At 38.4% G+C, this 59,197-nt stretch overlaps 3 protein-coding genes across 8 annotated transcripts; 1 reads left to right on the forward strand and 2 right to left on the reverse strand.

Annotated features, from left to right (window-relative positions):
* Window positions 1-2,252: 2,252 nt before the first annotated feature.
* Window positions 2,253-4,368, reverse strand: mrps6 (mitochondrial ribosomal protein S6). Its single transcript, XM_032553370.1, has 2 exons — window positions 3,892-4,368; window positions 2,253-2,356 (listed from the first exon to the last, which is right to left on the reverse strand). The coding sequence occupies exon 1, from the start codon at window positions 4,259-4,261 to the stop codon at window positions 3,929-3,931; it is 333 nt and encodes a 110-aa protein (XP_032409261.1). The 5' UTR covers window positions 4,262-4,368; the 3' UTR covers window positions 2,253-2,356; window positions 3,892-3,928.
* A 431-nt stretch (window positions 4,369-4,799) lies between these two features.
* On the forward strand, window positions 4,800-12,464 carry nolc1 (nucleolar and coiled-body phosphoprotein 1). Of its 2 annotated transcripts, XM_032553364.1 has the most exons (14): window positions 4,800-4,950; window positions 5,209-5,264; window positions 6,332-6,470; window positions 6,561-6,681; window positions 6,764-6,864; window positions 6,951-7,080; window positions 7,340-7,477; window positions 7,551-7,640; window positions 7,733-8,212; window positions 8,697-9,479; window positions 9,621-10,472; window positions 11,201-11,331; window positions 11,408-11,491; window positions 11,592-12,464. In XM_032553364.1, the coding sequence occupies exons 1-14, from the start codon at window positions 4,840-4,842 to the stop codon at window positions 11,748-11,750; spliced, it is 3,375 nt and encodes a 1,124-aa protein (XP_032409255.1). In that variant the 5' UTR covers window positions 4,800-4,839; the 3' UTR covers window positions 11,751-12,464. The 2 variants fall into 2 exon arrangements, with proteins under 2 accessions (XP_032409255.1, XP_032409254.1); XM_032553363.1 differs by having other exon boundaries at window positions 4,801-4,950; window positions 8,697-10,472.
* Window positions 12,465-16,064: 3,600 nt separating this feature from the next.
* micu1 (mitochondrial calcium uptake 1) lies at window positions 16,065-58,402 on the reverse strand. Of its 5 annotated transcripts, XM_032553365.1 has the most exons (14): window positions 58,243-58,402; window positions 51,668-51,832; window positions 50,748-50,925; window positions 46,785-46,947; window positions 42,951-42,994; window positions 40,473-40,484; window positions 32,106-32,111; window positions 31,302-31,416; window positions 29,128-29,210; window positions 28,106-28,306; window positions 25,229-25,366; window positions 21,900-22,008; window positions 18,430-18,519; window positions 16,065-16,764 (listed from the first exon to the last, which is right to left on the reverse strand). In XM_032553365.1, the coding sequence occupies exons 2-14, from the start codon at window positions 51,829-51,831 to the stop codon at window positions 16,604-16,606; spliced, it is 1,464 nt and encodes a 487-aa protein (XP_032409256.1). In that variant the 5' UTR covers window position 51,832; window positions 58,243-58,402; the 3' UTR covers window positions 16,065-16,603. The 5 variants fall into 5 exon arrangements, with proteins under 5 accessions (XP_032409256.1, XP_032409258.1, XP_032409257.1 ...); XM_032553367.1 differs by lacking the exon at window positions 40,473-40,484; XM_032553366.1 differs by lacking the exon at window positions 32,106-32,111.
* Between the last annotated feature and the right edge of the window lie 795 nt (window positions 58,403-59,197).

The raw sequence follows: 59,197 nt of genomic DNA on the forward strand, positions 1-59,197 counted from the left end.
ACTGACTTATTTTCGTTTTTCAGTTTTAGACATGGTCAAAAGATCCTGGTTAAATAAGCCAATACTCCACACACCCTTCTCAACAACCTCTCTGGGGTCATATAATTGACAATCAATCAAGCAATCAACTCAACTTATTAGGTCCCCAAAAGGAAATTCATTGGCAAAAATTAGTTGGGACGGCCAACACATTCATACAAATTTTTACACAGCAATTGATGAAACAAAATAAGAAGATCTATCTGACGAATATCAAAAAATAAAATTAGATAAAGAGCACATAAAAACATGAGCTAAACATTATACTGGACAGCAGCAATTCGATAGCAACTTAAAGTTAGGGCTAACCTGACCATTGCCTTCCTGGGCTATTCTACTCGATTAAAATCTGGTTTATAGCTCAGTCTCAGCTTTCTCCCATTAATTTGGATTTCTCCGGAATTAATATTAACAGTCATCTTGTTTAGCTTAACACTTAAGAGTGGGGGATGGCTATTTACATCATTGGCAATAACCGGTAAGCTTCTTAACTGAATTGGCGCATTACATACAGTACAGACCAAAAGTTTGGACACAACTGTGTGTCCAAACTTTTGGTCTGTACTGTATGTCACAGCCAAACATGATACACAGCTCTACATTAAGATGTCACCAGGTGACTCAGAACCCTCAAGTCACTGAACAGATGCTTAGACCAGATAAATGTGTGGAGGTGCCAAAACTTTCTTCAGTTGAATAGAAACAAAACTGAAGTTATTATTTTTGGACCTAAAAAGGGACAATCTACAGTCGATGCAGAGCTTCAGTTATTACAATTAAAAACCCAACCCATTCTCACTCCCAACTCGTCATATATTGACGCATCGGACGGTCCGTCCTCGCCACATATTGACGCGCAGGGTACCCCTTTCGCGTCAATATGTGACGCGAGGGGTTTTGCCTTACCGTCATTTTTGCCCTAAACCTAACCAAATCGTCGGGTTTTGAAGGTTCGGCAGCGGTTTCTAGAACCCTTGGCGTCAATAATCCACGTAAAACATGTGACCTACCCAAATCGTCAACATGTCACGCTGAAGGACCCTGCCTAAGTCGTCACATATTGACGCGAAGGAGGTACCCTTGGCGTCAATATGTGACGCATGGTCAGAAATCGTCCCAACTCGGTTGAAAAACCAGCGATCAGGCTGGAGAGTAGTGATGGACTCTGACCTGAACATTCAGAGTCACATAAAGACAGTTACAAAGTCGGCCTTCTATCACCTGAAGAATATTTCCCGGATTAATGGACTAATGTCTAAGCGAGGTGTAGAGAACCTCATCCATGCGTTTATCTTTAGTAAACGCATGGATTGCATTAATTACTGCAATAGTGTATTTACAGATCTGCCTAAAAAATCAATCACAGCTGCAGCTGATCCAGAACGCTGCTGCTGGTGTTCTGACTAAAACCAGGAAGATAGAGCACATCACACCTGCTCTAAAGTCTTTACACTGGCTCCCTGTGGCTATGCACATTTTTAATGAATAATAAATACCACAGTTTCAAACTTAATAACACTACAATACCATTAATATATAATTTATTGGAATTTGTATTTTTTCATCTTGTATTGTTACTTTTCATTAATTGCTCCTCATTTCTTCATGTAGCTTTTACATCAGGAATAATAACTTGCTAAATAAAATGTTGGGAATTTCTTGTATCCTTCTCCTGTAATACATCTTTAGACATCACAATTGATCCATGTTTTACTCGCTATGGAAAGAATACTTGCTGTAAATGTAATAAGAAACACACTTGAGCAATCCCTTTGCCAATTTTTTTTAAAATAAAAAATAATTTTATTTTATTCTATTGAGGTCCAAATAAAAAACCTAATTTCAACAGTAAAAAATAAAGGCATATCTTGTAAGTACATCTACCTGGGTGTCACAGTTATGCTTTTTAAGGTGTGGCTTTCATCAAGCATCACAACAACTGCCTGGCAACTTTCTTGGAAAACCCCAAGTAAAGCGTGGTTTATAAATAGCAAGACTGGTTTTCTTGGGGAAATTCTGCGGCAGTTTTTAAAAAACAATTTCTTGAACAACTGTCATCTGGTATGGATGTCTACTAGCATTATCATACATTTACAAAAAAGAACTACCCACAGAGAGTCAAGTCAGTGAGCGTGTGAAAACATGAACAGAAACTGCCATCACATGGCTAAAGAGCACATGGCCCACACTGTCTGCAATGAACTACAATCAGAGAAAAGGAAATAGTAATTTATTTCATTACATATACAGTAACATCACATCCAACAGCTATGGGCAGGTCAGCAGCATGTTGTTCCGTCCTCATGAGCAGTGAAGCCTGTGAAACAAACATTACATATAGTTAAAGAATAATAATCAGCACAGAATAAAGTAACAGCAGGTAAAAAAACATGTAAACATTTCTGTATACAGTAAACCCGTTTCTACAAGTGATTCAAAGTGAGCCACATGTTTATTTATAGTGCAGCACAAGAACTGCTTATTCTCAACAGAACAAGATGCTAAGTGCATCTAAATTAAAACGGTGCAAAGAATATGATTAAGAGATGTGGCATGTAAAAACAAGAACAGCAACATGTGCTCCATGATGGCTTAATTAAGAGGAAAACATCTTCCAATTTCAAAAGGAGAGATTTGGTTTTCTCGCATTTTGCCATCACATTTCTAAATCCATCACAGCTGAGATCATTTCTGCTTAGTGAGACATAAAAGTCAGATGAAACAGGAAATGTTGAATAAAATAGTCCATCTTGTCCTCATGTGTTTTTCAAACAGAAAAATTTGCCTTTTATAAATCAGGTAAAACTGCATCAATACGTATTAATGACTGACAATCTCAGTTTAAACATAATTCACTTAAGCATGTTTGATCTGAAAATATATATTTAGCTTAATTGTCTTTCTTATATTTGAAGAATGTCTCCATAAAGTTAGGCTGAAGGTAGAAGACAAATAAAGCTTGAGCATAATCTTCAAGGCTGCCATGTTTATATTGAACCACCTGTGAGTAAGTTTCACTCTGACACTAAAGCTTTTCAAAACATCTGCAAGCAGAAATTACATTTAGAAAGACTGTTAGCCTTGTACAGATGTTTATATTTAGTATTTAGTATTATATTAGTGTAACTACTGTAATATTTGTTTTTTTTACTCATGTTCATCATAAGTTGAGCATCTTATACCAGTTCAAATTTGAATTTAAGAATTCAAGGAACATGAAATAAACACAAAATAAAAATATTCTAGAAATAATTGATAACAAAATGTTCCTAAAGTAAAATTTGAATTATTCAAGATAGAGTTGTGCAACTCTACCTTTTGGTGGAGTTTGGTATCGATTCGATACCAAGTAAGCACAGGGTATCACAGAAAGATACCAATATTGATTCTATGTATTATCTAGGTTATATATATTATCAAACTTCTGAACAATAGGTATTTTTGTGGTTTATCCTTTCAGTTATTTTGTTAAAACCAATGATAGAATTCGGACAATGTTTACAGATGTCTAAAAAAGACTTTCAGAACAGAAAAAAAATTGAAAAGTGAAAAGAAAATTGTGTCAATCTTTTCCTAAATATATAAAGTGCAAAAAATATATCATTTGAGAGAAAATCTAAACAATTTTTTGAGGTAGTGTTGAGAAAATACAACTCAAAAATAAAATAAAATTTTAAGACGCAATGCGATCCGTTATGGATACCGATTTGGGATCTATATTATTATTTTTTTATCAGTCCCCACATCTATAATACAAGCGTTAAATTAACTAGGACTTTCCACCTTTCTTTAATAGTTAACATCTACACAACTCAAATTAATCGTTGTTTGTTGCTATAAGCAATTCATCACCTGCGTTATTGGAGAGATTAAAAAAAAGTGAATGACGTTATTGTAAGGGGCCACAGCAGCTGCTTTGGGGCTCCTGCTCTTCCTTCTTCATCACAGTGGGTCTCACCACGTCCACGTCACGGTGCAGGTGGTTGAGCAAGTCGTCGAGGATGCTTGGAGCACAATAAAAGTCCACCAGAAAGTAAGTCCCTCTGCTGTGCCTCTGGTTGTGTTTTGTCATCTTGTAAGGCAGCAGCCTCTCTCCCAGGTTCTCCAGGTTTCTCACCACCGCGCCGCGCTCCATCAGGGTCTCCACCGTGCGCCGGACGACGGCCGCCGTCTCCGGTCGCTGCATCGCCTTCAGGATCAGAGCCAGCTCGTAGCGAGGCATGGCTGCAGTGAAGTGGTTCTCTTTTCAAGGTTTCAATCTGGTTAACAACAAGTTGGTGTCATTGCAGTGAAGGCAACCATGTTATGACACGAGGGACACGGAAGGACTTCAGAATCACGCATGCGCATAACCTCCAAAGAGCACAACTAATTATAAAAATAAAGTTTGAAATATTATATCAAACTAATACAAATATATAAATATAAGTAAAATCCTACAGTAAAAATATGTACCTATTGGAATAAAAAAAAATATTCAGTGACATTCTTTGAAGTTCGGAAAATATACTAGCAGTAGAGGTCTCACTCTGTCCGAAATAGAAAAAAAACTAAACTTTTAAGAGATACTTCACATAGAAAAATAATTAACGGCATCTTACATATTGTATTGAATGTAAGACATTGTTTGGTTTATTTTATTACCACACAGTCAGAAAGAACTGTTACCAGTTTTCTGAAAATGCGAAGTATTTTTATCGAAAGGAGGCGGCCATCGCCTCAGAGAGTCGTCTGTTTACGCAATCATGAGGCGCCTGCGCACTTTAGTCACTTCCTCTCTGTCCTAGGAGCGTGGTAAAGATGGCGGAGCCAAACTCTGTCCCAAGTGATCTCTATAAATGCGTTTATTCGTTCCTGCTGGAGAACAAGTTCACCAAGGCGGCTCAGCAGTTCATCAAGCAGACTAAAGTTGTAAGTGTCTCACTTTGAGCCGTCTGTTGTTTTGCAGGGAGAGGGTCTATAACCTAACTGAACGCACAGGTGACGTGGGGGCCCCGGTGAAATTAACAACACGTGCAGCTGTGTTGTAGTCGCCACTTGTTTTAAAGAAAATACATTAATTTTTCTTATTTGTGAAAGTATAAAGAAGAAACGGGTCGATATGTGTAGTTGTGATTGAGACAGTTCTTTGAAATGAAAGACCAAGTTGCATTTTCTTGCTTCTTCCAGATTCCACAAGATCAAAATGAAGAAAGTCTGGTCAACATCTACAACTTCTGGGTGAAGTCAGTTGCCTTTCATTTTTAGACTCTTTTTCATCAGTATTTCCTCTTTACTGAGAAAAGTAATCTTAGATGATACTGACAATATCATTACTGCACTCTATTTGTTAAATATGGTAGAAAATTGCTGGTGCGCCCTTCAGTTTCAGATTTATTCATTATCAAGAATGCTTGAATAAAATGCTATTGTTTTTCAGTCACATACTTCATTGTACCTTTGTCACAATAAATAAAAATTCAGTTAAAATATCTGGCACAAATAAAGCACTTTTGTTTGATTTTGATGACTTTTGTAATAAAATAAAAAATATATTTTCTCTATAAACTTAAATTTAAGTCCAAGTAAATACATTTTAATGCAGAAATTGTATGTTATGGCCATATTATGACTTGACAGTCTTCCAACAGGTTGTCATTGACACCATGTCTGTCTCGCTTGTCAAATTAATAAAAAGCGCAGTGGAAGGAAAATGTATGGCATGGAGAACCGCAGTCTTCAGAGCAAGATGAAGCAAAGCCCATTTAAGAGTTAGAGGACGACAAAGTCAAGAGTTTCAAGAGCCACGAACCTCAACTATCACTATTATTTTTCTGAATTTTGGGGGTTTCATTGGCGCTAAATCATTGACAAAATTAGCAGGAAAAAAAGACTTTCAATATATGACCATGTAATGTTTTGAAGTAATGAATTGACCTGAGGACATAACTCACTAAGACGTTGTGTTTGAGCGTACTCCAATGGTTATATTTGGTGCTATTGAGTCAGATGAGATGGAGTTGGAGCACCACAGGGTGCAGTGTTATTCTTGATGTATATAATGAATTGTAGAACCATTCTGATCATTTTAAAATATTTAACAATACAGAAAATACTAATGTGGAAGCTCTAATATACTACAGATAGAATGAATTATTTAAAAATTAAATTTCTTACTAATTTTATTAAGAAAATCTGGCTGTTTTGCCTCTTCTAATGTTTCAACTTCGAGAAGCAGGAGATCGTGTAAATTCAAGATTTCCTGGTGAATAATCTAATTTGTTAGGAGTAATGGCATTAATTTTCCTCTAAGGTCTCCTGAGGCCAGGAAACGGAAAGCAGCTCCAGCGTCAGTTAATGGACCATCAGCCAAGAAGGCCAGGCCCAGCGCAGAAAGCTCCAGCAGTGAGGACTCAAGTGACTCTGAGGAGGAGAAGAAGGCTCCTGTAAAGGTGGGAATCAAAACCTTCATTCTGAAACTCAACATTTTTGCAGAATTTTCAACTGCACTCAGTTTCTAAAATTACATTTTACGTATGCAGACTGCTCTTAAGGCTGCGCCTGCTGCTGCAGCGGGTAGCAGCACGAGGAAGAAGGACAGCAGCTCTAGCAGCGAAGAGTCAGACTCTGAAGATGAGCAACCCGCCAAAGCTCCTGCAGCGAGTAAGTCAGAAGACAGCAAGAATTAAACAGCGTAAAGCTCATAATGAAAATGACTTTACATACGTTTTGCTTTTGATAACAGAAGTCGTCACAGCAGCCAAAGCAGTTGCTTCTGCTCAGAAGAAGCAGGAGAGCAGCAGTGAAGACAGCTCCTCCGACTCTGAGGATGAACCACCAGCAAAGGTAAACAGGAAAAAAGTTCTCCAACCATCATTGTAGAAATGTATTGAAACATGTAATAATGGTTGAGTGTGTGTATGTTCTGTAAGGCTCCTGCTAAAGCTGCTCCAGTAAACAAAGCTGCAGCTCCAGTAAACAAAGCTGCAGCTCCTGCTGAATCCAGCAGTGAAGACTCTTCATCTGAAGATGAAACTCCACCAAGCAAAAAACCCAAACCAGGTTTGATTTTGTTTTAAAGTTTTTAAACTTTTTATTTACTTATAAACAACAGCAATCTGTCCATCCATCCATTTTTTTCATCTACTCTATCAACTTTTTTACAGTCTGTCTTTTGCAACTTCCATATTAGAAGCCTAACCGCTAGAGACATATCTGTGATAAATTGCTAGTTATAAATGTTGATATGAAAAATGTAAAGGATGTTTGTTCCTGCAGTCCTTTGTGACCTGATTGTAAATGTCCACCTCTGTCCTGTCAGGACCGTACAGCGCCGTCCCTCCTCCTGCCTCCATCCAGAAGGCTCCTGCTGCAGCTGCTGCTAGCAAAGCCAAGGCCAGTGAGTCCTCAGAGAGCAGCGATGACAGTAGTGATGAAGAGGAGAAGAAGAAGGCGGCTGGTAAGTTTCTCAGCTTTCTCATTCTGACTTGTCAAAAGATTTAACCAGTGACTAAACAGTTAAATAATTACAGTAAAACCTGCTCCTGTGAAGAAAACCACCACAAAACCTGCAGCGACCAAACCTGCAGCAAAGAAGCAAGAGTCCAGTTCAGAGAGCTCCGGTAATGATCCCAGAACCCAAACGTTTTGTACTCTGGTTCATGTGAAGCTCAAGAGATAAAATACATTTTTGCATGTGTTTATGTATTCTTAGATTCAAGCTCAGATGAAGAAGAAGCCAAGAAGCCTGCAGCTAAAGCAGCCCCGGCTAAAGCAGCCCCGGCTAAAGCAGCCCCGGCTAAAGCAGCCCCGGCTAAAGCAGCCCCGGCTAAAGCAGCCCCGGCTAAAGCAACCCCGGCTAAAGCAACCCCGGCTAAAGCAACCCCGGCTAAAGCAACCCCGGCTAAAGCAACCCCGGCTAAAGCAACCCTGGCTAAAGCAGAAGACTCTGAGGAAGACTCAAGTTCAGATGAGGAGGAAGAGGAGGTGAAGAAACCTGCAGCAAAGACTCCTCCTGCCAAACCTGCTGCTGCTACTAAAGCTGCTGCGTCCAACACTCCTGCTAAAAAGGATTCCTCCTCTTCCTCAGAGGATTCCAGCTCAGAGGAGGAACAGAAGGCGGTTAAAAAACCAGCAGCCAAAGCTCCATCTGCAAAAACCGCTGCAGCAAAGAAAGACGAGACCTCGAGTTCAGGTGAAGAACGGTGGAAAGGAGCAGTTTAGAGCTGCAACTATCGATTACTTTAGTAATCAATTATTAAAATTGGCACATCTGCTGATGATTTTTTTCCTGTTTTTATTTAACCTCTTTAGCTATTTTATACAATTTTAGAAATTCATAAAAAGAGGCAAATGAACAAATTTCCTTTTAAAATAAACATTTTATTTCCCTCAGTGTATCTGCTCTGGGTGAAGCTAAAACTATGAGGCCACTTAAAGAGTTTCTGATAGAACATATATACAGACAAAAGGTGTTTTTATCTTAAATTTATAATGTGTATATATATTTTGTACAGGTTTGGCTGAATTACTGCTCTGGGTGTATTTTTCAGCAACTTGCATTTTTAAAAATCTGTATAGTCCAGTTAACGACTAATTGATTACTTAGTTATTAATCATTTCAGCCATAGAGCATTTCATGTCATCCTGGTTTTGATGCAAATGTTTTGTCTCCTCAGAAAGCAGCTCTGAAGATGAGGCTTCAGCAAAGCCGCCCACCAAGGCCGTGACCCCGAAGGCCCAGCTTGCTGCCTCTAAATCCCCTGCCAAGGCAGCAGAGACGAGCTCAGACTCAGAGGATTCCTCTGACGAAGAGGACGAACCCCCAAAATCTAAGCCAGTTGCTAAAGCAGCAGCTGCTGCTGCTCCTAAACCAGCTGCCCCAAAACTCGCTGCCCCAGCTGCAAAGCCTGCTGCAGCAGCAGACAGCAGCTCCGACTCCTCCTCTGAAGATGATGAGCCGGCGAAGACCAAACAAACAGCCCCTAAAGTGGCAACACCAGCTTCAAAAGCTTCAACTCCTGCAGCCAAACCTGCAGCAGCAGCAGAGAGCAGCTCAGACTCTGACTCATCAGACGAAGAAGAAGAGCCGGCTAAGGCTAAGCCAGCGTCAAAACCTGGAACACCTGCAGCCAAGGCAGCTACCCCAGCCTCAAAGCCTGCAGCTAAAATTGCTTCTAAAACTGCAGCTGGCACATCAAAGCCTGCAACACCTGCAGGAAAACCTGCAGCAGAAAGCAGTTCTGACTCTGACTCTTCTTCTGAAGATGAAGAACCAGCCAAGGCTAAACCAACAGCAACTAAAGCACCTACCTCAGCCTCAAAGCCTGCAGCTAAAACTGCAGCAGAAAGCAGTTCTGACTCTGACTCTTCTTCTGAAGATGAAAAACCAACCAAGGCTAAACTTACAGCAACTAAAACATCTGCCCCAGCCTCAAAGTCTGCAGCTAAAACTGCAGCTGGCACATCAAAGCCTGCAACACCTGCAGGAAAACCTGCAGCAGAAAGCAGTTCTGACTCTGACTCTTCTTCTGAAGATGAAGAACCAGCCAAGGCTAAACTTACAGCAACTAAAGCACCTACCCCAGCCTCAAAGTCTGCAGCTAAAACTGCAGCTGGCACATCAAAGCCTGCAACACCTGCAGGAAAACCTGCAGCAGAAAGCAGTTCTGACTCTGACTCTTCTTCTGAAGATGAAGAACCAGCCAAGGCTAAACTTACAGCAACTAAAGCACCTACCCCAGCCTCAAAGTCTGCAGCTAAAACTGCAGCTGGCACATCAAAGCCTGCAACACCTGCAGGAAAACCTGCAGCAGAAAGCAGTTCTGACTCTGACTCTTCTTCTGAAGATGAAGAACCAGCCAAGGCTAAACCAACAGCAACTAAAACATCTTCCCCAGCCTCAAAGCCTACAGCTAAAACTGTCGCTGGAGCATCAAAGCCTGCGACACCTGCAGGAAAACCTGCAGCAAAACCTGCAGCATCCTCTGAAAGCAGCTCTGACTCTTCCTCTGAAGATGAAGAAGCAGCTAAACCCAAAGCTGCAGTGACCAAAGCAGCAACCCCAGCCTCAAAGGCTGCCGCCTCAAAGCCTGCTACTCCTGCAGCAAAAACTGGTAAAACAAAGAGCAGCTCAGAGTCTGACAGCTCCGACTCAGAAGAAGAGGCCTCTCCTGCTAAACCTGCAGCCACCAACGGCAAAGCAGCGACTCCTAAAGCTGCAGCTACAGTGGCGAAGGCAACTGGTAAGCCTGCTGAGTCTTCGTCCAGTGACAGCAGCTCTGAGGAGGAAGTAGCCTGTAAAACTAGTCAAGTTAAAGCTGCTGCTGCAGCAGCAAAGAGCAAGACGATGGCGGCAGCCAAAGCCGAGGAGAGCAGCAGCTCCTCAGACAGTTCCTCAGAAGACGAAGCTCCGCGGAAAGCAGCCACGGCTCCCCCCACTCCCACAGCCAACAGTGAGTTCCTTGCATGTTTGTCTCCAGCATCAGATCATTTCTTTGTATTGGTCATCACTTGATCACTCAGTTATGCAAAAACATTCAAACCTCTAAACCAGGGGTGGCCAAAGTCGGTCCTCGAGGGCCGGCATCCTGCATGTTTTAGTTCTCTCCCTGGTAGTACCAACAACCTTGTCAACATGTCAGTGTTGTTCTTAGGCCTTTTATTGAGCCATCATTTGATCCAGGTGCATTAAACTAGGGAAAGAACTAACACATGCAGGATGCCGGCCCTCAAGGACCGACTTTGGGGACCCCTGCTCCAAACTTATGACCTCATTGAGTCAGATTTCATAAAACACAAGTGGTTCATAATTGTGAAGTTCAGGGAAAATTATACATGGTTTCTAAAATTATAGACAAAGTGTGCACCACCAGTAAAGTGTGGCGTTGGTGTCACACAAAAGGCTCAGGATTGCTTCTTTCTTTTTATCACCTAAATTTGCTTTAAATCTACTGAAAACTTCCTGCTTGACCTGTCTGCTGTTCTGCTTCATAAAGCTGATTTTTATTTTTTCTGTGGGCATTTGGAGCACAGAATTTAATTTAGGGGCATCAGAGTTAAAGGGTACTGAACATAAATGCACACCACTGTTGGATTATTCTTGCCACCTCATGAATATGCTCAATGTTTGGATTGTTTTCTCAAAGTTTGAGAATAAATCTGAAGCCTCTGATTCATGCAGATACAAATGGAAAGAGGAAACGTGATGAAGAGTCATCAGAAAGTGAAGAGGAGGAAGAGGCAGCTGTAAAGACGCCAAAAAATAAGAAAGTAACGACCACACCGCAGACTTTCCCCAAAGCCAACAAGAAGGTAAAACCTGTGGAACTGATGGCGATACCTTCAGATTTAATTGATGAGAAAACTGATGGAAAAAACTTTGTTGCAGTCCACCAACATACCGTTTCGTAGAATAGTCGAAGAACGCGTAGAAGTCGATCCCCGACTGGCAGATAACTCCTTTGAAGCTAAGGTGAGTTTAGATTTCTCTCAACACTTCACTTTACCCTTGAAGTCATTTTTTATTTTTTTTCCCCTACTTTTTACATTTTCATTTCTGCTTCTCCTGCCAGCATGGAGCCAACGGAGACTGGGGACAGAGAGCTAATGAGGCTCTCAAGTTTACCAAAGGAAAGTCATTCCGCCACGAAAAGACGAAAAAGAAGAGAGGGAGCTACCGCGGCGGAGCCATTTCCACCTCAGTCAACTCCATCAAGTTTGACAGTGATTGATCTCTCTTAATCCAGCTGTAACCCAGCTGTGTGCTCAGGAATCTGTTGTTTGGTCCCTCAGCCCTTGGAGACGGTCTGAGCATCACCTGAGCAACTGAGCCCAGCTGGCACTTAATGTACTCATCTACCTTTGGTCTTTGATCTGATTCAAGGTGTGATATTACTTATGGCCACTAGGTGGCTGCAGGCCGCCAATTGATGGTACAGAGCTGAAGCTTATGTTAACCTGCCCCTCTGTCTCAAACGATTTGTGTCCTGTAACTTTCATTCTATAGGTTTAATTGTCAATTATCTCTCAGTGAATGACATCCATCCGACCTATCAGGCTCAGTATGTGTTTTTTTTTTTTTGTAATGGATCTGAGGTATTGTTAAATTTAGATTTGGAGCAGTGAGTGTTTGGGCTTTTTTTCCCCTCTTACAATCACAGTAAACATTAAAGTTTTATACTGTATTTATAGTAAAATTTTATTCCAGGTGGGATTGTTAGAGCCACCAATTTCTGCTCCATGCCTTTTCTAAAGGAACTTTTGTTTTGATCCTGTTTGTTTTGATGTGAGGATGCTCATGTTAACCCTCCACGTTGTTCAGTAGTGATAATGAATTATTAGTAGAACTGAGAGCCGTCTTTTCAGTGTAATGTTGAAGCTTCTGGTTTTTTTTTATTATTCTTCTAACTTTAAATAAAAATCTAACAATAAAATATTTGCGTTGAGGGATTCTGATGCTTAAATTTATTTTTCACACTGAAACAAATGGAACAGTTGTTCAAAACGAAAACGTCACAGAATTCAATCAAATCTTTAAAATTACATTTTATTTACATTTTTTTATTTTTCAGATATCAAAATTTTACATTTTAATTTTTTCCTTCAGATTTAACAATTGAAAAATAATAGTAATGCCTCTCTCCTAGCTCTATAGAGAGGTTGGTTGGTAGAGCAACCAAACACTGTTCTGAAGAGTAGCATTACTTCAAAATAATGCATGAGTAAAATAAGTATCCTGCATTAAAACTACTCAACTTTATTTTTCAAAAAGTTATTCATGAAATATACATAGTCACTACCAGCCTTTGCACTAAACCTGTCATCTACATGGTAAAACATGGTGGTGGCAGCATTATGTTGTGTGAATTATTGTCTTTATCAGGAACAGAGAAGATGAATTGGACTAAATAGTGTTTACTGCACAAAAAACTTAAAGGTTGCAAAAGACTTGAGATGCAGAGGAGGTTCACCTGCCAGCAGAACAATAAAACTAAAACAACTAGAACTGTTGTGGAGTACAACAATGGTTTATCAAAGCATGTGCATGTGTAACCCAGAGACCTAGTCAAAGTCCAGACCTATATTTATTTGGAAATCTGTGGGAAATATTTCAGCCTCCAGATGTCTAGTGAAGGGTTGCAGCTGTTACTGCAACAGAATATCTTTATGCAAAGTATAAGTTTCCTTCCATTTTGAAGTTACGCACCATTTTAACATCCTAAAAGATGTAAAATTTCACAAAAAATTGTGGCTGTGACCTAACAAAATGTGAAACACTTCAAAAAGTATAATAGTTCTGCAGGGAACATTAAATGTGTGTATTCTATAGTCTTACACTAAAAGAAAAACCAAAGGTTTTCATGGAGAAAGTACAAAAATAATTTTAGGTCATTAAATGGAACCGTTTGGGTTTGTTTCCATCGCAGCCTCCAGGTGGCAGCAAAGCACTTCTGTGTTTCTGTTTACATGTGGAACAGAGAATACAGCATGAACTCTGTTACAGGATGCCATGGAGAAGCTCTGAGTGGATTTCTGGGTCCAGAAACCAAAAATGTCTGGTTTCCCTTTCACTAACAAGCCTGTCAACATGTGACAGTACTCCTCTAGCATTTCACTTTAGTAAAACGAATAATTTGACTGGATCTCCATGACATTTACAGGTGCTATCAGTCAGAATATTAGCACCTTAGCTGCATTTCTTTCAACCTTAAATGAGAATTTAACACTAGATTGCACATTAAGCCACATATAGATATAAAAAGGGTTTATTCTCATCAGCTTCATCTTCTCATTATATATGTCATTTCTGATAATGGGGCTCTGCTATCAGGAAAACATGGACAACTTGATGGCTTTCCCTCCAGGATGTTTAATTTTGGGTGCAGCTGAGTGTTTTACAGCACCACAGTGGAAAATCCACAATTATGTTGGCAGATCCTGTCACTCATCGCCCACACAAAGCATATAAGTGGGAAAATTTCAGTGTTAAAAGTAAGATCTTGGCAAGTTCAGACAGGAATAGTTGTGAAATGTGGTGCTTTATCAGAAAATTGTTCTCAGTTATTTAAGAGAATAGGTTTTGTATTCATGGAATCAAACTAGATGACTGGTCAAGAACCTACAGTACAGACCAAAAGTTTGGACACACTTTCTCATTGAATTCAATGAGAAAGTGTGTCCAAACTTTTGGTCTGTACTGTATCTCTGCTTTAATGTGAAACTAAAGCTCTCCTATAACTTTTAGAAACTATTAAGATAATTATTTTCACTACTATGAAAATAATCTTATTTTCATTAAAATAAGATCATTATTAATGAAATAAAATAAGATTTCCCTACCCTTCACATGGGTGTAGGGTCACCCATGGGTTTGACCAATTCTCCCACATGAGCTTTGGCTGCCAGCAGTGCCTCCAGTTACTTTCTATTCGATTTCTATGTCCAGATGACAGTTTTTGAGATGCTCAAGGCTTGGAATGTTTACCAAACCCAGCCTTAAATATCTCAAACCCTTTAACATCTGATCTTTCCTTTGTCTTCATGATGCCTTTTGTTCTCTAACAAATCTCTGAGCCCTTCACAAAACAACTTACACTGAGCTTAAATTAAATACAGCTAGACTCTATCGATTAGGTGGAGTCTGAAGGTAGGCTAATTGGTACCACTGGATGATATTTATGGTTACAATGTTGTTGTGTACTGGGAACAAGGAAATGCCAACTTCCCAGCCGGAAAAATAAATTGAAACGCCCTATGAAGCCGGAATTCCCCGTGGAAAAAAACTCCCGACTACTACCCCCAGTTACAACCTTTAAAATCAGACTTTGCCAGAAGAATATGGCCTCTTCTGAGGTCAACAGTGGCTGTGGTGGAAATATATTACAAGACACATGTAAGAATGCATGTAAAATATTTGTTACATGTAGCGCCAGCAACTCTAAACAAATTAAATGTGGTATTTGCTTATGGAAACTTAAAATGATGTAAGAAGTACTACAAACATGGGCGTCGCCATTTTGAAATCCGACTTCTTCACTATCTGGTACCTGTTAATCTCTGACTTCCAAGGTAACTGGAGTGCAGCTCAGGAGTAAAGGGCCGGGGCCTGAATACAAATGGTCTAAAATCTCATTAATTTTCTTGTAAGAATGTGGTTGAAACAGAACAGTTGTTGTGGTATTTTAATTAATTCAAGAGAAGACCAAGTGGCCTGGTGAGTCACACATTTTCCTCATTGTAAATTAAAAAGCCCTTAGCATTTCAAAAACAGTATTATTAATGTGCACACTCAGAAAAGAGAAGGGGGTTGTGAATGAACATGATGTAATTACACAAATGAACTGGGCTGGCACCGACTCTGAATCCAGCTTCAGTGAGCAGTGAGCAGGGAAACTTGACCGACCGTCCTTGCTCAGGGTTTACATGAATGGCTTCTTGAAATTCACTCTTCAGATGTGACTGTGTTTTCCCATTTCTGGGAGTTTTTGCACATCAAACGGCTTCTCTAAAGCGATTTTTGGGAATAAATGTCATGAAGGGAACACCATTTGAAATGAAACATTTTAATTTCAATGTGATTGGGATTCCAGACGTAAACTCCTGGAAGAAAACAGCTGAGGAATAATGATGAGAGGTCCTTGAACCTAATCTCCTGCCTAGCAATCACTCCTGAGCACCACTTCCGCCTGTCAACGGTAAAACATGCAAGAGAGGGAGCAGAGCGGCGTGTTTCAGGCCGATGGTGGGGTGTGTGTGTGTGTGTGTTTGAGGAAACTGCAGGACAATCTTTTAATGGGCAGCAGAGGCCGAGGACTGCCCATCCTTTTCCATTTCAATTAGACAAAACTGCTGACTGCTTCCACACACACATCCATCGCTTTTATGTTTCTGAGTGTATGAGTTGGCAGATGTGATCAAAACACAAAATTTCACATAAACATGTTATAGTACACTCCATTACGCGTGACGAATGACTCCTGATACCGGTGCCGTTAATCCTTCACTGAGCTTTCCCTAAAATTCAGACTGAAAAGAAGAACGATGCATTTACATTATGAAAAAATCTTTAATAGGATTTTCTTTGAAGATTTATCTTTAGAGAAAAAGAAGTATGTTCTTTATTGGACAAACTGGTGAGGAATATTAAGATAGGAGAAGCTATGGGACTTGATTCGCTTAGTGCAAAACAAACTGAGCGGCTGGTGTCAGTCCTGAACAAACATATCTGGGTAAAAACAAAACTGACTTCCCTATTACTCTTAATTGCAATCAAAAAGGAAACAAAACGGTTGCTTTTAGTGTTTTTAAGTCTGATAATTAAAAAGCTTGAATATGGCAAAAAATAAGCAGAAACTTTGCAATATTCTGAAAAACACAAGTACAATGCAATGCCTCAGAAAGGCACAGGAGCAGGAGCCATTCAGGATGTTTCAGTCACGGTGGGTTAATAGCTTGAAGTACAGCAGCATGCAGTAATGACTGATGATCGCCCTCAGAGCTGCAGCTTTACTGAGTTCATGTCGATTCTCCTGAACAAGAGCGTCTTTGTCTCTCGCCACACAAAACGCCTCTGAAACGGTGTCCATTACGTCTTCGGAGCGGCGAAGTCCCAGGCGGTGTCCTGGGCGCACTTCCACATGGCGCGCACCAGCCGGGTGAAGCCCATGTCTTTGGGTTTCTCCAACCCACGCATCAGCCGCTGCTTCATGATGGCGATGAACTCCTTGTTGCTAAGCTCCCCGTTCCCTGGAGGAGGCGGACGAGGTGGGAGAGGGGGGAGATGGACAGGGGGAAGGAGGTGATGAAATAATGAAGGAAGGGGAAGTAAGAGGATGGGGAGAGGACTTCCAATTTTCTCAACTCTAGAGGCAATGCAACACGGAAAATATTCACACCCATCGAACAGAACAACGTTTTGTCACATTCAAACTGCGACGTATTCTATTCAGATTTTATCGCAAAGTTGTGAATAATTGCAAAATGATAAATGTAAAAATAACATTCAGAACACTGCAGCCCTATAGTGAAACATGGTGGTAGGAGCATCATACTGAGGGAATACTGTTTTCCAGCAGAGACCAGAAAGCGGGTAGAGACATACCCAAAACACGTGCAGCTGACATGGCAACCAAATTACTGACTCAGGTTGGCCAAACAAGATTTTTAAAGCCAATTTTCTTTTCATCAAAATGTTCACAATAAGGAGATGCTTCACTCCTAACATTTTGTTGTCACACTGATATTTATCATCAATCACCCTTGGTGACAGAAACTGCCATCACGCATTTGTGATACCTGGCAATGAGCCTTATCTCACAAAGGAGAAACTTTGTCCTTCGTTAGAGAAAATTGTTTCAAAAATACTGAAGGGTTTCAACTACGATCGGTCTGTTTGAGGTTGTGCTGCATCATCTCAGTTGGATTTAAGTCCAGACTTAGACTAAGACTGCTTAAAAACCCTCCTGTTGGTTTGTTTGCTTTTGTTGGAACATTGTCTGACTGCATCACCCAAAAGGCTGGATGTTCTCTCTCTCTCTCTCTTTTTTTAGAAACTTTATGATTTGATGAGTATTCACGGTTCTATTAGTTATTTTAAGCGGTCAAAGACGCAAAGAAGCAGAGCAGCTGCAGATCATCAAACCTCCACTGTACTTGACTCTTGTTATGATCACCTTTTTTTGTGATATTTTTATCCCAGCTGCAGTAACAGGATGTAAATCCTAAACAAGGTTTCACTTTTCTCTGGAGGATATTTTCCAGAGTTTTGGGAGTGAGAGATGGGTCATTGTGTTCCTTTGGGTCAGATCTGGTTTCTACCTTGGAAGTGTCATGGAGGCCATTTTGCTTCAGTATCTTTCTTATGGTTAAACCATGAAAAGTGAACTTGACTGAGGGAAGTGAGGCCCTGCAGAGCTGAAGATATTGTTCTAGAAATTTTGTTAGACTGCAACTCCTGGGAAGGTTCATTGCTTTTCCATGTTTTCTCTGTGGATAAAGGCTTCCACTGGAGTCCCATTTCCAGACTGTTAGATGTCAATTACTGTGTTTCTCATCTGTTAATTTCTTCAGACTGATGTATGAGGTGTTGCTTTTTGAGATCCTTTGGCCTACTCCATGATATCAAAATGGATATAATTGTTGAATCTACAGGTCTGGTCATAATAAAGGGTGTGGCTAGTGAAATTGAACCAAAATTAATCAAAGTTAATTCAGTTACTTTTCCACACAAGGTTGATTTGGATACCTGCTACCCGTTAAAATACGCTAACACTGTAATGTGACTATAATGTGACAAGTTCAATGGGTGTGAATGCTCCGATGACTTCAGCTTCTTCATATCTAGAGGGACTATATGCTGTGTTTAATTATCTCCAGTGGAGGGATACGATAATGAGACTGTCGTGTGCTTACCGTCACAGTCGAAGAGAGCAAACACGACGTCGCACACGTGATCCGACAGCTCCACCTTGGCAACGGTGCGGGCCACCTGCTTCATGGTAACTGAGAGGGGGAGAGATTTCACAGTAACAAAGGTCTGAGCGAGCTCACACGAAGAGCATTGTGTACACATGTCCAACTGCAGTGGATCAATACTAGGCCGGGTTTTTCCATTCAGCAGAGAGACAGGAGAGAGGCTGAGAACGGGGAGTATCGGGAGAAATGAAAGATGGAGGCTGTGAGGAGATAAAGGTGTTTGGGATTAGAAGGTGATGAGAAACTGGCATGTGGTCCCCTGTAAAAGTAGTTTCAATTTTGTTGGAATATTATGCGACTGATAAAAAAAAGTGGGAAAAAATATGCATAATTTTCAATATTTTGAATGAAAGTACACCTTCACTCTAATACTTCTAAATATTATCATTTTAAACCTAATGCCTTTTTGATGTTGCCTAATTATTAGATAGAGGAAACCTATGGTGGCACTAGGGCTGTTGTAGATTACTATTTCAGTAATCGAATAGTCTATCAATTATTATGACAAGTAATCGTCTAATTGTATAAAAAAAATTGTCTTGTTCTGTTGTATCTGCTTAAGCTAGTTATTACTGTCAGGTAGCAGCATTATGCTGTGGGAATGCTTTTCTTCAGAAATCACAGGGAAGTTCAGAAATGAGAGTTTATACCAATTATACTCTGTGGCCTAGTAAAAGCCTAAAATCAAATGTAGAATGGAGGAATGAATTACAAATTGCAGGTCAAAGAGGCTTTTCATCCAATCTAACTGAGTTTTAGCAAGACTGCAAAGAAGAAAGGGCAAACATTTTATTCTATAAGTTTTCAAAGCTGGTAGAAAAGTACTGAGACAGCAGTATTTAGTTTTTAAAAAACAATAAAAACATGTTTATCATTTTTGTAAATGACATTGTACTTGGAAAAGGAAAGATATAATAAATTGTAATCTTCCTTCCACATTACAATGACGCACTAGCTTGTGTTAGTCTGTCACATGAAATTAAGATTTCTGCAAGTCAAGGTAATTAGTGAAATAAAATTATGACAAAGGTTCATCATAATGGAAAAAAGTCAAAGCAAATGGTGAAAAAAAAAAAACAAAACCTGAGACAAATCCCACCAAGAAGCCCATTAGCGGCCTTCTTTTGTACCTTTCAGAGAGCCATTGTGCAGTTCCTCACTTAACGCCCACATAGGAGAGAGAGAGCAGGGAAAGAGTGTGAAATTGTTGGATTTGAGAGTGAGATTAGAGAGATGAAAGCAAAAAGGAGAAACGGGAAAAAAAAGATATAGAAAAGCAGCAAACGATCTGAGAGCTCCTGTAGGCGGGAAGAGCAGGGAGTCGGTTTTAGAGTGGACAACAGAGGGGAGAAGATAAGGTGCAGACTCATGTCTGGCAACAGGCTGATGGTTTCAGACAGACGTTGGTGAGTTAATGCGAGTCCGAACTGTGGCACCTCGAGGCAGACTCCTCACCGAGTTAACGCAGCTGCTGCTGCTGCTTCATCAGTGAATAGATGTGCAGACAGAAAACATAAGGTGGTTTATTCATTGTCTCCTGACAATAAACGTAGGAGACAATGAATCATCAAACAGTTTCCATATTAGAAAGCTGCAGATCCTCAGGTGCTGATGTCAAACTGTTCTGATTAGCATGTAATAATAAAAAAAGTTAAGAAATTTAAATAAGCTAATCAGTGATGAGTAATTTAGCCTTCACACTGATTAGAATCTCTGCTAAAGATGAAGAAAAAATCTTTCAGCATCCAACATTTGGGAAATAACGGTTTAATAAAATTACTGGTGCTATAAATATTTGCACCCTAATACCAGCAGGACAGCGCTTCTTCTTGAAGATTTCCCAAAGTGGAGCAAACAGAGAGAGGGGTGATTCCTCTCCAATCCTTTTTGCTGCTCTCCTCTCTTCAGCTTGCCATGAGTTTAACAGGATTTATATCTGGGGACTGAGAAAGGTTAGCTTTGTGTCCGGTGAACCACCTATGTAAATATGGACATATGTTTTGGATCATTATCCAGCGGAAAGAGCAACTGATGACCCATTCCTGGTTTTCTGGCAGAGGTCACAGGTTTTTAGGTTTTTTCATTGAGGTTCATGATGCAGTGCATTTTAAAAAGGTTTCCAGTTAAAGCAAAGTGAGTAGTGAACCCAAGAGGAACGTGTATGATTAATAGTGAGATATCTGAAAACCTGAAGTGGGTGTAACAAGTGCAGTCTCCTCCTCTCTGCCTTTCCTGTACTGCTAGTCATTTAAAAGCTGCTTTGTCATGGTTTCTTCTCTTAATTCTGTTGCTGCAAAATAAAGGCTTCAATTAAAAAATACTTTACTTATCCCAAAGAGAAATTAAATGTTGTAACTAGTATCATCCAAGTATCTTCAGAGTCGCCGTGGAAGGTGATGCTGTGGGCAGGAAGGACCTCCCCTAGCAGTCAGTCTTGCAACAAATCTGAAGAAGCCTCTGTCTGAGGAATGTTGCTGACAACCTAACATCTCAATTTCAATGCAGCAGAGAAGATATTCTACAGTTCCATGTCCTGGATGAAACCATCAGTTGTTAGCAAGTACTGCTAATGCACCTCACTTCCTTTTGCCACTCCTCTTTAAATCTTTGATCATGCGGTTAGAAAGCCGGATATAAAAACTGAGTCGTGGATTTGAACTTTTCCCATTTGATTGATGGAAAAAATGAGGTTTGAACTTCCTTCTTCTCTTTCTACTCTGTTGCCATGCCGTCATATGAAATTGTGTCTTTTTTCCAAGTTTTGAAAAAATGGGGGCATCTGTGTCGGGTCATGTTTAGACCGTAGATAAACAAGAAGTCATTGTTTTTTAAGTTGATGAAACTTTCTAGAAACATTGAATTTTTGATCAAAGAATACTATTTAAAAATGCTTCAGTTTCATCTATTTTATACAGATTGTGGTAAAGTGGTGTACACTCTCCACTAAATAAATGTGCTCAGATTAAAGTATATATACCTATTTTTTAAGCATGAGACTAATAAATGCAACAAGAGATGAATTTCTTTTAAATTTTTAAGCATCCTTAGAAGGAGTACTCCTGGTGTTTTCTGAGGGAGACCACATATTTATGCCTCAGGACTGCCCCCCTCCACCGTGCAACGACCCATGAGGATGCCGCCATGTGTCGGTGGGAATCAGTAACCTGTACTGCAGGAAGTCGTCTGTCATGTGTGCAGAAGCAGGTCCTGGATTTAAATGTGCTCACAGCTGCAGTCTTAAAGAGAGAAGTGGTAGATAAACAGATGGATAGAGAAACGAATGACAAAGAGCTGAGTGAGGCGTGGGAACGAAGCCAAGCTGAGAGTAGATTTGGTTTGCAGGGTTCTAACATCTCAGCGGGTAAAAAGTCATAACAAGTAGACCAGTTAAAGCGAGGGGGGCGTACCTTTATCTATTGAAGCTCCAGCCATGTGGTAGAAACTAAGTGCTGTGTCCACATCGTTCACGTTCTTTAGAAAGGTAAAGAAATTCTCCACCTCCTCAAAAGTGATTCCCTGTGTAGAAAAAGAGAGAAAAAAATAGGGAAGGAAAAAGTTTAGTCTGGCCAAAAAGGAAGAAAACCTGCCACAAACTGTCACAATAAGATCTGCAACTGTAACCGAGAACAGCTCTGCAGGGTGACACAAATGACAAGAGGAAGCGGGCAGAAGCTTTAGACACACATGGATGATCAGCACGCGGCGAACGGACAGGAGAACAGACTGTGTTAAACACACATGCACACAAACACAAACCCCCAGAATCACCACCAGACAGCTGCTGCTCCGGAGTTCATTTGCAAAGAAAAGCAGGCAGCTGCTTTTCGGCAACATATTTCTGTTTTCTTTATTTTATATTTACTTTATGGGTTATTGGAAATCTGAACGCCAAACAGCAGGATGAGAGAGGCTAAATGATGAAAGAGGAGAAACAGGGAGTGATGCTGTGTGATGTTTAATTCCTTAGAGGGAGACAAAACAAGGATTCATCTTTTTCATGAGTTGGATGACTTCTCTGTTTATGGTCCTTTTTCTCTGACAGTTGCTGCACTTCTCTATCAAATATGCCTCATCATGCCTCCCATATCTTCACTAAACTGACTGATGAGCTCATTACACTAAAGAGGAACTATTATGAAACCAGAGCCTGAAGATAAACTGGAAATACTGTGGCTGCCTTTGCAACTCTAGTCTGGTAACTCTACAGGGATGCTCACAGTGAAATCCATTTTTCAGCTATATAGCAAATAAGCCCACATCACAATGCTGCCAACCTTTATGTCTCACTGTGGAAATGGTGCTTATTTTGGTGATGCACAGTTTTCATTTCATGGTTCATAGTTCAACTTGGACTTATCATAACATAAGTAATTCTCCAGTAAGGAGACCGATCTCCTACGGCCAGTAATATTGATAATACAGGTGATTGCTCTGTTTATGAACCTTTTTCTAAGATAATGGCTGAATTTCTCCATCAGGTTATGCCTCATCATGCCCTGTATAACTTCACTGAACTCACTGAGGGGCTCATTGCACTGAATATGAACTAGTATGGAACCAGAAATAGATCTGAAAGAGAAGAGAAAGGGCATACATGGTGGTTGGCTTTACATCCTAAAAAGGCTGCAAATAACAATTATTTTAGTAATTGACGATCAATCTGATTAAAAAATTTACACATTCTACAGATTTCTCATTTAACCACTTAAGCTTTTTTATATACAATATTGCATTAAAAGATGCAAATAAACAATTCAATTTATTTTTTAAATAAGGAAATATATTCTCCTTTTTTTGCCTAAAATTGCAGTAACAGCATTCCTTTAGTGAAATACCTGCAACTAAAACAATATTTCTATCATCAACCTCTAATTTATCATCAATAACTTTTAGGGCTAATTTGTTGGTTATTTGTTTTGGATTAACTGATTAATAATTGGATAGCAAAAATTGATCAACAGGAGTTGTTTTTTTTTTTTTTTTTTTTTTTTACAGATTTTCAACCAGGTGAAGATAAGACTGTGTCACTTGAGGTAGTTCTAGGTAGAACATATTTACAGACAAAAAGGTTTTTTTATCTTAACTATAAATGTATATATTTTTTGTACAGTTTTGGCTTAATTACTGTTCTGACTATGTTGTTCTTTCCTCAAATTGACCTTTTATATCTGTATACTCCAGTTAACAATTAAATAATTACAAAATTACTTGACGATCGTTTCAATGATCAATTCATTAGGATTAATCTAATTACTTGTTTCAGCCCTACATCCCAGCTATATTTTACTTTTCATGTTGTGGTTTTAGATGTTTGGTTGGATTCAATAATGAAATATTTTCTCATGTCCAGCATTCCAGCAGACACTCGAAGCTTTTGGCTCAGAACCTTAAAAAAACTATTTGAAATGGTGACCCAAAGTTCGACAGCCACTCCCTGAAGGGTTTCAGCAAATTTTACTCTGTTTTTGATGTTTTATCTTTTATCTTGCAGTTTTTGTTCAGACAGACTAAAAATACAGAACATTGTTTTGTTTTTGTTCCCTTTTCTAAGATAATTTCTGTACTTCTCCATCAGACATGCCTCATCATGCCCCTCTCTGGCATGTGGTTTTCAATATTTCACTGTGATGTTTGCCAGGTTTAGTTTCTAAACCTGCAAAACTTTCATTTTGTGCTCACAGCGTTACACTTCCAGGATGTTAAACGCACAGACACAATTTCACTAAGATTAAATTTTAGACATGTAAAATGAAAGTGTGATGTTTGCCAGGATGTAAAACGCACAGACACAATTTCACTAAGATGACTGATGAGCTCATTAGACTACAGAGGAGCTAGTATGAAAGCAAATACAAAACAGAAGACACAAATCAGTTTTAATTTTCATCTGTTCTTTCCTGTTTTTAGTGCTTAAAGCAATGTGTCTGGGAGCGGTGAAAGAAAGTTGGCGCTGGTAAAAAAAAGTTACAGCCTCCTTTCTGGAGCATCAACTTAAATCAAACTAAAAGAAAGCGACTGAAAGAGAAATATTAAAGAAGCCGAACAAAGTCTGAAACGGTTTGAGTCTGTGGAGACTGAGATCCCAGAGAAGCTCAAAGATGGATGAAATGTTGGCTTTTTCTACGCAATGACAGCTCTTTCTTTGATCATAGATAAACAGTGTTGACCAAGTGTATGATGACTGGAATAGAAAGTGTTATCATTTCTTATCGATGCCTTACTTTTTACCTTGCCGTTCACAAACACGGCTGACCAGAAGATTCTTAACGTTTCTTTGTTAAATATTGTTATATCCAGGAGAGTTCAGGTGAGACATTTGCAGACATGCATCATCAATTTTGGCTGACGCTTCTGAACAGCCTTGTTGGGTGAAAAATTCTAGAAGAAACTTGAGTTTGAATTTATAGTTGGTTTTCTCTAATGCCTGTGCCACAATAATACACACAGACTCAGATTCAGTTTTTTGTCTTGACTGTTAATCGTTTTTTCTGTGAACTATTTTGTCTTGTCTAAATGTGGGCAGCTGATTATTTGAGTGAAGCTTGAAGGTATTCCTTTTGAAGCAGGAACTTGTTTTTCCTAACCATGGCGATGTGAAGCTTGCTTTAATGTGGATGGTGACGTTGATGTTGTGTGGTAGTTTTCAGTTCATGGATTTGGTGAAATTATGAGATTCATGTACAATACAGTAAACCTGATTATCTCTGACTGCAGATAAACAAAAAGATGGCTCCACCTGTGCATCCTTAAACATCTTCTTCAAGCCCTTCTGCATCTGCTTGAGTTTCCGTGACTGGACGCCGCTGTACGCCAGCAGCATCCCTCCAAACTGCCTCTCCGTGATCCTGCCGTCCACCGGGTCGTTCCTCTCAAACTGTGGAGACAGACAGATAGGAAGTGAGCGTTCCCCAGAGGGACTGACAGATTACTATGAGCAGGATAGCGTGGGGGAGGATGGGGAACAGTAAATACTGGAGTCAGGCTTCAAGCTGAATCTTGTTTAGAGACATTAAAGCTGAATGTGCTTTATGATAACCATGTTTCACTGGATGACTAAACAACAGTGGGTTTTGGTGGAGCCGAGCAAGATTTGATGTTGTTTGACAGCATAAATGCTCTCTGACATGTTTCCCTCTGGATGTGATGACCTCTGGAAATTTGCTGCACTTCGGGCATTATTAAGCTGCTGTGTATGTACATGCTTTGTATGTACATATGTATGTTCTGGCTACATGCTTTTCTGCATGTAGCCAGAAAAGCTTCCTTAAAGTAAAAGAGACCAGAAACCTGGTCATTATTAAAAGTATCCTGGTAGAATATCTCTATAGAGAAAATGTTGTCCTTCTGTGATTTTAGTTTATTTAGTAAAACAATCAGGTCAGAAATTCTCAGTATTTTAGGGTTTCAATTAATGATTATTTTATCAATTATTAATCAAACAAGCTGGCACATTCTACTGATTTTTCATTTACTCTCTTAACCTTTTTTTTTAATATAATATTAGAAATACATTAAAATGCAAAAAAATAATAATTCAGATAATACAGTCCTCCCAGTGAATATTTTTATGTGACCTTTATTTGTACAAGTTGTTTCATTTACAAGAGAGACCTGTTTTGATAAAAATGACAGCAACAAACCAAGAAAATAAGAAATTTGATTCAATTAAATATGCTAATGAAATATGAGCTTAAAAAAGCAAGTTTCATAAGAAGATTTTCCTTTTTGTCTGAAAAGAAATATGCAGGTGAAGCTAAAACTATCATTATTTCAATAATTGATTCATCTCGATTAATCCCACTGATTGTTTCAGCACTATGATATTGTGTACAGAAAATGTCACATAGTTTGTGTTCCTCTTCCTCGTCTCTTATTATTATGTTGACGTTTTGGGAAACTGCCAATCAACAGAAAACCCGACATGGACTGAAAGCTTTGAATACTGAAGCCAGCCAATTAATTTAATCCCCAAACAAAACCAGTCTACCAGGGTTGAGAAAACTATGTCTGAATCTATTGGAAACACGTCAGTCTCGTGTTTGTAATTTTACTCGCTATTTGTTCATCAGCCTGGGTGCTCGAAATGTTGACAGTATGCATGCATGGCCAACACTGATTGCCTGTTATTGCTCTAACTACAGTGCTGCTAGGCAAACACACTGGTTTTCTTTGGTGCTTTGCTGCTTAAACATTAAAACCTTTATTGAACCCTTTGATTCAATCTCAGCATTCATTCTTCTTTAATAAATCCTGTCAGAATGTCAGATCTTAACATGGTAATATTTGGCACCTCTTTGTTCCAACAGTTCTTCAAATTAGTCCGATTTAGATCTGGATATTCCCAAACTTTAATTTTCTTCTATTAAATTAATTCTCCTGCTTGTCTATATCAGGGGCTTGAAACATTTACAATCCAAAGAACAAGTTTTCCTAATTCCTCTGAACTAAACTTTGTTTAGAGCCACAAAACATTCACAACCCTTCAAAAAACACTTACTACATAAGGCCAACAAAATTCAAGTGAATGTGGTGATAACGATATGACTTGCGATAAGTAAACAAATTCTTAAACAGTGTTCATATCGTTCTACTTTAGGTTGATGTAAACAACCCATATAAATGATCCAGCTATTGAGATATAACTAAAGTTCATTATTTCCATCTAATCAATATGAGATGGAAAAAATTAACAGACTTTATAATTCAAAATTTTAATATGAAAACATTTTACATAATTTCTAGATATTTTTTGATTGAAGAAAACATATTATAGATTTTAAAATGACAGAATGCTCACACATTGTTTTTGAAAATGATTAAACCATTTTTAAAAAGCACCAGTTTCAGCCTCATGACCCAGATATGTAAAAACGGATCAGAAGACAAAATTCCTTGCGAGATTATTGTAATTTTACTCTAGAAATTATGCACATTTTTTGCACATTTAAAAAAAATAAAAATGAACATCTCATAAAAGAAAATGTATCCTTCCTCTTTTCACCTACAGTTTTATATTTTTCTTTTTTTAAAAACCTAAAAATAAGAATGAAGGGGTGGCTCTTTATATGATCAAAATTTTCAATAGTAGTTATCTTTATTCAAAATGTCAGGTAACATTTGTGGCTCTAAGCAGGTTTCATTTAACTGGACTGAAAGCGAAAATTTATATATATATATATATAGATATATATATATATATATACAGTATTTTTTTGCAAACCCCTGATCGAGATTCCAGCTTGGGATTGATAAAGTGCTAAAAACTGAAATCCGTCTTTATATATACAGCTGACAACTAAAGGTTTTAGTTATTGGTGTTTGAAACTTTAATTTCTAGTTCTTGTTGGGATGCAGATGAGCAGATGTTAAAAAAAGGCACTAGATCAGCTGAATGTGTAAATTTTTCAGAGAAATTGTAAGATCCCCAACAGGTACAAAAACGTTTGGTGAGTAAATCTTACTGGATGTGCTCAACAGAAATATCACAGTTATACATCACTGTCGGTGTCTACTGTACAAGGAGCCGGTGTGCAGTTACTGATAAAAAAAGAAAAACCTGGAGCAAATTTTATTGATACATCAAAGCTATGCCTTTAATTTCCTTTTTTATTACCTCTAGTTTGAGCACATCGTGTTGCAGTTTCCTCTGAAACTCCAGAAAGCTGCCAATAGTGAGTTTTCCCTTCAGGTCCTCTCCAAAGAAATAAGTGGTGAGAGCAGAGCTGCAGCCGGCCGTTTTCAGAGTGTTTCCTGTGGTGGAGCGGTCACGGTGCCGCATGCCCATGCTGGTCTGGGATCGAATGATGCTCTGGACCTGAACACGAAAGATGTCACATGATACTAGACTGCAGGCGCACTGAGGAATCAGTTGGGGGTAGGAGTTGGTGTATTTTTGTCTTAAATTCTTTAGTGATAAGAATCTATACTGTCTAAAAAAACAGAAGCAGACAACACTATTTCAGTAGTGTTAGCTTCCTTAACTGTGCTAGAATAAGATGCTAAGTACTGTTCAAAACACACAACATGACATCAACTTTTCTTCTAATGCAAAACATTAATGAACGCTTAGAGCAGGATGGATATTAAAAATTAGGGATGCATGATATATCTGAACTAACTTTGATATCCGTCCGATCTTGTCATTTTTCAACATATCAGTATTGGGCTGATAAATAAAACTAAGCCGATATTAACAACCGATATTTATTTCCATCTTGTTGCTGTTTGGTTCTGATACAAGGGGAGGAAGTTGGTCATGTGGTATTTGTTTAGTCATGACAGTAATAGCGATGCAGTGCAGGATTGTGAGGAGTTAAACTGAAACAGAGAGGCTCATTTTTTTCAAGGTGTTGAAAAGATAATGTAATAAATATATTAGTAAATATAAAATTAGTAAATATATGTCTGTGCATCCCTTGTAAAAAATATCTTGAATGCTGTTCTTGCAGAAATCTGGACACAGACTCTGACTTAAAGCACATAATTCCTCTAATTTATTCATTTATGTTTGTCAAACTTAATTTTACTGGAGATCAGTCCCAACTCTATTCCATGTCAGTATTTTACAGTTCAAATTTGACTATTTTTGCTGAGTATTCGAACGTTTCCCATTTCTTCTGCTGTTAACAGTCTGACCTGTTCAAATTCCTCCAGGTCCACTTCTCCATCGCCATTCAGGTCAAACATCTTGAAAGCAATCTCAAAGTTCCTCTGGGGAGCTGGACATGGCAGAACACGAAGACACACAAAGAGATACGCTCTTAAATCAGCGCAGCACAATATGAAGAGAGGAGCAGCAAAAAGTAATGACATATTTACTACGGAGCAGCTTGTGTGATTACACCACTGGGGATGGGCTTCAGGTCAAACATATAGACAATAAACATTCCTCTGAGCACCAAACAAAAACAGCACAATTAACCTCTCCGTCTGCTGGCAGTGGCGCTGCTGTAACATACAACGCTGAGAAAAATGTTTGTTCCTTACAGACATATAGTGTTATACGACAGAAGACATATTCAAGAAACCATACTGGCTTAATGCTCAAACCAGTAGGTGACTGCCTTCAAATCCTCTAAACATGTAATGTTTTCATTTCCTAACATTACTGCTGTTGCTGCAGCATCGCAGGCTCTCAGGTCACCAATTCCCACATGTAAAATGAACCTGCAGCTACCAGGATGCTGATTGGAACTATAATGCGTAAGCCCCAGATGAACACCCAGGTAAACGATTTCAGCATCTTAACAGAGATCCTGTGGGATTCTAGATGCATTTGAGCCCTAAGCAGACCCCGCAAAGGTGATTTATAATCTGACCTTTAGCAGACAACGGCTGCTTTGCACAGAAAACCTACAGATATGAAACAGCTGAATGTAATTTAAGTCTGCACATTTAAAGGACATATTTGATTTATTTAATATGAATGACTAAGATGGAACAAATTTTTGCAATAAGCATCCATCATAGGTTTACATTTGAATATAAAATGGATTGCAACCTGTCTGGTTCCTCGCATTTCTCCTTAAAAATGACTCAGCCTGAGACGTTCTTCATACAAACAGATTATAATAAATGAACTAGCTAAACTAAAAATGTAAATTTAACAACCTTCAAGAGGAGGGATGGAAGACAAATTTTTATTACTATTAGCTGAAATACTCAGAGAAGAAACATTATCGTGCAACTTCAGTTTTCGTTTTAATTCAGCTGCTAATTTTAAAGAAACTGCCCAGCTGAGCGCACAGGAAAACTGACGGAGGAAGAGGTCATACAACACAAACAGAGCTGACCAAACTAACATGATCTTACTGGAAAAGGTCAGCTTTCATAACGAGTCTCTTCTGCCACATTATAGAAGCAGAAAAGATGCAGCGGCTTGCAAAAGTATTGACACCCTTTTAACCTTTTCACATTTTGCGCCATTACAACCAGAAACATCAATGAATCTATTTGGGATTTTATGGCTGAGCAACATTTTATTAGGGCATGATTGTGAATAGGAGATGATTTACACTCTTTTTTGTAAATAGGAATCTGAACTGTGGCATGCTTATTGTTTTAAGACCCCTTTTTCTCTGACATCCCTAAATAAACTCCAGTGCAATCAATTCCCCCGCATGCAATAACTTTAAATCTCAAAAGTGTAGAATGAATACGAGTTCATTTCAGTTTGCTTAGATAGAGTGCATTTATCAAGTATCACCAAAGATTCTCAACTGGATTTAGGTTGGACTTTGACTAGGGCATTTTTTTATATATAATATGCTAGACGAGGTGAATCTGAAGCATCAGGTTTTCTTCCAGCACTGTCCTGTATCTGGCTCCATCCAACTTCTCATCATGTCTGAGCAACTTCCTTGTTTCTGCTGAAGAAAAGTATTCCCACAGCGCAATGCTGCCACCACTAGCCTTTCACATAGGGATTGTGACTTCAATGTGAAGTGTTCAGTTATTTTTTCTCCCACATATAAACAATGAACAGACTGAAAAACTCAATTTTCTTCTCATCTGACCACAAAATTTTCTTAGTCACATCACTTGAGGCAGGCAGACGCAATCTTTGTAAGGATATCAAAGTAAAAAGGACTAAAAAAGTGTGTCACTTTTCAGATACTTAAATTTGAACCTCGTTTTCCTCCTGCAGAATTAATTATTACCTAATTTATGCACAAATTCTAATAAAGTACATGAAAATCTGTGGTTGGAACATAGCAAAATGTGGAATGATGGCATTTGGTGAATACTTTTGCAAGCCTCTGTGAACTTGTCACCCACAGGCAAAGTGAACAGATTAGCAAAATACTTACTGGACAGCACTGTAGTGAGGAAAATGTAGTCAGAAAAGGAGATAAGACCACATTCTCCTAATGTGTAAAATATGCTGTCCTCATCTGCAAACTTCTCTCTCTCCTGGGCAATTTTCTGCTCATCCAGGTAAGGACAGAAAAAAAGGGGGAACAAAGTTACAAACAGCACAAACTTTACAGATTCTGCAGCGACGGTGTGTTTCAGAGTTGAAACAGATAGCATGTACAGTACACAATGGACACATAAGCATTGTTATTTTTTTCCCCACGTACATATCGAAAAAAAAGTCACAATGCACATAAGGGTTAATTACGTCCAGATGGATTATGACAGGAGACATGCAACTGCTGCATACACGTGAAGCCATTCAGATGGGTGAGGGCGACATCGAAAAACAATTAGTGAGTGGTCAGGTCGGGTTGGAGACACATTATCCACCAGAGGCTTTACTCACAGTGTGAAGGTGACATAAAAAACAGGGGGAAACATCATGAGAGACTGTAGCACAAACACACAGTTTTAATTAACCATCTCTGAAACCCGACTCAAACAGAAAACATGTTAATTTAAGTCCCTACACACAGAGATGCTCAGCTGACCTGATGTTTTCCAGTCAGCGTGTGTGTGTGTGTATTAACAGCATGAAAGTCCTTTATTAACATGCACACACTCAGAGAAAGACTTGAAAGACAGAAGAGGGACGCTCCACCACACAGAAGGACAGAGCATGCCTAGTGGAGGAGTGACGGCAGGGTGCGGTGGGTGGAAGGATGTGGGGCCACACTGAGCCCTCGTGGAGTTACCTCCGTCTGCAAACGGGTCCATTTCAGAAGAGGAGGAGGGAGGACAAACAACTGTTAGAGAACATTGTGGCCTCTGCTGTGTTTAGCAGGGCCTTGGATGACAAAAACACGCATGTGGCATTCACAGAGTCACACAGAAAATCATCAGACATCAATGTAACCAATACAAGAGCGCTGGTGGAGGCCACTCAAAGTTAGGCGTTCAAATATGTCTTATCCTGATGGAGCAGAAGTATGATGGGAGAGTCAGAAAAATCCTACACCCGCTTTCTTTAGAAGAAGTTCTTCACATTTAGTAATGTTACAGCTGTCAGTAGATATTAGACTTTTTTTTAAAAATATTGTATCTGTGTGATAAATAAAACTGGAAATACGCTTATACTTCCATCTTGTTTCCATTTGTTTCCAGAGGGGAAAGGATTATAGCAAAGAATTGTGGGGGAATTTAACTGAAGCAAAGAAGCAGTGGTGAAGTCAGCGGTGTCGTAGTTTTCTTTCAAGGTGTCAAAAGGATTAAAAATCAGTTGTCGGCCATTACAACAGTTTTAATCTTGAATGTGAACATGGACCCAAATTTTCACATCAGGGCATCCATAGTTACAACAACAAATTTCAATGTATCTTATTTGGATTTTATGCAAATATGTAATGCAAATTGTGAAGCAGAAGGAAAATAATATTTTTTTTATGTTTTGCAACAAGTGTTTCATTTGTTTCCATTTAGCCATCTTAACAGATACATGCCCTTAAATAAGGGGATATCTGATCAATTCCAAACAACAGCCTTCAGAAGTCTGCTACTTAGTAATTAGAATTAGCTTGTGTGTAATTTAACCTCAGTATAATTACAGCTGTAATGTGAAGTGCTCAGTGTTTTGTTAGAGAACATTAGAGAACAAACTGCATCATTATTAGGACCAAGGAACACACTACATGGATTTGGGAGGTAGGTGTGGAGAAGCTTTCAAACATTAGAAGGGCCTAGCTAAAGGTCAGACCTTAATATAATTGAGATTTTCTTAGCATGACTCAATTGATGTTAACAGGTATTTTCCATACTTTTTTATATATTTGTTTGTGAATAGTGAAAAATCATGGATTATTTTCCCTCCACTTAACAATGATGCACAACTTTGTGTTGGTCCACCATATAAAAGCCCATTAAATATAATAATATATAATCGGTAATGTGGGAAAAAATAGCTCAGCACTGCATGTTTGTTTCAGCTGAAGTAAATCAAAGTGATGAAGCACTAATCAGTATTATTTCCCAAGCTGAATGCTGATTAAATCCTGGATAACGCAAATCCCACGTCTCCACTCCCAGCCCTTTAGGAAAAACACAAATAAATGCTTAAAATTGAGTGGTGCCCCATTCACCGCATAATAATTCATTCACAGTCTGTCCCCAAGAACCAACTCCCTCCTCGTAACATACAGAATGCACAGTGGCTGCTAAAGACAATCAGATTACAGTTAACAAACATAAACCATTAATTTCAGTCCAGTCTGACTTTGGCAAGTCAGCAATGGAAGGACATAAAAGAGCAGATTTTACTGTGACATGTATTATTAATGCCATCTACATTAGCCATATTGGAGATGGAGGAGGGAGTGTGGGGGCAAACAGGAGGTAAAAGAAAGAATGTTATCATTGGAGCGGTGCTTGCATCTAATGGAGAATGAAAGAGAAATATATCAGATGTCCTAAAGGTCACAGACACAGAGAACAATTCAGAAAGGAGTAAAACCAGGAAGAGCAGAGAGAGGTTGTATTTGTAATAAAGGAACTGAAAGGAAGCTGTCTCGGTTTGTGTGTTAATGCCGGACCAAAAAACCAAAAGGGCAAACAAACAAGCATTGCTCCGGTAGAAAGGTATCCTACATACAGCCACAAATACCCAGAGACACACTGGGCCTCGTTATTATTACCATTATCAGAATTGAGGCACAGAGCACATTAAATATAATAGCTTACTTTCCCCCTGGCATGAGTCAAGGACAAAAAGAGCCCCACAGAACAGCCTGACTCACCTTGACAAAATGCAATGCTATAAAGATCAAAGAGAGGGAGCAAATGGCATATTTATCTGGCAAAATAAGAAATCCTGGACCAGTTTAGGACCAAACAAACTAGTAAACTCTCACAGATCTTCCTCTTTCTTTCCTTTTCTTTTAAGATCCCAATCTGGAGTCAGTCTACTCTCTCTCTTACACAGAGAGCTGTGAACACACATCAAGCTATGCATCATATTTATCATTGGCAAGCTATATGAAAGCACCACTATGCAGCAGCAAATGTAAAGATGCTTTCCAGCCTTTTATAGTGGAACTGGAGTAAAAATAATAGTAAAAATTCAGCTCTAACTGCTGAATTAACCTCTTTGAAGTTTATGTCATCTACAGGATTGGTATTTTTATTCAGAATCTGCTGCTATGAAACTGGACTCGTTCCTTCAGCGGTGGCAAGCCTGCCTGGCTCACATGCATCAATTATTTCTATATGGTCTGATCCACATACCACACATACTCCAAAAGCCTTTTGGTTGATCGTCATCATATTTAGCAAACTGGAGAGAGTTAGCATGGCAAATTTTGGAAAGCAACCCTTAAATTCAAAGCATAGCTGCTGTGAAAAAATGAGGCTCTAGAACACCAAAATTCAATATGATACTATAATTATTACAATTTTGCCAAAAACTAACCCTGAGTCTACATTTTCTTTTAAAGCCACTGATACTAAAATGACTGAAAGAGCTGATAAATTACTGTAGAAACTCGGTGTGTCAGTGTCATTTTTGAATGTTTGCTGTCTGAATAAATCTTCAGGGATGGTGATGCGCCTCATACATCTCTTCACATGCCAGCTAAGTTATAGCCAAGTCCACCAGCTGCACACAGATGAATAACTGAGCTGGCCCACTAGCATGTGAGATGAGGCAGAAACATAGTGCTGACAGAGCTGCTGGCTGAGCTCTGAGCTCTGCTGGAGGTTGGACAGTGAAATGTACTGCTGTCATATAGACACACAAAGAGGGTGAAAGGTTTGGCCGGGTCTAATCTTTCCACTGAATGTCAGCACATTAGGCCCCATCCGGCCAAGATTCAAGAGGAAAAGGAAAGAAACAAACGAGGCTCATGTGAGACTGGATGAATGTCTTAGGACTTAGATACGACATTCGCCACATTGATGTCATACTAGAAAATGAGGCTATAAGACTCCACCTTTACTGCACACCAGGGCATCTGGCCAGGGTGCCAATGGCTGCTTAAACTTGGCCTTCAATGTGTGTCGAGACTGCAGTGCTTTGTCACAGATAAGATCTGTGGCCAACACTGCAGCAGCTCGGTAGTAGAGCAGACAGGAAGCTGAAAGACGGAAGGAAGGACAGGCTAAGCTTTGCTTAATTTGAAACATTAATATTCAGGTTTTCTCAGTGGTTTTAGATGCAAGTTGAAATAACCTGCTAAACTGGGGTATATGCAGAAATGAGTCCAAATGGATCAACATATACAGCATGAGTTCCAGAACAAAATGACTGAAGGATGTAGTAAATAAAAAGACTATAAATCAGAATCAGCACCTGTATGTCCCCTGTGCCACTCTGTGTGATGTGTTAGCTTAAGGGTTTCTGTCACTTTATCCGCTACAACACAATACACAGGTTTCAGGGGAAGCAGAATTCAGAATGACTTGCTTGAGGCTAAAGGTAACCGTTGTCTGACTTGGATATTTCTGGACTGTGGCTCAAAGCTCTGACTGTGTAAGAGAAAAGCTAGAAAGTGTTGTGCTGAAAAACACTAAAGGAAAACCATGAAGCATCTTTCACCACCTTAGAGATCAAAAGTCAACATTTACTGATGCATGCTGGTGCATGGTAATAAATTGGGATCAAAAGAGACCACTGTTTGTAAGTGAACAGATTGGTGTGTGTGTGTAGAATAAATTAATGCATTCATTCTCCACCTCCAACCCCTGGGGTAAATGGATAGCAGGTGCTATGCTAATAACTCTTGATTACTCAGGGAGCACATTTTGAAAAATGGCTCCTTATGTGGAACATTTATCAACAAATTTTATTTGCTTGAGAAAGTGAAGCGTCTTATCACAAAGAAGAGCAAACAAAACGAGCCGAGCAGTTTTATAGAAAACCCAACCTCTAATAAGTTTAAAGAGGAGACGCAGAAAGAAAGAGTTAGCTTTGACAGAGAGAAAAACAGACAGAAAGGTTAGAGAAAGACAGAACATTAAACCAAACACTGTGTGGAAAAACAGTGCCATGAAAAGTTCTTCAGCCTGGCAGATTTAGTCTTTTTTGCATTTGTTTCATGTCATCAAACACATTTTAACATCAAATAACCTGAGCAAATACAAACCATATTGTTGAAAAGATAATTTAATTTATTAATGTAACAAAGCTATTCAAAACATGACTGTATGTGAAAAAGTAAGTTAATTACAGTTTTAGCAGGAATAACTTTTTTTTTATATCACTATGGATAAATTTTGACTCATTTTCAAACAATTGTGGAGGGTTTTCAAGTTCCCATCTGATCCATCAGACTGTCACACTACCACCATCATTCTTGACTTTCCAAAATTCAGATTTATCCCAAATGTGATGAAACACACACACTCAAATCAATCTCCACTTCTGTCTCATCAATTCATAGAATAGTCCACCTAAAGTCTTGGGGATTATCAGAATATTTTTTGGTCTTTATGGTTTTTTTTGGTCAGAAGTGGTTTTAACCTGGGAACTCAGAGACAGCTGACATGTTAGCCAAGCTTCTTTCTTATTGTTGAGTCATGAACACCAACTTCAAATTAGGTAAATGCAATCTGCTAGCATGGTAAGGTATTGTTTGGGGTTCTATTGTGCTCCTCTAGATTAGCTGAGGTGCTCAGAGTTTTATTCATTTAAGGTTTGGAGTCCTAAATCCTCAAAAATGATTAAACCATTACTTAACTGATAGATGTAAGAAATTTTGATTCTAATTTGAGTTTGGAACATGACATGTTGCTTTCTGAAATATTTTAGCCTACTGGATGTTGTCAGACAGGTCCTGTTGAGTGGGTTTCTTAATTGTGCAGGTCAGGCAGTAATCAGGTCTTGCAGAGGCGATGTGATCAGGAAATTTTCTGAAAACGTCATTTTGTATTTACTAAGGTTATCCTTGTCTAACTTTAAATATGTTTGATGATCAAAAACGTAACAAATCTGAAACGGAAAAATGTGTTTTCCGGATCCATGTACAATATTTTAAAATAAAAATAAAGCTGTGATGATCAAAATGGTTTCCTGGAAGCTTCCTGTGAAATCAGAAAAGGTCAGCATAACATGAGTTGATGTAAAAAGAGGCTCGTTTCCCGTCCAAACTCCACCGCAGTGACAGCAGTGGATTCTCCATCTTAGCAGATCACACTGAAAACAGTTTAGCTCCACAAAGAGAAATACAGAAAACCACGGCATGAACACTGGGAAATTTTTTTTAGATGAACAGACCAAGTCCTGGTTTCAAGAGCTCTGAACCATGCTCTACAAAAAAAATAAAATAATAAAAAAAACTCATGCAGGAATGACATCTCAACAATCCAGAGGATGGATTTGTGAAGGCTCGCAAGCACATCAAAACAGCCTTGACATTTGCTAACAAAGCAGTTCCCTAGATCCAAACCCACGCCGCGATGCCACCATGCGCAGGAAGGAGGCGCCACCACTGGCTACTTTCCTCTGAGGCACAGGCAAATAGAGCAGTGCATGCTGGAGAGAACAGCTGGACCAAAAGCGTGTGGAAACTAGAGCTGATACTTCTTAGAGGAAATGACAGGATGAGGAGAAAAGGTGTGTTTCCAAAGCAAGACAGAGGGAGTGCAGGGGAACAGCACAACTATGATCTGCCATCGACTTTATGAATTAGTCATTTTTAGCTGCTCTTCGCATCTCAGCTCGCAAGGATCGACTTTCTTCATAAAGTTCAACTATACACCTAAACGAAACACACTTTAGGGGAGTGACCGCTATCATGTAAATTATGTAGCAGTGCTGCAGCATTTAATAATCCCTGCAGAGGCAAAGTATAGTCCTCACTTTCAATAATTCAGCAGGGCAGGTATGGCACGCAGCTGCCTGGAACAAGCTAAACAAAAGGGCACCTGGAAGGTCGCCAGCATGTCAAGGAATAATGCAAAGCCTCATGCAGGCGCACACACGGTGGGGAGTACAGCCACTTCACTGGATGGCACCGCCTATTCTTCTCATGGTGAACAGGTTACAACCTGGCCTTTGCTGCGCTCGCCTTATCTTCTCATTACCCAGACTGACAGAGGTATTCAGACCAGGAAACAGGTCTAATCATTCTGCAGATAAAGCAGTAGGTCAAAGCTCTCCTTATTCAGTATAATTGATCATGTGGTGCTTATAGAAAGTATTCACCCCCTTGGGATCAGCAACAGTAAAAGTGTTACTTTTACTGTTGCTGCTCCCAAATTATGGAACGATTTTCTGTTACATATTTGAAGTGTTCGTTTCTTGCCCACTTTTAAAGCACTTTTTTATTGTTTGGCTTTTAACACATGTTGAGACTTTTGCTCTTACTTCCTTTATAGAGTTTTATTGTTCCTATTGTGTTTTATCCGTTCCATATTTTGAAAGTTTATTGATTTTAATCTGTAAAGCACTTTGTGGCTGCTGTTGTCTTAAAGTGCTTTATAAATAAAGTAGTAGTAGTTTAATGTTTTAACCTTTTACAAATCAATCAGAATAAATGTTTTCTGAATGTGTAGTTCTCCTGCAGATTGAAACAAATTGTCCTCCAAGACTTCATGTTTAATCTTCTACCTCTACAAGCCTTCCATAGCTGCTGCCGAGAGACATCCCCACAGCATGATGTGGCCACCACCATGTTTCACAATGGGGATGGAGTGTTTGTGGTGATGATTGTCAGACACAGCATCTTGTTTTATGGCCAAAAAGCTACATTTTGGTCTCATCAGACCAAAGAACTTTCTTCCACTTGACTGTTAAATCTCCTACATGCCTTTAGACAAACTCTAGTTGAGCCTTGATATGATATTTCTCATTGCTTCTCTCCCATAAAGCTTTGACTGGTAAAAACCCAGGCAACAGTTGTAATCTGCTGCGTAGTCATGGTAACCTGGTGTCTGCTCTCATGCTCTCACTAACCTCCTTAATACATGTTCACTCGGGATGTGAGGATAGCCTGATCTAGTCAGATTTAGACATCCTTCTATTTCTTGACGGTGGATTTAACTTAACTCCAGGGATAGTCAGTGCCTTACAGATTTTTATATCCATCCCCTGACTGATATTTTTCGATAACATTTTCTTCAATTTGGTGGATTGTTCTTGTGTATTCAGTTGCCAAAAATATTGATCAACTCATTGAGAGAGTCTAGCACTAATTGACTGGATCTCTGTTGATTTAGGTTAGCCACTTTAAAGAGGGTGAATATTTAGTGTTATATTTTTATCATCATTTTGTAGAAATCAGTTTTCACTTTGACATTAAAGGGGTTTTTTGTTTAGTTTTTTTCTGTCAATAAAGCAAAGTTTTGTTGATTATAATTGATTTGTAAAAGCAAAACAATTATGCAAGTACTTTCTTGGTACTGTATTAGAAAATTATGAAGGAATACTGAGCTGTGTATTTCTTTATGATGTAAGCAGCTACTGAGTCCTTATATGTAATGCTAACGCACAAGACCTTTGAGAGCATTTTTAGGCTTTTCCTCCAATAATTCTTTTTACCCTTTAAAATAAAATATTTTATTTCAGCATCTTACATTGAATTTATATAGAAATCCAATATTTACAGCACTAAATCAGTGGAGAATAAAAAAACCACATAAAAAATAATAGTTTCTTATAAAAATCCCCAGAGCCAAACTTATCGGTAGCAGTTTGTCTTCTATGACATTTCACAAAGTTGGAGCACACAAAGAGAAACATCTTTGACCATTTCTCTTAGAACAATCTAGATTATCCTTATATAAGTATTTTAAGTTGCAACCCAGTCTTTCCTGGTTGGGAAAAAAATAAATGCACTATCTGGCTGAACACAAAGTAACCATAAACTAAAGTGAAGCATAATCTGCCGCAGTCTTACACTTGCTGAAGCTGAGATTTGCTAAAAAGAAAAAAAGCACTTATGCAGCTGTTCCCCTGAACTAATAAAAGTGAGACGCTACACTCTTCGTCGTATCAGAGGTGTGAGTAATTAAAAGAAGAGGAAGTTCAGGCTACGAGGAGGAAAAGTACACAGGAGTAAGAGTGGAGAAGTGGTGACTACAAAGTGCAGTTAATCATTCAGGTGCAACACATGCTGCCCGGCACACACCCATACCTGCCAGAAGTCCTGCAGAGAGGGAGGGACAGAGCGACACGGAGACGAGGACGGAGGGACGGAGGGAGGGAGGGAGACAGAGGAGAATTAGAAGAAGTGGAGAACCGGACAAGGGGAGGGGAGTTTGTGGATGGAGATTGGGGTAATCGGTAGGCGGTATGATTTGGAGCAGAGAAAAATGTGTGGGGTGGTTGAGAGATTTGGGACCGAGGATGACGATTTTTATAAGGGAGGGAGGAGAGGAAAATATGGAGGGGAGGAATCATTTTGGGGGGATGAGAGAGGGTGGTTGATTAGAGCAGGGGAGAGTAATCAACAGTGAACAAAAGCAACACGTGTTCACATTAACGTTTCTGGCAGCTGAAAGCTGGGACGCACCATGATGGTGGTAGAGAAAAGTTCTCTTAACAGCTGAGAGCAGCACAACAATTTATGATCACATAAAAATCTATTTATAAAGAGAAAAAACACACAAATGGGGACAAAATATCCAGCTCATGATGCTACTAATGTTTTATTCAGACTGATCATAAAACGAAATGATCAGTAGCTAAACATCATTTACAGACTGCACTTATAGAGAGAATATATTTACCTCTTTAAATGTTCCATAAGATGGAGAATAGTTGGCTAAAACGTTTTTAAATTCAACCATAAAAAGGTTAGAGCGGGGTAAGTGCATCTAAATAACTTTCATCATGAACTATAAAGTCAACCGCTTTACAAACACAATATGTATAACATATAGTAAAACACAATATGTGATGCACCTATGAGGTTTACTTTTTTAAAGTTAATTACAGAAATTAAATAGAAATATTGAGAGTCACCTTTAAAGCTTACATAGATGAATCGTGACAAAGTATCTCAGAATGAAAACAATATTCACTAGGTTGCATTTTAAATTACTATATTTTAACATTTAAGCCTTTAAATGAACATGAGATTGATTTTTTTTGGCCAAAGCATTTTTAAATGCAACCACCAAAAGGACAGAGGCTACCCAAAAAGAAAGCTCTTGTTTTACTCACATGACCTCCATGACATCAACTTTAGCGTCTGTTTACCCCGAGCTACAGCCCTCTTTTTTCCACCTTTAACCTTATTTACTCACTATTGATGTTCCACCATCGGCTATTCAGAGTCTAATGTCTTGGCTTTTTATTTTATTGCTTTTTTTGGCAGATGATCACACTGCTTTATTCTTCCTCCAACTAGTTAGAAGAGCTCATAAAGCTGCAGAGGAATCATGTGTTACTCTGAGCAGCCGGGGTGGGCGCAACCGGTCACAGAGGGAAAGAAACACTCGGGGTCCCTCTGGTCATGGCAGTAAATTCTCCTGGGTCAACCAAAGCTAAATACGGTACCACAGTAAAAGCCACGTGTCTGGAGATTTGCATGGCAAATAAAAGAGACATGTGGCCTTGAGATAAGGGCAGCATTTACATAAGGGCTGTAAATGAAAAGTGTGTAATTTTGATTTTTGGGATTCTTCATAATTAACACCTTGCTTTTTTGACTGGTGTATGCCACAAGTTCTTTAGATATACATTTTAAATAAGGGTAATTTGAAGTTTCATCAAATACAGAAGAAAACAAACATGGGTCTTGTCAAAGACACTGACTCTTCGGGGCTTAGTGGGGTTCATCATTATGGAGATTAGGAGCAGATTTATTCCAGCCCGATGGCTGATAAATTTCATAATGAGATTGGCAACTACAATCTTCACACTTATGATTCTCTAGTATGAAATGAATAAGGATGGGCAGCTCCTGGCTTGGAGGAAAACTCATTTATATCTATGACGGCATTAAAAAAAAAAAAAGAAGAAAAAGGTCACAACTCAAAATCAAAGAAAGCTGTAATGGTTATAATTATGGAAATGGTGACTCATGGTCATGATTTATTTCTTAGTGATGGTAAATAGAAAAAAAAAAGATTGTTTGAGGCCTGAGATTCAGTCATTCTGTTGGCAAGATGAGAGAGCTAAAGACCCCATTGAGCTTCTTCACATTGTTTTGTAAATAAACAAACTTATATATTCTTACTTAAATCTTACAACAACTCTAGCATATTTATGAAGTGGAAGAAATTGTATGAGATACACTTTGTATTTGAATTTCAGCTGCACATTTTTGTGGCATGTTTCTGCATTTTTAGTCCATCTTCCATCACTGTAGTTCAGGCTTGATGTTTAGGGGTATCAGAGTAAAGGGGTTGAATACAAATGCAGAACACAATTTTCAAACTTTTTAAATAAAAAACTCATCATTTTCCATCCACCACATATGTAACATGACAAAAAACCAATGGGAAAAAGTCCAAGGGGTCTAAATACTTAGCAAGGTGCTTGGCCCCTTATGAAAAAGTGTACTTAATGACACAAATAACTTAAGTAGCTAAAATGTACATTGAAATAGAGCAGTAATGATTGAATTATATATATATATTTTATAAATAAATCTGATGCTTCTTACCTTCCCATCATAGCGTTTTACAATGAACTGATCCAGGCCGAGATCTGAAGATGACACATAAAACAAAGACGTGCAAATTATCAGAAACAGTCTAAATGGATATTAGGAAAACATAACACAACAGACTGAAGCTAGGAGACGATACAGTGTCATTACTGGGCCTCCTGTGATCAATGACCCACGATGGAGATGGATAATAGCCATTAATAAACCATTTCCACTGCTCCAATTCTTTAAAATAAACAGTCTTCTGCATTCAGCTTTTACTATCACGATGGTTAAAAATTACATGTAGTGGTTAGAATGACAAATATGAGATTTAAAATAAGCACTTAGAAGGTATCTCTGGACATAATAAGGGAGATATGCAGGTTTTATTCAAATTTTGGGCTATCATGACATATCCAACAAGAGAAATAACAAATTGTGTAAACAAAACATTTTGAAGCCTCTCCTGTTTATCTGCACATAAACACGCTAGTTATTGAGAAAGGAAGAGCTTTAGAGCTGAAATCCTCATTTTCAACTAGAAAAAATTGAACTGTGGTCAGAAACGTACAGATAATTTTTTCCATGAAAATGGAAACATCCCATGGCATGATGATAAATCCAATGGCATGATGGTGCCACCAGCATTTTTCCACCAGCAGTGGTCTTGATCTGCTCAGGGTTGTTTCCATAGTCATTTGGAAAAGTGACATTTTATAGTTTTCAGGCTAGAACACCTTTCACATGTTTACTGTGTCCACTACATGATTTCTGGCAAACTGCAATAAGGAATCTTTTCCCAACAATTAAAAATATCTTACTGCTCCTCCATAAAGGCCAGATATGTGTCATACATGATTAATTGCTTGTCCAAGTTACCAGGAACTTTTTAGCTGTTTCTCTGATTTATGTCTGGCTTTTTCAGATGGATGGCCATTTCTTGGTAAAAGATATTCAAAGCTTTGCTATTATTTTACAACCTAACCCAGCTTGAACTCCTTTACTGATGTTTGAAGTTGTTCATTAATGTTCTCCAACAAACTTCTCGGGCTTTCACAGACCAGCTGTATTTATACTGGGATTACATCACACATAGCACTTACAAATTAAGAGATTTATGAAAGTAATGGATTTATTCAGTGGTAAAGAGAGTAAAGAAGGCTGAATATGTACACCTCATGTTCCAGATTTTACAGATAAAGTCATTATAGAAACCACGGATAATTATTTCTTTCAAGTCACAATTAAGTGCTTCTTTAAGTTAGTACATCACAAAGAATCTCAATAATATATATAAAAATTAGTGGTTGTACTACTACAGTTTTTTGTTGTAGTAGTACAACTACTTCACAAGTAGTAGTTGAGAAGTAGTTGCAACTACTTCGCAAGTATTAAATAAGTAGTATAAATACGTCGCAAGGAAGTATTAATACTTTCCCAAGGAATCATATTTGGGGAAAATTCTCTAAATTTGTATTTTATGTAGAAGGAAATTCATGTTATGTTTCACTGAATAAAACCTCACATCTCATCTTCTACTAAAGAGAAAAAAATCTCTTTCTGCTGAAAAACAAAACAATAGAAGCAGAATAAAGTCGGTCATCTGCAGCTCAGACCTCATTATCATTTCTCTACAAATGTACGGTTTGGATATATATGGGTTATGGGCCAAGAGAAGCCGAGAGTGAGATGGTTGCTTATAATGAAGATGGGTAAACTATAGCCTTTTCTAATCCTGGGAGAGCTGCAGCACCACAAACCATTGAAGAAAGGTATTAGATCAAACTACTGAAGTTTAATAAGGGGCCAAGCTAGGAGCAGCCTTGAACGTGATTAGAAGATGAAGGTGGTGGAGTGAAGAAGGTCAGTGTAAACGTGTCAGGCCGTGTTAAGTCCTTATTAAGAGGTCTTGGATGTTTTTTCTGTGAATGAATCCTTCTAGGGCAACAATACTCACATGCTGTGAAATTCCACAGCAAAATGCATGATGCAATCACATCCCATAAAATGTCACTCAAATCCAACACAGTTTTTGCATTGAATAGTAAGGATGTGTGGAGCTGAAACATGTGTTAATGTTCGGCTTCCCGTGGCTGAAGATCAAATCTCTCTCACTGGGTGTCCTGAAATCTGCTCCAGGTTCAGCTGGCTAATTGAAACAGCAACTGCTGTGTCGTGATTCCCTGAACTCCACCCTGCCCACCCACCCTCCTCATAGCTACGGGTATCTTTATAAGAAGAGCTGTCATGCAGTCTGAGTTAAGAGTTCCAGCAGCTAAAATAGAGCGGGAGGAAAGGGGAAGGTATTCAGGAATGCTGATACAGCAGCTTTGACATTTATTAGGAAAGATGTACGAAAAGAGCCTTTAAATTAGTTTGTATTTGTATCGCATTAGTAATATAACAACTTAACATTTAAGTTGAGTACGAAATCACTAGTATCAATCTTTCCGACATCCCAAGTTCCAAAAAATAAATGCAACTTAAGTATTTTTAATGTCTACTTTAATGTTTAGGTTGATTAAAGTCCCTAAGTACTTAATATAATCTAATACAATATCTAATACAGGATTTTTGGTTTGGTTTGGTTTTGAAGTTTTAGTATAAATAAAGCCATTACACTTTTTACATGAAGGGATTTAAAGCATTTAAATTAAATTAAAATTCCTTCAATGGAACTTAAAAATTTTCATACAGAATGTAGATGACGGTAAGGGAGGCAAAATGTCTCCAAAGGTCACTGCTACAGATGTTTCTTGCCAGAAACATGTTTATGTCAGAAACATTGATGTCAACCCTTTTGGGTGAAGGTGTGTTCTGTCGCCTGGCTGGACAAGTAAATCCACATTACTGTAACTTTCCACGGGTTTGTCATTCATGAAGAGCAGCATTTTAGAATCTAAAAGCACTTACCGGTAAAGTTATTTCAAGTAATTCCTATAACAACAGCATAGTTAGAGTTTTATATTACTTAGGAATTCACTTCTTTTATAGATTCTACTCTAGCTACCAGTTGGTGGAGAGATTTTATCAACAGCAACTCACAGTTTAAATTAAGAACCCAATGAGTTTTATGTGCTTCAAGTAAACTTCCTCTGTAAATTTCCAAAGGATCGAGGGATCAGCAAGTCGCCATGGCAACCATTAGATACCATCTTATTGCCAATCCGTTGTCTGGGAGGCAAGCCCAAAAACGTCTCTTCTGTCTCAACATGAGATGAAGACTGAGTTTATGGCAACAGAACCTTAAGTGGGACAAGGAATAGTTTCAAGAGTTGATGATGTGAACTCTATGAAATACCGGGACATGTTTTATGAAAATCAGATGATAATAGGTCATTATCAGGTCGTTGAGCAGATAAACCCAACAGAAAACTTGCAGGGTGAACAGAACATAAGACCATGTAGAAAATTTATAAAGGATTGATCAAAGATCCCTGTACACTCTGGCCTTGGGATTTGTTATAAGAGGAGACTAAAGGCCGTCCTAATAGCAAAAGTAGGTTGTAAAAAGATTAACAGCAAAGTTGCAAAGTGTCATTGGATTTCCCCTGACTGAATAAATGTACTCAACTTAAACGTTGAATTAAAACTATACATATTCTAAGGATCTTTTTCTCAAGATGTGCCATTACGTCTGGAAAGAGTCATGTTCATAGTAGTAATAAACCTGGACTGCTATACAGTGTGTTTTATATGTGCATTTGAGAATTAAAGTCTAATCCTGGCCTTATAATTTACACTCTCTTGAATTTACAACATTCTTATGATACAAAAAAAAACAAAGTAAATCTGAACTGTAGTTAGAAACATGCTACCCTCCAGAGACTAAGCAGAGGAACTCACTCTCAGGCTGCTTCTCATTGGGTGTAATGGAGCGGATGAAGTCCTGTGGGGTCATGTAGACCTCAGCATCCCCTTGCTCGTTGATGACCTTCAGAGTGGCGAAATAGCGGAAAATCTTGTCTGGAGTCGAGTACGCTCTGATTCTGTTCTCATATTCCATCACCTGCCAAGCGATCAAGAGTTAAAAATTAACTAAAGCTTCAACACATGAGGAATGAAACATTTTTAAGCAGTTTATTATGAATTGTAATAAATCCAGCTGTTCTGTGAAGGCCTCAGGGGTTTAGGAGACAATATTAGTTAAGATACATCATCATGGACTCCAGCCAGAAAAACTAACAGTGCACTCTGGCTTTGAATGCACCATCCCCAATGTGAAACATGGTGGTAGCAGGACAGTCGATGTGAAGATGGAGGGAGCTAAACAAAATGTAATCCTGAATGAACCCCTGATAGGACTTTGACTTGAGACTGGGACAGAGGTTCATCTTCCAGTAAACCAAGTCCAAACATTCGGCTGGAGCTAATAATGAAATAGTTTAGATTAAAGTATATAAATATTCAAGTGTTTCTATATATAAAAAATGCTGTTTTTACATAAAAAAGGTGAAAATACCAATAAAATACATGTTAATATTTAGTCACTTCAAACTACAAATACAGGTTAAAGTTTGAAGTAAAGTAATTTTGTCCGGCATTGGGCATCTGTGAATCCTAAAATCAAAACCCTAAGGTTTTGGTTTTAATTTTATCACAGTATTTTCTATTTCTATTGTGACAGCAATGAAGATTATGATAAAAAAATATATATATATTTATTACTTATTTTTTAGGTAACTGTATGATTGTGACAGAGTATTCATACTGTTCTTGAAAAACAATCCCATTTGAAATTTCATATTATATTATTTATATTATTATATTATTTTATAATATTTCACAATAAATGATCATCAAAACGATAACAGCCCAACGCAACTCTACGTTCTACAGTGAGGAAAATCTCTTTCAAGAGTTTAGAGAGCGAGTGAGCAGTGAATCAGAGTGAAGAAGCAGGAAAGTTTGCTGTCAGCTCAGATGGAGCAGTTTATTAACCTCTTTCCTGAAGCAACACATCATCAGAAGAGGAAGTCTGTGCTCTCAGTGTCAAAATGACTGGCAGCTTCAAATGAACGAAGACCGTGGAGTTATTGCAGCCGCACAAACACAATCAGCACTGCATCAATGACATGTCCAGCTGATTCTGATAACAGAGCTAATTTATTCAGCTCTGTTGCACACATTAATCACATGAACTGTTTGTTTTAACCATCCACTTTCAGCAGAGTATCTGAAACAGATGCTGCATTGCTGGAAAACTGACAGAGCACTGCTAGTTTAGAAGCTAAGTGGTCCTTTCATGTGACACAGAGCAAGCTGTTTACAACAGCTACTCCCCGTGGAAAAGCACAACATGTTTTAGGGCTTCAGGTATTTCAGACTGTCATTATGTTCAATTTGGTAAAAGGGTGTTTGTGAGACAGACACAGATCAAGTGCAGAGGAGAGATTTTTCTTCTGATGCAGTGTGCTTCACCACATATGAGTGTTGAATCTTTTGGTATTAAATAAGCTTCACTTGCTTTTCAGTCATGCAACATTTAACATTGACATTAACTGCAAAGGCCTACATGCACAAAAAGACTGAGAAAATATCCAAAAATCCAAGACCTCTTGTTTATTTTTTTATTGAGATGTTTAGTAAGTGTTTAGATAAATGAACCAGTGATATTAAAGAGATTACTCGAGTCGATTTTACTAGTTCAACACCAAATATACATTAAAATGGTTTAATAGGCACAATGGAAACCATTTTAACACTACAGCAGTCTTCCTCATCTCAACTCTTGGGGGTACAACCAATCAGCGCCAAGGAAAATGAATGGTGCTCCTGGATTGGCTGGTTTGAAAATGGCAGCCAATAGCGTGTCACGTTGCTGTGCGTCTGGGTATTAATGCTTTGAAAGCTGCATTTTCTTTCAAATATTTTAGATATGCGCTACAAAATGACTCACGAAAAGATGGATTTCCTGCAGATAATTTTAAGTAAAGTTGCACAGAAAAAAACGCGAATAGATCAATCCATGAATACAGACAAAGTTTACCAAGTTATATAGCTCTACAAAGATTCATAAAATATTATAACTTAACCTTTATATAACTGATAAAATATCAGGACCTCTTTCACAAGGGGGACCTGGCATGTCATTGTGGACAAGACAGACAACAACAACAAAAACTAAAAGTAAAACTATCAAGTGGGTCTAATTAGACAAATAAAGTGCAGGAGTTATTCATGGAGTAACAATTTAAAGGTAAAAATATAAGATTATAGTAATAATTTAAGACGTAAAACCCCAGCACAGTTTGAAGAATGTCTGTAGTTGGTTTTTTAAGATGGAGCGGAAAGTTTTCAGTGAAACAAGTTCTGACAGTTTCAGTTCAGAGTGAGAGGCGTTCCAAGGCGAGAGGGCAGAGATACTGAAAGCCTTATTCCTGTTTCAGTTTGAGCACGACGAGCAGAAAAATACCAAATGTAGTTTGATCATAAGGAATAACAGCTTTCGGTTTTAAACAGTATAGTGCATAAATAAGTAAGAAACAAGCTAAAAGAGCATTGTAAACCAAAGTCATCCAGTGTCTATATGAAGAACTCAAGGACAGTAGGCAACAAGTTGAAACACAAGTATGAGTGAAAAACTAGCAGATGTCAGGAGCTTCTGAACTCTGAGGCAGAATCATGACTTGTTTAAGTCATAAAAAATGAGCTTCACCATTAATTTGAAGATCAAATTTTTAATATGAACATTGACAGAAAACTCCCTGTTAATAATTAATCCCAGTTACTTGTAACTAGCAACCAGCTAAAGAGTTTTATCTTGAGCAGTTCTTATTAAGAGGATTTTCTTCAAGGGAATAGATGAAAAAAAACCTTATTCTGTATTGTTCTGATTTTAAAACCAGTTTTAATTGGTCCAGACAAATCTGCAATGCATCAAAGGCGGACTGTAGAAATTTAAATGCCTGAGTGAGTGTGAATAGCCGTTCTCTCGTATATTTAAAGCCTTCTGCATTAGCAAAATGAAGATTAAAGTTTGATTCACTGAGATTTAAAGTATTTAAAGTATTTCTTTGTATTGCAAAAAAATCCCTATTCATGACACAAATCTGAGGAGAGGTATGAAAGGGTGTAGCAGGTTTTAATTATAATTTTACAAGTTTCAAATACCATTGAATTAATAGTTTGAAAGCAAAGTGATGACACTGCAAAACTTTATTGAACAAAGTAAAAAATGTAAAAAGGCAATTATCAAAACATACTGTCCACTTTCTCAAAAGTAAAGAGAAAATACTTAAGCTTAGAAAACTTTAAACCATGTTTAAGGTGTGTGTACTTTCCACTGCATTGTAAATCTATAAGTTGGATCACTTCAAGGATGGTGTGAGCATAAATTGCTTTCTGGACCTGAGAGTTTAACTAAGTTTTCTGCTGCTGTGGAGGAAAGAGTGACTGCGCAATGTTCTCATCTGCAGTCATAAGTCATATATGCCAGCAAAATGGCATCATATTTCATCTTAAAAAATGGCCCCTATTGTTCATAGTCTTCCTCCTCACTCATTTTTATAATAATAATAACAATAATAATAATAAGCAACAAAGAGTGTTTATTTGGCAAGAAAACCTGTCTCTGTTGGTCACCCTTCTGTTTTCGCTTTGTCATCTGATGCCTAATTAAAAGCAATAAAATCCTCAAGGATAATAACTTTCTGTTGTTTATGACAGTGGTAATGCATACTGATTACCTCCCTATGTCACTTTAAATGCTTGCTTAAAATACACTAGCGTTTGCATATCAAACATCGATTATTGGACGCCGTTCTGGTGAGTGACTGAACTGCTGCAGGCCTATAGTTTATTGATTACCTTGCGGTCACGGAATCCTGAGCGGGGTTTCTTCTTCTTCCCCTCTTCGTCTTGCGCTCCCTCGTCTCCGCTGCTGGACTCCACCGATTTCTCAGAGTCTGCGTCCCTCACGAAATCGGCTTCCTCTCCAGCCACTCGCTCAGAGTGTTGAACAGAAGGTCCTGCATCAGCATATGCTCTGGTGTTTAGGGATTAAAAAACACAAGAGAAATAAATCTTAATACCAATAAAATAGTTTTATGCTGCCATACATGATTATTTAAAACTATTTATCTCCGTGCTTTACAAATTGGAGTAGAATTATGAAGCCGAGATCAGATTTTAATATGAAGTTTAATGTGAACTACAGCAACGAAGCAGAAAGGTGCTTTTCCACAGGGATTAAGGTAAAGTCCCACTCGACCATTTTTATTCAATTGAACTGAAAGTTAAAATAATAATAAAAATAATAATAAAAAGCACCAGAAAGGCTAAATAATTCAAATTAATGCGACACGAGGAGAATGAAGTGTGCAGTGAAGGTCTGGAACCGTCTCATCCCATCAGTCTAAAATGCCCTGAGGGTCCATCAATCACTGCACCTGGCTGCTGCAGCTCAGTCGCTCTGTCCCTAAAGAGTTTTAGCTTTAGCACTTCCCCTCCTCGCCCCACAATGCTCTGCCTTAACTAAGCACCAGTCTTCTGACTAATGGACAGCCATGAAACACTGAGAATAATTACATTATATTAGAAGTGCTAAAAACTAAAACAGCTCATCTGAAGGGGAAGCCACTTCACAAAGATGAAGAACTACCTTTAACAGATAGAGGAAAGGAAAAAATGCTTAAACTTATCATTTAGTGAGAAGCAGGATCAAAGTCTTAAAAGTTGGTCACTTATATTTGTATAAAAAGGCAAATGTGTGCGATGAAGTCTCTTACCTGTTCCAGAGAAGTCCAGCACTCGCAGACGCACCAGTTACACCAGCCAGAGCGGCCAGCATCAGCCTCCTCTGGCCAGATGTGCTGGCCGCCCCGCTGTGATAGCGGCGGGACAGCTGGGTCAGTCCCACTGAGACTGCGGACAGAGCCCGCAAGCGGAACATGCTGCAGAGAGGGAAGACTGAAGTTACTCAGCATGATGACACAGATACGACCATAACAACTGTTATTATTCAGGTTTTCTTTAACTGTATGAACTGTAATAAGGTGAACATTGTAGGTGTGTCTGTTTCAATTAAACAGACTAAGGAGTTTCTGGTTCCAAGGATTGATCCGAGGATTCCCACAATGAAGCATGGAGGAAGAAGTAAGGCGTTTTTGCTGTGCTTTATGCAATGTCAGCCATCTTTAGCAGGACCGATTTGGAAAAGTCATGATATAATTTCATGTGACTATGTCTTACAAAAAAAAGTGTACTGCATGCCGCTAACAGTAAAAGAGCGGAGACATTATTACTCAACTGCCATTGTTCCACAAAAACCACAGGTGACCATGCAGAAAAGAAAGAAAGAAAAAATACAGCTTAAAAGTTTTTCATTCAATAAATTCCTAAGTTTATGAAGCAGGGAAAAACTTATTTCTGGAACTGGATTGAAATAATGAGCCAAATTCTGAGTAAGGTAGCATAGTTTTGTTTGTTTACAGTAATGAGGAAGTTGAACATAATATAACCTGATATATATGAAGATCAACTGATTTGCATAATGTTAAAAATGATGTCCTGGCCTGGTTATGATTAAATGCACTTTTACACATGCTCTGGAGTGAGTTTATGGGTTTTTGCACACAGCATTTAATTCCGAATCATAGATTCACCCGTTTTGCTAAAGCTCATTTTGGTTTAATTTTTTCAAGCTATTGTCTTCTCAAAAATAATTTACTACTCTTAGGAACTCTTTTTCTGCCATATAAATAGCCAATAAAAACACATTTATGTCTTTTTAGATTATATTTGAGTAAAATTAATGACTTTATCCAACCCAATGTGAAGATCTGAAAAGCCGTACCAGGAAAAATATTTATACAGCACAATTAACATTTCCCTTTGTGAAACTGCCTTCACGAAGCACTAGAGGCAAAACGAGATGGTATTCAAATGGGTGCATAAATATACTGGAACCTTCCTTCAACACAAAGCAATGCTGAAACTAATTTCTAGCGGTGAGGCTAAGCTCCAGAACTCCATTTTCAGCTGTGCTGCTGTCTCTTAACTCCTGTCACGCAAAGATGATTAACAATTAAGCAGAGGTCTGCAGTGGTGAGTCTGTAGCTCCCATGTGGGCACTTTTTAAACCAAGTGACGGAGAAGTTAACATCATTGAGGCCTACAGCAACCACCTGTTAATGTCACTTTAACAATTGAGGAATTAACTACCAAGTGGATTCAGCAAGAGAGAAACAAGACATTGAGAATGCTATTTGTAGCTCTCAGTAGCACGCCGTAATGAAGGCTGAGGGAAACAGTAATACCCGAAACGAGAGCAGCTGAAAGGTTGCACCATTTTAGAAAATCATCTGTTATTGCAAATTTTCTTCTTTCCTCTCTGCTGTGAGAATCTGTCTAACTTGCCAAAGTGGCATAAAAATCCAAGTTCATAACACTTGGAATATGTTAGCCAACAATCATGTCACTCCAAAACAGTTATTTATGATATAAAAATTACACAGGCTGATAATACAATGATGTAATTTAGCCTTGCACGTCAATCATCTTTGACGTGTGACAAAAAGCCCACCAGAGATATGTTCACTAACGTACCTGAAAGCAATCTGATGTAAAAGCAAACATCTGGTTTGTTCATATTTATCAGTCATATTTGTAGCAGCCGAAACAGAATCTGCCTGACAACATAAAGTTGGTTAGAGGATCTCAAAAATCAACATATAATGCTAGGACCAAAAAGAGATTCCAGAACTGAAGAAAAACAAAGTCATTGAAATCGATCTGTCCAAAATGGTTATAAAACTATTTATGTCGTTTTGGGACTCCAGTGAACAAAGTAAGCACTCCTAAACAGGCAATTTATGCTCAGAAATCCTCCAATGTGGCAAAATTAAAACAATTTCAAAGTCTCACTCTGTTTTTGAAAATGCTTGACATGCACTTTGAGCAGTTATTGCAATCACGTTTTCCAATTACGACCATGTCAGTAGAAGACATGAATATGTATGTTAACCAAACATATTCAAAGTTTTCATTTTGAGGATTTGGGCCATATAGCTCTATGGCTAAAAATGTCATTATACAGTCAAAGATGTCACCAAAAAATTCCTTTCAGGATGTCAAAAGTGAAGTTACTATTAATACAGCAGGGGGGCTTGAGACCAGCCAATATAACTAAAGCTTGACATTTTACAATTAATCATTTGTTAACTCAAAAAAAAGCTTCTACTTAATTTGAAGACATCATCTCTGCTGTATAAAGTTTGGAATAAAAATCAAAGAACATTCAGAAACCCCAAAACTTTTTTCCAGTTAAGAAAAAAGCTGTAGTGTGTAAAATAATTGAACAACCACCAATCAGGCTCTTTACAGGCTGATAATTTCTGGTTTTCTTGAGGACTTGACCTGTAGGACACAATTTTTCTTTCCAAGGATTATAACACATCAAAACACATTTGAGCAAACTTTCATCCACATTAAGAAGAATTATATGTATAAAAAACACATTATCTATAAAAGACAAATGGGTACTGCAAGCAATAGCAGCTTTGAATACAATAGAAAATGAAGAGATGACCCTCATAATCTGTATGCTTCAAATTATAACCTGTATCTGGTTTTTGCTCAATCCAAAACAAGGCGCATCAGTACAAGCTGCTCAATACTGCAGCTACAGATCAAAACTACGTAGATTTTAATTTGAAGCATCTAATGTAGAGCGCAAAAAGGAAAGCAGAAGACATAGTCAAATATGCAACCAATCAATCACTGTGAAACTGGGAAAGGGAAGTGGAAACTGTTAACAATGGAATAGGATTGAAATGAGAGAGGAGACATGTTGACCTCTGTTTTTTTTTATGTGGCTCAAACACCTTGAACAGCTACTTATCAAGGGTTAAAACACAGAGAAGGAAAACTGGATGGCATATTTCTGTAATCACCACCATCTCTCAGATTCCTCTGAACAACTCAGAAGCTAGATAAGCCAAAGCCTACGGAGTGTTTGTCTTGATCTAATAATGTGTCTGCATCCTTCAAAGACAAGACACAGGATTCACAAGATCACTTTTAGACTCTTTAGAAACAGAACAACACCAATCAGACAGTTTTTCTTTGACTTCATTGATCAGCAGACAAACATTGAATGCCACCCAGTGTCCAGAGCTCAAATCAACAGGAACTCTGTGGTGGCTCCTTGAAAAGGATTTCTACAAGAGGATTCCTCACAATCTGAGAGGCTTGTACTTTTGTAAGGCAGACTCAGCTATGCTGCAGAGACAAGATGTAGGTTACTTTGTTTTATGAAAATGTGCTTCGGCAAAGCTTTAGTTTAAGTTTTACCAACCTGAACTAAATTATTACACCTTTTTATTTCATCTTATCTTCTAGCATATTCATTTATCAGCCGAACCGTACCAGAAAACTTACACACACATTCAGTCACAATAAAAACCTTTTTCATTGTGACTGAAAAAGGTTTTAAAATGATTCACCAAGGTTTCTCTTTGTTCTTCAAATCCCAAAACATTTGGTATTTTAAAAAGAATGTGTGAACTTTAGTGAGCAACTGCACATTGATAATTTTTTTTTTTTTTAATAGTGAACCTGTAAAGCTTCAACAGCTTGATGCATAACTCAAGATGATGTTGTAATTGAATTTCTTTCATAATTTCTTTTTTTTTTTTTCTCCGAAGAGTTTTTGTGGCGCTAGTGGCTCGTATTTTTTCAACAGTAGGCAGACAGGAAGGGGGGTGAGGAGAGGGGGGAAGACATGCAGCAAAGGTCGTCTGGACCGGGAGTCGAACCCGCGACGTCCGTGTCGAGGACTAAGACCTCCAAACGTGGGGCGTGCTAACCCCCTGCGCCACCACAGCACGCCCCTCTTTCATAATTTCTAATGGATTTCAAAGCACCTGCAGCCCATTTTCTTATATTTGTTACAGTCTTTGTAAATAAAAATAAAATAAATGGATAATCCAAATTAGAATCAGGAGATCAGTTAAAACTGTCAAACTGTTCACAAATTGTGCATGAAATTCCAGAACAAAAACATTTATTTTAACCTACAAATCACAAAAGAATCATGAAATATATATATTCTAATCTGGAAGACCAGCATTTATGGTTGTACTCTCAATTGAAACTTGTGATCCACTCACATATTGATAAAAGCTCAACATCCCGTATTACTCTGGGATGTTTCCTTCCTCCAAACCTTGGGCATAAATAGATAGATGGGTTTAATCTATGGAGAAGCAGGAAGCAGAACATGAAAAGCTTTTTGTCTGAAGGCAACGCTCACCATCACCAACCTAAGGAGACATCTGGATTGATCAAATAATGATTTGGAGAAAGCTAACCCAAACTATAGCTCAACAAAAGATGCTCCTCATGCTACAGCTGAACCATAGCAACAATCTTCCTGAACAAGCAGCAGAGGGTGGATCAACAATGCATGGTTAGCTTTGTGACATTAATTGTTAGCACCGGAAATAATGCCCACAAAAAGGAGCTTTGTCAAATTGTTCCCTTTTTTAATCTGACTGTTTAAAACCAGCCTGCTATAGATAGTGGCAGACAGATGGTTCATTCAATCCACTGCCAAATATGCTTTGAAAGGGAGGCTAAACAAGCCAAGATGACTCCTCATAAGAAACCATATGGTGCATAAGGTCATACCAATTAAAACTATTTCAGACTTTGCTGAAGTATTGGCAGGTCAAGAACTTATTAAAACCAACTTTTACAACATTATATCTAAGCAATGTGTGTTTAAAAATGGACATCATAGACAATGGCATCATAATAGAAGCAGTGTAGTCACTCACAAGAGTCATCGCTGACTATATCCAACAGGAAGATCTGCTTCATAAGTAAAACTGGTAACTGTACAGCAGAAAATATGATTCAAATTCCTAAGAGATGTGACAATCAGGCTTCTTCTGGCTCATTTTGATTTAGTTTTCTTTTTTTGTGCAAAAAAAACAGCAAAACAATAATTTTATTCAAGAGACAATACAGTAAAATATGTACTGCAAGTTCCTTATTTAAGGTGTACATTTCATAAAGAAAAAGAAGAGATTACAAGATTAACACCATGCATCAAGTCATATACAACCAGGGGATGTTTTGTATCTGTTTTGGTCGCGTCCAAAAAGATCCACGATAAAGAGGTCAATGTGAGCTACTTTAATAACCTGATCAAATATGTTGTAATGTAACATTTTCGGAAAATAATTTAAAATCAATTCCTACTTACGTAAAAGTTGAACACTTTTATGACTTCTTACCTGCAAAACTAAGCAAAATACTCAACTGCAAAGAAAAATAAATTAATATTTATTAATAGTTAAGTTTGTAGGAAGCAAAATGTGATATTTGTTGAAATGTTAAGATAAGATAGGTGTAAATTACTTTACTGACCCAGAGGGTCAGTTTGAAGTGGTTTCCAGAAATTACAATGAGACAACCAGCCATCTACCTTAGGCATAACATCATGACCCCTATTGATGTCTTTGTTCTGCTTTGTCTGCCAAAACAATCCTGACAAATAGAAGCAAAGTGACATAAATGGAAATTCAATTAATCATACAAGGTCACGTTTTTTCCATTGGTCTAGTTCGGATGCTTTCATGCCCATTGTTGGTTCTTTCAGAGAAATATATATCCCACCAACTGACAGGTACCATAATGAATAGAGATGAGTTATTCACTTTTTTTTTTTTTTTGCTTCAAAAGATAAACATGATGCCTTATGACTGCATGCCATTACCAATCAGGCACAGGAGAAAAAAAATCCCTTTTAAAATCTCTTTTAAAATGTATGCTTAAGGGTCTTTCTGTGCATTAAACCGAGCATAAGGTGTAGGATGAGGTTCTTAGTTTTATAAATCCCACCAGTGTCTGAATGTCTTTTGTTATTTGCCACACATGAGTATCAATATGTCTACAAACATAATGCATATGTTTATTTTATTGTAACCTTTGATATTCCGTAGTAAACAATGAAGCCCCAAAGTTGTTCTGCTTATAGAGACCTCGGTGTTTTGTTTTTAGCTGTCAACGTATTTAGCAGCAGTCTACGGTAACCCAAGCTTTATGGTTATCTCACTGATGTGTACTACTAAAAACATAATCGTTTTAAAAATCAAATTGAATCTTATAAACCTTGTCATGGCTCAGGTTTGGCTGTCTCGACAGGTAACTATCATCCTTCGCAGCTAATGCTAGTTAGCTTCCCAGTGAACGCAGGGATACATTAGTGCTGTCAGCTACTATTTTACCGACTGACTAACAGCACAATTCTGTTAACAAGCAGTTTTATCGCTACTAAAGTATTATTGTCACTCACATTGAAGGCGACTACACCACCCGTCAGTCCAGGTACGATCAAGTCTTCTCCTTAGGATTAAACCTCGTCCCCCTTCAGAGATGCAGCAGCGAGTTGAGTTCCGTGTTCAGCAGCAGACAGCGGGGATGGACATCTCTGCAACACCGCCGAACGGTGCTCCACATTAGGGCTCCCCTGACACCAACCCCCTGTCCCGGACGGAAGAACGCTCTCAAAAATAAGGAAATAAGATGTGTGTGTGGGTGTTTTTGTTTGTTTGTTGTTGTTTTTTCCCAGTATTGCTACATCAGGGTTAGCTTACTGATAAATTATATCGCACAAAACTGAGTTTAATGGCAAAAAATCTCATGTTTTTAAATTGTATCACTTTTTAACATGCCAAATAGATTAATCATAATTGTGCTGTGCAATAGTTTGTATATTCTTTAAGTACGTTCTCACCAATCTATCACTGGACAACACAGGACAAACAACCAGCCATTATAGCAGAAATCAGTTAGTTATGTTTTGGACTGTGAGAGGAAGGTTACCCTCCTCCAGAGAGAACCCACAGATGCAAAAGCAATAAATAAGGAAAGTCTGGGTGTATTTGTGTTCAGCTTTCTTCCATCAATGTTTTAAAGAACCACCTTTCACTGCAGTTATAGCTGCAAGTCTTTTGGACTCTACCAGAAAGATAGCTGAAAGTCAGATTGGATGGATTTCCTTGCAGCTTTGGCTGTACTGTATATTTAAAGTGTTGATGAAGTCTTTTATAAAATTCTACAGGGTGTTCTGGCATTATAGTCCTGTATTTAGCTATATTCATTTTCCCATCAAGTCTTACCAGCTTAACCCAGCTTTAAATTTCTCCATAATTTACCCTTAACCTGTCAGCTCTGTTATTTAGTCATAAAGATTGTATATGTTGACTAATATTGTTTAACAATCAACTGAGGCCTCTCTACCCACATGT

This window comes from Xiphophorus hellerii, chromosome 22 (assembly GCF_003331165.1).
Source record: "Xiphophorus hellerii strain 12219 chromosome 22, Xiphophorus_hellerii-4.1, whole genome shotgun sequence".
In the NCBI taxonomy this organism is placed as follows: Eukaryota; Metazoa; Chordata; class Actinopteri; order Cyprinodontiformes; family Poeciliidae; genus Xiphophorus; species Xiphophorus hellerii.

Coding starts and splice junctions, on each gene's coding strand:
- mrps6 (XM_032553370.1), bottom strand. CDS start 4,261: ATGCCTCGCTACGAGCTGGCTCTGATCCTGAAGGCGATGCAGCGACCG.
- nolc1 (XM_032553363.1), top strand. CDS start 4,840: ATGGCGGAGCCAAACTCTGTCCCAAGTGATCTCTATAAATGCGTTTAT. Junction 5,265..6,331: donor ATCTACAACTTCTGGGTGAA/GTCAGTTGCCTT, acceptor TTTTCCTCTAAG/GTCTCCTGAGGCCAGGAAAC. Junction 11,492..11,591: donor ATAACTCCTTTGAAGCTAAG/GTGAGTTTAGAT, acceptor TTCTCCTGCCAG/CATGGAGCCAACGGAGACTG.
- micu1 (XM_032553365.1), bottom strand. CDS start 51,831: ATGTTCCGCTTGCGGGCTCTGTCCGCAGTCTCAGTGGGACTGACCCAG. Junction 42,995..46,784: donor CAATGAGAAGCAGCCTGAGA/GTGAGTTCCTCT, acceptor TGTCATCTTCAG/ATCTCGGCCTGGATCAGTTC. Junction 29,211..31,301: donor CCTCACTACAGTGCTGTCCA/GTAAGTATTTTG, acceptor TGCCATGTCCAG/CTCCCCAGAGGAACTTTGAG.